The sequence below is a fragment of the Capsicum annuum genome, chromosome 4 (assembly GCF_002878395.1).
Source record: "Capsicum annuum cultivar UCD-10X-F1 chromosome 4, UCD10Xv1.1, whole genome shotgun sequence".
Lineage (NCBI taxonomy): Eukaryota > Viridiplantae > Streptophyta > Magnoliopsida > Solanales > Solanaceae > Capsicum > Capsicum annuum.
Genome location: NC_061114.1, coordinates 44937945 through 45010033, shown reverse-complemented (window position 1 = coordinate 45010033; position 72089 = coordinate 44937945). Strand labels below are relative to the sequence as shown.

General features: G+C 33.9%; 1 protein-coding gene and 1 long non-coding RNA gene across 3 annotated transcripts; one reads left to right on the top strand and one right to left on the bottom strand.

Annotated features, from left to right (window-relative positions):
- Positions 1 to 25803: 25803 nt before the first annotated feature.
- Positions 25804 to 34832, top strand: LOC107867861 (nuclear pore complex protein NUP54). 2 transcript variants are annotated; one of them, XM_016714318.2, is made up of 9 exons: positions 25804 to 26306; positions 27239 to 27292; positions 27576 to 27635; positions 27746 to 27856; positions 32887 to 32952; positions 33060 to 33146; positions 33379 to 33480; positions 33558 to 33701; positions 34535 to 34832. In XM_016714318.2, exons 1-9 carry the CDS (start codon positions 25932 to 25934, stop codon positions 34649 to 34651), a joined length of 1116 nt encoding a protein of 371 aa, XP_016569804.1. In that variant the 5' UTR covers positions 25804 to 25931; the 3' UTR covers positions 34652 to 34832. The 2 variants fall into 2 exon arrangements, with proteins under 2 accessions (XP_016569804.1, XP_047267748.1); XM_047411792.1 differs by lacking the exon at positions 33060 to 33146 and having other exon boundaries at positions 25828 to 26306.
- On the bottom strand, positions 31335 to 59642 carry LOC107867860. Its single transcript, XR_001673390.2, has 5 exons — positions 59501 to 59642; positions 59378 to 59426; positions 59157 to 59275; positions 39968 to 40031; positions 31335 to 34053 (listed from the first exon to the last, which is right to left on the bottom strand). It is a non-coding gene; the product is annotated as an uncharacterized LOC107867860 (long non-coding RNA).
- Between the last annotated feature and the right edge of the window lie 12447 nt (positions 59643 to 72089).

The following is a 72089-nucleotide window of genomic DNA, read 5'->3' as shown; positions in this document are numbered from 1 at the left end:
GGATGAAACCATGGATGCAAATCATGCTAGTGTTGTTGATCCACAAAAATGCTCCATGCCGCAGACTATGCGAAGCACCATTTTATTGAAATTTAGGAGCTTCAGGGCGGTTGAAGTTGATGACTCAAAAAGAACTTTTGAAGCCACAATAGAGGTAGACGACAATTCTGAAAATAATGAGTATAGCGGTTGGACTCTGGTTTCTAAAATAAAAAACATCGAGCGATTCCAAGGATACGACTTCCTAAGCTGAAAGTGATGGGGCATAATGCGGATCAGCTACGACCATCAAAAAGTGTCAAGGTTAATGCTAGCAAAAAGGGCAGAGGTTTCTTATCACAGAATGCCCGAAGACCTATCAAGTTGCATGAATTTTTTCCAAAAAAAATCCTTCAAGATAGCCAAGTCAGGGCGACACATGTAATTTTCAGTATAGAAGAACCCAAGGAAAGCAAACAAGAGCATCATCTAACAATAGCACAAGAATGTCATGTTAAGCCAACAGTTGCACAGTGTTTTGCTGTAATTTCCTTCACCGATGATGACTTGTTGTTAGGGTCCAAACTGCATAATAGGTCTTTGTCTGTCATAGGAGCTATTCAAGAACAACATCTCAATCGTATACTGATCAATGATGGTTCAGCGGTTAATATCATGCTAAGGACAGTGCTCAAAAGGCTTGGAATCTCTATTGATGAGCTGTCCAAAAACAATATAACAATCCAAGGCTTCAATAAAGGAGGACAACGAGCCATGGGAAAAATCTCCATAGAATTATCCATTGGCAATATGAAATAAAACACTTTGATTCATATCATAGATGCCAAGACATCATACAACTTGCTGCTTAGACGCCCCAGGTTACATGAAAATAGAGTGGTGACATCTACTTTTCATCAGTGCATGAAGTATATGAAGGATGATGAGGTAGTCAAAATTGATGCGGATATTAATCCTTTTACTGAGACAGAGTCATACTTTGCGGATTCGAAATTCTACTTGGATTCTTGTGAGTTAGATGTGAAGAAACCAACACTCTCCCACCCAACTCGGTTCAATTTAAAAAAAAAGATAGGAGTGCAAGTGGGTGTTGCTGAAGAAATTACCATTAAGTTCTCATCATCTGAAGGAGACATGAAAGCAAAGATAGATAATGAGTATTTAGTCTTTCGCTATATTTTATGTGAGCATCAAAGAGAGGGACAAACCTTGCTCAAGGCATGTACTCAACAAGTTCTCCATCCAAGAAAAAAAATGAGCCACGAAATGTTACAAGATTTAAAGAAGAGTATGACTGCACTAGTTGTACAAATCCAACCTATTACTCCTGAGTCCTCAAGAAATGACAACTTCATTGAAAAGATAAGAGGTCACTTTGATCAAAAAGCTTTCATATTACTTGAAAAAATAGGCTATGGCTTCTCCGATCCGACAAGACTGGGAGAGCTCAAATATGAAGTCACTGGCAAAAAAATACACAGCCTTACAGCATCCCAAATGAAGTTAAGAAAATAAGGACATTACGTCGCCGCTCCTAAGATTGGGCTAGGATTCAAATTGCTAGAGCCTCTTTGAATTTCAGCTAGGAAGGTGAAGGAAATGACTTCATCTCACCACATCTCAGTAGAAGGGGAAAAGAAGGGTGAGGACGAGAAAACACCACAACGAACCTCAGTGTTTAATCGCATAGGAAAATCAATACCTCGTGTCTCTATATTTAATAGATTAGGAGGCAAAGATGGAAGTGGAGTATCTAACTTTATAAAAGGACGTTTCACCATCGTGAATGCCTCTGTTTTTCTTTGATTGGGAACCACATAAAAGCTATCATCTAGAAAGACGTTGTTGGGGCACGAACAATAATATTTCTCTGAGGATATTGATGACAAGGAAATTCATAGTGCTTTCCCATCGCGCATAAAAAAAAGTCTATTTTGTCAATTGCCACTGATGGCCCTCTAAAGGTAAGAAAAAGAACTATTGTTTTTACCAACCAACATCTTAGAGAAACAAAAGAGGATCCAGAGGAAACCAGCGCATCATATTATATAACGGTGGAGGATAATCTGTGCCATAATGAAGTGGATGATGATGTTCAAGAAGCACCCCCTTAACTAGAGGATGGAGTATAATCGACTGTAGATAAACTCAAGGAGATAAACCTAGGTACATTGGAGAATCCGCACCCAAACTTTGTTAGTACACTTCTTACACTGCAAGAAGAAAGGGACTACTTTAAGCTATTAGTCTAGTATAAAGATGTCTTTGCTTGGTCATACAAAGAAATGTTTGGCCTTAGTCCTAAGGTATCTATTCATCATTTGGGGATCAAAAATGAGGCACATCCTGTAAAGTAGTCACAACGAGTGTTTTGCCCTGAGTTAGTAACACAAATTAAAGTGGACGTCAATAAACTCATCGAAGATGGATTAATTCGAGAGGAAAAATACCCATCATGGATCTAAAATATTATACCTGTCAAAAAAGAAGAATGGCCAAATACGTGCGTGTGTTGATTTTTGAGACTTGAATAAGGAATGTCTGAAAGATGGCTTTCCAATACCAATCATAGAGCTCATGGTTGATGCGATGACTAGAAATGAAGCTATGTTATTTATGGATGGGTCTTTAAGATATAACCAAATCAGAATGTCTCCAAGAGACGAAGAATGTACAGCTTTTGGAACTCCAAAAGGGATATATTGCTACAAGGTGATGCCTTTTGGTCTAAAGAATATGGGTGCCACCTACTAACATTCAATGCAAAACATTTTTTATGACATGTTGCATAAAAGGGTGGAATACTATGTCGATGACTTGGTGGTGAAGACAAAGTGTAAGGACGGTCATCTGGATGATCTTCGTATTGTTTTTGAGAGGTTAAGAAAATTTGACTTGAAAATGAATCCACTCAAATGCGCATTTGGAGTTACTTTGGGAAAGTTTCTTGGCTTTATCGTGCATCACTACAGAATTGAAGTTGATCCCACAAAGATTGATGCCATTCAAAAAATGCCAGAGCCAAGGCACTTGAGAGACCTTCGCAGTCTGCAAAGAAATTTGGCATTCATTTAGAGGTTCATCTCTAACTTGGCTGGACGGTGTCAACCCTTCAGCCATCTAATGAAGAAAGATGCCCCTTTCCACTAGGATTAATTATGTCAAAATGCTTTGAAAGAATCAAAAGATACTTGTTGAATCTACCTGTATTGAGGCCACCAACTCTTGGGAGGCCATTGATACTCTACATTGCATCACAAGAGCGATCACTTGGAGCACTTCTGGCTCAAGATAATAAAGCTGAGAGAACAAGCATTATACTATCTAAGTCAAACTTTGATAGGAGCTGAGTTAAATTATATAGCCATTGAAAAGATGTGTTTGGATTTGCTTTACGCGATAAAGAAATCAAGGCATTATTTTAAAGCATACACCATCAAGTTAATTTCCGGAGTTGATCCCGTGAAGTTTGTGATGACTCAGCCAGTTCTCTCGGGACATCTATCCAGATGGTCTATATTATTTAACCAATATGAGATCGTATACATGCCTTAAAAGACTGTGAAAGGGCAAATACTTGCTAATTTCCTTGCCGATCACCCCTTGCTAGCAGAATGGGAGATTTTGGATGAGTTTCCTGATGAAGATGCATTATTTACTGAAGAAATACTGACATGGACAATGCTCTTCGATGGATCAGCACGTTAAGATGGTGCAGGGGCAGACATCATGTTGATATCTCTAGAAAGATTAATCTTGCCATTTTTATTTGTTCTGGGTGAAACATGTTCGAATAACGCTGCAGAGTACCAAGCTTTAATTATAGGACTTGAAATGGCATCAGATATGAAAATTCCATAATTGGATATCTATGGTGAGGCTAAGTTGATCATAAATCAACTCTTAGGCAGTTATGAGGTGAAGAAGGAAGATCTTATACCATATCATCGATACACTACTTATTTGCTTAAAAGGTTTGATCAAGTGTTCATAAACCATGTCCCAAGAGAATAAAATCGCATGGCGGATGCTCTGGCGACCTTATCTGCGATGATGGCACTCAGAGAAAATGAATCAACAAAGGTGCAAATGAGTCATCAGTGGATTATTCCCGGTTGCCTTGTTCTTCAATTAGAAGAAAGCCTCCATACATCTGTTCGAATCGTTAAAGAAGAATATTGGAGAAAACCACTAATTGAGTATCTCGAACATGGAAGGCTACCCGAGAAGCCGCAAAAAAGAGCAGACATTAGGAGAAGGGCACTACGATTGATCTTCCAAGAGGGGATTTTATTTTGTCGTTCTTACGAGGGGTTACTCTTGCAGTGTCTTAACAGAAAAGAAGCACAAAAAACAATAAAGGAAGTAATTTCTGGCACATGTGGAGCACACCAATCAAGGCCTAAACTTTATTTTCACATTAAAAGGAAGGGTTACTACTGGCCAACAATGGTGATGGACTGTCTAGAGCATGCCAAAAGGTGTCAAGCATGTCAATTTCATGCTAATTATATACATCAGGCTCCAGAGCATCTTTATCCAACTATAGCATCATGGCCTTTTGATGCATGGGGACTTGATGTTGTTGGACCCCTCCCAAAGTCGTCAAAAGGGAAAATATACATCTTCGATGCTACCGATTATTTCTTGAGATGGGCTAAAGTCGTGCCACTAAAAGAGGTGAAAAGGGAAAATGTCACTAATTTTATCGTCAAACATCATCTTTAGGTATGGCATGCCAAGATACATAGTTACTGATAATGGGACACCCTTCAATAATAAGCTCATGAGGACTTTATGCGAGAAGCTTAAATTTAAGCAGCATAAGTCTTCAATGTACAATGCACCTACCAATGGTCTTGTCGAAGCTTTTAATAAAACACTTAGTAACCTATTGAAGAAAGTGGTTATGAAAAATAAAAGAGACTAGAATGAGAGGATCAGTGAAACTTTGTGAGCATATCGTATGACCTGTAGAACTGCTACCCAAGTGACCCTATATTCGTTGGTGTATGGCATAGAAGCAGTCCTTCTACTAGAACAACAAATTTTATCGCTACGAATGGCAATACAAGAAGGTCTTACAACTAAAAGTAATGCTCAACTTCGTCTAGCAGAGTTAGAGGCATTGGACGAAAAGAGATTAGAAGCAAAACAAAAGTTGGAATGTTATCAAGCTCGACTTGGTCTTAGCAATTCGAAGACCCATAATCCTCAACAAACGCATCGGTGACAAGTTTACATCTAAGTGGGATGAGCCATATGTTATGAAATAAGCATACTCAAGTGGCGCTTATAAAATCATCGATCAAGATGGTGTAAGATTTGGTCCCATCAATGGCAAGTTCTTGAAGCAGTACTTTCTATGAAGGTCGTCTACACTTCTTAAGGCATGAGTATAAACAGTATGTCCACTCCTGACCTGCATGAGTCTAAACTGTGAATGGCTTTAAAAAAATAATAATAATAATAAATAACAAAAAAAAAATTAACTCACCATCCTGAACTACGTTATGACTTGATCCTCCTAAGGTACATAGGCAGCTTAAAGTATGCTTTTACTCTAAGTTCAGTCATATGAGTTAAAAAGAAAAAAGAAAAGGATGTGTCATTACTTGAGCACGGAAATAATACTTTGAAGTGACATAGATATCGCATGAATTAGATGTTTCTTCGCTTAGTTTACCGCGGACGTGCAAAGGTGAAGAAACAAGTAAAGTGGACTTTGATGGTACATCTAGATAAATCCGTAAATGATATGATCTTGAATTTTACATATGTTGTAGCTATTGGTGTTATATTTGCAACAAAAAAGATGGCTCATAATTCAAAGACTTCTGCATCAAGTTATGAAGTTTCTACCATAGCCGCTTAAAGCTAAGAAAGAGACCCTCATGTTTCGAACTGAGCTAACTTCAATGATGAATCTGTACAAATCCGTAAAAGATATGGTATTTATTTTTATATATTTTGTATATCTTAGTGTTATCTTTGCAACAAAAAATACGGCTTGTGATTCAGAGACTTCTGCGTCAAGTTATGAATTTTCTACCATAGCCACTCAAAGCTGCGAAAGAGACCCTCACGTTTCAAACTGAGCTAACTTCAATGACGAATCTGTAAAAATACGTAAGGGATATGGTCTTGATTTTTACATATGTTGTAGACCTTGGTGTTATATTTTTAACAAAAAAGATGGATCATAATTGAAAGACTTCTGTGTTAAGTTATGAAGTTTTTACCATAGCTGCTCAAAGCTGAGAAAGAGACCCTCACTTTTCAAACTGAGCGGACTTCAATGATGAATCTGTACAAATCCGTAAAGTATATGGTCGTAATTTTTACATATGATGTAGCTCTTTATGTTATCTTTGCAATAAAAAGGACGGTTCATAATTCAAAGACTTGTACGTTGAGTTATGAATTTTCTACCCTAGCCGCGCAAAACTATGAAATTGGACAGATTCATGGTTAACTTCAAAAAAAATAATTCCAGTTAATTGGAAAGAATTTTGATTTTGATACATGTGATCAACAGAGCTCAAATTTTATTCATGATTGGGGGCAAATTCATCTAGCTTGATCATTTAAAAAAGAAAACAGACGCAACAATATTTAAATAAAAGCTAAAGGTCACTTTTATTGCACCAAAGGCAAAAATGTCACTACATCATAATAAGCAAAAAACAAATCTTAAGCAAATATCTAAACTATGAAAAAGGTTGAAATTCCAGAATTTACTGACGACTCGCCTCAACGGCCTCTTTCAGTTTGGATAGTGTCTCCACTTCATCTTCAGATAATGAATGTTTCTCTCTAATTGCATGAAGCTTTCCCTCGAAAGTGATAATCTTCTCTTGGCTTTTAGACAACCGTTCTTTCTGCTCTTTTATGCATGAAATGGTCTTCTCCCTCTTCGTAGATAAAAGCTTCAGTTCTTCATCAAACTTAGCAAGATTTGATTGGAGATCCTCCATGCATACTCGCTCCTTGGTGTTTTTCTCTTTTACATTAACAAGGCTTTGTTGCACATCAAAGAACATTTTTTTATGGTTATCTTTAGTTATTTTTCGGGATAAAGATGATTTCATAGTGTCATACTCCTCATATGTTTTTATAAAAGCATTAACAGAGTCCTCTAGAATAGAGATATTGATGGCGTTAATCCCGTTGTGGTCCTCCATAAGCATGTTCACACCATTTTTCAACTTTAAGAATTCATCCGAAGATTCAACGGAGAACGTGGTTAGCCAGTCATGCAATGCACCACACATCTGAAGAATGTAAGACTTCTTAAAAGTAGAGATTGTCTTTTATGGTTCAAAATTTGGAGCAACAAATGACGATAAACACAATGAAGGCTCATGAACTTTGGGTGACTTAGCTTGGGTAGCCACAACCTCTATGTTATTTATCAAAGCTTCTGTGACAGGAAGAGAAGATGTATCAAGGCAACTTGGACTTGTAACGCCATCAAAAATTCCATTAAGCGTATTAGTAGAAATGCCTTGGAGATCCAGCTTCAAAAAAAAGAAAAAAAAAGATTAGCAGGGTATTATTATTTTTATTTTTTTACAAAAAAAAATAAAGAAAGTAATCTTACTTATTCTACGAGTTCAGGCAATGGCATAATGTAGCTAGGGTCGTTAACAGAAAATACCTCTCTATCTATAGTAGCAATGTCCAAATCAACAAACTCGCTAGATTGGTCTTTTGCCTTCTTTCTTTTGCACTTCCAATATTGGTCTTGATCTCCTTCCGTTGAGCTAGTGTCACCATTAGCATCTACAACTTCACTAACTATGCGGATAGGCAAAGTCTTATCTTCGAGTGGCATTTTAGTTGGCATCTTTCCACTATTAATCTCAAGCAAAGAAGAATCATTATTTCGCTTGCGAGTCTTATTCGAAGCAACAAAAGGAGTGTCATTCAATTTCAATGAAAGACAACTTGATCCTTTTCCAGTTTTCAGTAACTTACCCCTTGAAGGTGAAGACTTAGAAGACAATGGGCTCATCTTTGACTTAACAAGGGAGGAAGTGGAAGACTTACCTTGTTCCGATAAACAAAGGGGAACTTTTAAGATAATTTTATTCTACCCAACAAGGTTTGTTCGACCAATATACCACCAATTTGCATACATATTGGTCACTAGAGGCTTTTCAGGACGTGGTGGTATACTAATGGTTGAAGAACTACTAAGACTAGTACAAAAGTCCCAAAGTTGTACCAATTCTTTTAGTGTGCCGTCATATGGTCATTTGATGAAGTTCCCAGGCAGGTCTTGAACAAATCCAAATTATCAGTTGAATCTATGGGGACTGTAAGGCTCTATGACAAAGTGATCATCACACCGGAGGGTTACGTAGCTCGAAAGAAAACTAATGAAATAATCATTCCAAGAACTAGACAATTCTCCGTTGTCTGCTATAAACAACTCCTTGGGTTGTAGCATGGCCAAGGTGGGGAGACTGCAGATATCGACATTCTAAAATAACCTTCTTGCACCAGAAAGATCAAAGTTTCTAGCCATCCTTTCCCCACCAATCCTACACATACGAGCACCATTATAATAACGTACTTGATAGTAGGAGTTAAAATATGCACCAATCCATCCATAGACATATTGTATGGGAAAAATTATGTCGCCTAAACTTAAGTTTATTGAAGTTATGATCTCTGTCAAGCCTCTGTAGATACTAGCCAAAATGGGAATCGCTAGTGCAAACCTCTCCCCATGAGCCATTAGACTTGCAATCTTAAAGATGCTAGGATGGATGTGGTCAAGTTTCTTAATCGGAAGAATGAACTTGCAAATCCAGTAAGAAAGAAAAGCATCCAAGTTTGTCTCTTCTCTAAGTACCCTTCCACACCTAACTCGACGAAAGAGGCGTTCTCTTCTTCCGTTCGCGGTAAAAATGACATATCAATATAGCCGTTGGGACTGTGATTTGACTTTGGTTTAGGTTATTGTTTAGGGCCTCGTGGTGAAGGCTCCTTGTATCGCTCCGATCCTTTGAACCAAAAATTCACCCAATCACGCACTGAAACCTTGTTAGACGCACCATTTGAAAGCCGATAGAAGGCTGAAAATAAGTAAGCACAAGTTTTAGGCAAAAATGCTTCCCTTGCAGATCTGTTTGTGACAATTCTTTGGCCAAAGAGATGACTTCATCAAAGAAAGTTCCGTGTACTGGAAGGCCCCCAATCATATGCATGTCCCACAATGAAATAAAAAGCTCACCAATGCCAACATATATTGTACTAGTCGAGGAATGCCAAAGTTCACAAAGGGCCTGCAAAATATTCTCATTGACGTCGTACGTGAATAAAGAGGCAAAAATAGCATCATAAATCTTAGTTCATTCCAGCGCCTCCTTGATACAGCTAAGGACATCCTCTACCCATTCCTAATATCAAGTAACATAACGAAACTCACCAAAGCTTGATTGGGGATAATTCCATATAGTAAGGCCTTTATTCGAGCCTTTGGGGTATGTAGCAGCAGATTCTTCGTCATGTGTAGATGAATGCAGCACAAAAGCAGTAGCATTAATGACCTTATTGAAGTCAAGGACATCAATTTCTTCTTTTGTTGACCATTTGTCTAGATGAAGGGACATGTCGAGCGATCCTCTATCAAGCGGAAAGGCATCTATTACTGAAGGATAAACTTTCAAGGTAAGGACGGAAGCAGGAGAATATCGTTCATCGTTTGCTATTTCAAGTAGAGGATATGGTGATGTTTGATCATGGAAGTTCATCATATTTTCAAAGCACTAAAAATATCCTTTTTGTGTTTGAAGACCTGCCAAAGAAATTAAATTAAACGGTAAGTCTGTTAAAGGAAAAAGGAGTATCACAAGATTTAGGATGTAACTTCAAAAATTAACCTGAGAAAATATAGAAGTTTTATGCTGCTGGATTTCTTGTGTAACGTAGATCTGTGAGTCTACTTTCCAATGCAAAAACTGGCACCTGATTCCAATATTTCCACGTCGAGATATGGAATTTATCGTGACACTGCGCAAAGCTGAAATAACTAGCGAACTAAGATTAGAAGGACGTTTTTGGAGCGATATCTGGAACGAATCGGATGCAATATGATTGTGGTTTCTATATAATACATAGATCTACAGATCTAATTTCCAATGTAAAAAATGGCGCCTGATTCCGATACTTCCACGTCGAGATATGGAATTTATCGTGACGCTGCGCAAAGCTAAAATAACTAGCGAACCAAGATTAAAAGGCCATTTTTGAGCGATATCTAGGATAATTCAGATGCAATTTGATTATGGTTTCTGAGCGAGTTGTAGATCTATGGGTTTAGTTTCCAACGCAAAAAACGGCTCCTGATGTTGATGTTCCTATGTCAAGATATGAGAGTTTTCGTGAGACTATGCAAAACAAGTAAAAAGTGACAAAACAGAACTGAAAGTCTGATTTTGAAACCATACCTAGACAGATCTGGAGATAAATTGAGCATGATTTTTGCATAGAACGTAGCCTCACGAGTCTACTTTCCAAAACTATAAGCTGTTCATGATTTAGACACCTCCACAATACGTTATGAAGCTTCTTCATTAGATGCCTCGAAGTGCCCAAAAGCTCAATTATGATAAAGGAGCAAAAAGAGGAAAAGAACGGGAGTTGAATTTCTACTTAGGTTGAATTACAATGACTTAATGGGGTGATGGTGTCCTTATATAGGCTCTGAAAGGCCCCAGTTTGATTTCAAAAAGGAATTTGCTGAATAAGTTGTCTTCAAGAAGAACTGGGACATCCAAGTGTCCAAAATAAGTCAAATTCCTAATCCTTTTCGAAGTGGGATAACATCATTATTTAATCCTATTAAAATTTGATATAATACTAATACCCAAATCCTACAAAGTTTGGATATATTTAGTTTTAAACAGAATTTTACATTCCTAAGGAAGGAATTCACGTTATTCTACCTAGATTATGATGACTTCGAGGAGTTAAATTTTGACAAAGTGTTCAAGTCATGCAAAAAAAAATGAGGGCTCCACAAATACTTCAAATCTCGTCTCTAACAGGTCCGACAAATAAAATACCTTGACGGGCTTTAAAGTAGGAGGCATCTGTAGACACATAAAATTTATTGGATCAAACTCATATAAAAATTGGATTTGACCCATAATTTATTGGGTCTAAAATCATTTTGGGTTATAAAAATTATAAGCTCATTTTATTCCTCATCAAGGACTTCAAGGTCCATCTCACCTTAAGGCCCAAACTTATGCCATGTGTCAAGTGACATGGCATTCCAGTCAAATTAAAAACCAATGAAGCAAGACCATACACATCAAATGATGTGGCAATCCAAGTCAAGTTCAGAGCCAATAAAACATCGCCAAGTGTCCCAAATGATATGTTTTTGGCCAATCACAAGCAATCTTGTCACATAACATTTGTGATAAGCTTGAAAATTGAATGGACCAATCAGAATGGGGCAAAAGAGGTTATTTACACTTGGATTGCCTACCCCCTACAACTATAAATAGGAGGGTTACACAATTTTCTGGGGGCATTCTGCAAGCACTGGAGGAAGCTTTTGCATTGACTACATGGCTCTTTAACGAATTGACTAACAGAGTTCTACCCGGAGATCAACTCAACAAGACGAAGTGCTGTCAAACAATTCCTGAAGATCCAAATATACTTCTAGGAGGCTCAAATCATCCAGAAGTTCGAGAATTACACTACAAAGGCCCTCGAATTATGAAAAATCTTAGGAAATAAGAATCAAGAGAATAACAAAATTGATCAAGAGAATAACAAAATTGTACCAGCAAAATTACTTTAAATAAAATTATTCTTGTTGTTTATTTTTATTTTTGCTTACAGATAGTTTTCCGCACTATGAAAATTTGTTGCAAACACCCCTACCCTTTGAAAGGTAGAGAGGTTGTTCCCGACAATTGATAAATAATTACCAAGTATAAGAACAATTAACTGGAACATGTAGCATAAGTAACAATCCACGTGATAAAAGCAGTATATTTGTTCTGAACAAGGATGGTTAATTTCCTACATTTTCAAAGACAAAAGCTAAACCTCCCTATTTCCACTACATACTCTCCTCAATCATGATAGAGAAGCACAATATAAACATCTAAGAAAACACATAACTTTCTCTTCTTAGCAGGTGGTTGATCCACCTCTTCATCCTCATCTTCTCCCTCTTCCTCTTCCTCATAGTCATCTTTTTCATTATCACCATCATCATCATTATAGTTAATGTCATTATCATTGTCATTGTCAACGTCATCGTCATCATCATTGTCACTCCCTTCATTGCCATTAGCAGCAGGATCCTCCTCAGGACCTTCATCACCATCTCTTCCTTCTTCATCGAAGAAATCTTTACCGTAATCCTGATCCTCAATATCTCCATTGTTGTCTTCATTATTCTTTGTATCACTGCCATCTTTGTTCTCGAGACCAGGTTTGTTCTTTCCCTTAAGCGTGTCAAAGGGAAACCTGAAATTGACATCATTAAACTTGTTGGAGCTTGTTACATAGAACTTTCAGCTAGTTAACACCAAGAATAGAAAAGATGAATATTTACCTTCTATCAGAGCTGACCAAGTTCGACAATAGAGTAATGTTTAAGAAATCTGACAATGGAGCAATGCTTATCTTGTCTGGCAAAGGAGCACTATCCTTCAGCAAATATCCTATCTGAAATTCAAAAAATTCTTTAAAAGAATCTAGGCAAAAGTTTGAGGAACAAGTCCCCAATAAATGCACATTAAAGGTAAATGAATATCACTAAAAGAACAAGGAAAGAAGCTCCGTAATCTTAACGACATGCAGCAGAGAACAAGAAATTTCATAGTATTAAATGGCAAACAAATGCAATTATGCTTAATGACGCAGAATAGCTGGAATTCAAGGTAAAACCAAACGTAAATTAAATATTCAAGGCTTGTGAGTGAAAATACACAGGCATACAATTATGCTGCAAGGGCACTAAAAATACAAAATGACTTACATACATAAGATGTTGGAACACAACATGAATCAACAAACTTAAAAGTTTGTCTAAGAAAATCAATGACAATTAAGATTTTTAAAAAGTAAACTTGTGCAACAATAGCTAAAAAATTTGACTGCATAGTTCATGATCAGTCAGGATACAAACACAATTCAGGAATTTATATAGCAACTAAAGTAGAATAAAATTTAAATAGTTTCAGCCACATACTTGTATGAACTTAGGACAAATGAAGGCTAAATCTCCAACCATTCCACCTTGAACGTGAGCATAAAAACAACGTTTATCGGTAACACAATGCTCGTTTTGGTTTAACTTTTCAATTAAAAAATTCAACTAAAAGACACAAATAGTTGTCATAAAAGGAGAACCCATCGCGATTATTAAGTTTTACTTGAGCAAAAACCCACAAAAAAGATTATGTAATAACCAAGAATTTCACATTGAAACGATCAAAACAAATACTAAGTAAAATAATAACAATCCAACCAAAAAAAAATTACTTGAAAAACCTGGAATGATTAAGAAAACGCTTGAAATAAAGCAACCAAACAGTGAACAGGTACAAAGGCACCAAGAACTATGGAGTCCGACGTCGTTAGAATTTGAAAATTGAAGACCTAATTCTGAAAATACAATATTTTTCTATATGTTTTCGGTTATTTTTAGCACACTCATAATTTAATCAAAAGTCTTACCATATATTTAAATTTGATTCCATATAGTTTAGGAGTAAGATATTATCAAATTAATTAAATAATAAATTCACAAAAATAGTGAAAAGATAATTTTATCTAAAGCAAAGTATTTTAATGAAGGGTAAAAAGTTTGAATCACTTTTCTAAGGGTCTTCACACTTTTAATATATTATAGATTTGAGATATTGAGGGGAAAATATGTAATTGTGTTGTCTAAAAAAAAGAAGGAAGGCTAGTTTTATAAGACCATTCTTATGAGGAACAAAAAAATAAAGTCACCCATTATACGGATCATTTATATAGTTTATCCTATAATATAAAATCACAAGTACATTTGACCCAATAGTATAATAATGGACAAATTTAATCAATTTATCAAAGTAGAAAGGTATTTTTAACCATTTTCCTTATAAATATATAGAGATTGCAATATAAGGAGCTTAGAGTCAGAAAATAAATTAGTCAATTTGCCCTTAGCTTACAAAAATTACTAGTTGTTTACTAATAATTATTTTACCTACTTTTTACTAATAACTATATATAAAGTATTATAGATCACAATATTAAAAATTTAAAATATTTAAACAATTTATAACAATTTTGGTTAACTCTCAAATTTTCATCAGCACAACATAAATTGGGGCAGGAAGTAACATATATTATCCAAAGATTGAGTAAAAAGTACTGTAAATAATAATAATAATAATAATAATAATAATAATTAATTTAAAATATTTAAAAATCATATAAAATATTTGATCGACTCTCTAAATTCAATTTATGTCACATAAGTTGAAATAAATCAAAAAATTATGTCAAAAATACTATAAATCGCAACGATTAACAATTTAAAATCATACAAAAAAATTAATTGACTTTCTAAATTTAATTTATGTCACATAAATTAAAACAAAAAAAGTAACATATATTGAGCTCGTGTTGACACAAACTCTCTTATATCTAGTTGATTTAAATATGGCTTAAAGGAAGTATCATATAATAAGGTTAAGTTTAGGATATAATATAGTTTGTTGGTATCAGTATCATAAAAAAATTTTTTTTTTTTTTTTGGCATAACCAATCTATAGATTTCATCATAACTTACAAATGTAAATCAAGAATATATAGACATTAAAAAGCAAAGAATTAAAGATATAAATTGGCAAACACATCAAAATTATCTACCTATTCGAGTTTATAAAATATGGTTATTAAGAATACTTATTTGAGCCAAGAAAAGTTTTTAAAAAATAATTTCATGCAATTGAAGTGGAATATAATATAAAATAAAACAAGCAATTTTGACAAATGCAATGAGAGATTTTTTGGACCGACTTGAAGATTTATGGATTCCCTAAATAACACAAGAGGTGAGAAATTTTGTTGGACATCTAAATGGGTCAAATTTGGGATACCACTCAGTCACGGGTCAAGATGGATTAAATCCATATCCTGATTATGATTGCTAATCAGGAATAAGATTAAATCATAATCAGGATATGGATTTAAAAAATACGGAAGTCGTATATATATGAATTTATTTGATTAATTTATTAATTATGGTTTATTTAATAAAATTAGACTTAGATATTCCCCAAAATATTATTTAAATGAATAACGTACAAAAATATAAAGAATTAAAGCAAATAATATCTGAAAAACGTAAAGAATTAAAAATAAGGATAGAAAGACTACAATATAACATAATTGCCGGAGTTAGTAAAAACTCAATAAATGCACAAAAAGAAGAAGTATCAAATTTAGAATCAATAATAGATAGTCTAGAATATACATACCAACATGATCTATTAACAATTAAATAAAAAATGAACAAAGAAGAATTTATAATAGACGAAAAAACATATGAAAATCACGAAGGATTAAAAATAAAAATAGTATTTTTTAATTTAGGTAGAAGGTATAAGAAAATAGGTGAACATTTATATTTAATGCTAGAAAAAAGAAGAATTAAAATTAGAAGATAAATTGACAGCTATGGTGAGAATAGAAAAAAAGAAAACTAAGAAATAGATAGAAAAAAGAAAATAGAAAAAATAAAACAACAAACTACAGAAGAAATACGAAAAATAGAAGAAACTAAAAATAGTAGGATTGCTGAATTAGAAAAAGAACTACAAATGCTAAAAGATTTGTATGAAAAAAGACAGAAAGAAAAAGAAGAAAAAGATGAAGAACAAAAATTATTAAATGAGATAAATTAATTTAAAGAAAAATTAGAAATAGACAATAAAGAAATAGAAACCAAGGAATTAGAAATTAATACAATAGATGTTGAAGAAACACATAATTATGATTCGGAAGATAGTGAAACATATACAGAAATCTTAACAAATACAAAAAATTTAGGAATCAATGGAAAACAAGAAATAATTAATGAAGAAAACTTAGAAAATATAAACACAGAAACACTCTTGATAAAAAAGAAGATGAAAATATAATACCTAGAACATCAGAAATAAGAAAACCTACATATTATAAGAATAAGTTTAAAAGATATAATCTAAAGAATGAATATGACAAATGGACACCAAAACAAATAGTTAATAAAAATTATAACTTTTTAGACTTAGATTGTGTAATAGATACAGAAAAAATAATACAATTATGGATAGGATATATGACAAAACAATTATTAGATAATAATATAAATGTAATAGATGCACCAGAATATATAGAAAGAACATTAGTAGGAACAGTGAAATTATGGTTTTTAAATCTAACTGAAAATAGTAAAAAAGTATTAAGAACTGACAAACCCACAAAAGGAACATCATCAACAACCACAACTAAACTAATACCTATAGAATTATTAAAAAAATATGAAACAGCTGTAAAAGACGAATTTAGTAGCATGACAACAACAGATGAAGAACAAAATGAAAAGAAAGATACAAATAGGAATTTAATGTTAAAATTAGCAATATGTAATATTTACTACATAGATGAATATACTTGCGCATTTAAAGAATATTATTATAAAGGAACATATAATACAGAAGAAAGTAAATAAATAAGAAAATTATATTTTAATAAATTACCCGAACCATTTAGTTCAAAAATAATAAAAAGTTGGGATGAAGCAAAAATAGTAGATACTTTAGGAGCAAGAATAAAATTTTTACAACAATGGTATAGAAACCTATGTGAAAAATATAAAGAAGAAATAAAAATGGAAAAAACATTAATAAGAAATTTAGCATGTTGCAAAGATAAAATAGCACCTCGATTTGGATGCGAAGAAAGATATTATAAGAAAAAAAAAAAGGTATAAGAAATATAAGAAATGCAAAAAATCAAAATATAAGTGTAAGAAACCAAGAAAAAGATATTATGTAAAAAATTATAAACATAAAAGACCATATAGGAAAAAGAAATCTATAAAGGAATGTACTTGTTATAGTTGCGGAAAATTAGAACATTTAGCTAGAGATTGTAAATTACCTAAAAACCCAAAAAATAAATAAATATCAAAAATAAAAATAGAAAATACAGAATATATGCAGATAGATTATATAGATTACGAATTAGAAAGTGAAGACAGTATATATGAAATTTCAGAGAATAAAACAGATAATGAAATAGAAGATAATGAAATATATAGTGAATTACACGAATTAAATGGCTGAAGAAGATATACAAATAAACCAAATGACTAAAGAAGATATAAAAATAATAACAAAAGAAGAATATTTAAATGACGAATGAACAGATCAAAAAATAATATTTGATAACAATGTATTTGATGAAATAAAAGGAAAAGACTTAGACTTAAGTGTAGAAAAAAATATTTAAAACACCAACAATAAAAAATATATTTACTAGGAAAAAGAAAGAATATTACGTAATAAGTCAAAAGGAACATGTAATAACTACAGATATGCAAAAGGTAAGCTAGTATACCAGTAGTAACAAATAGGTTAATTAATAAAGAAATAAACGATATAAAAAGTAGAGGAGACCTAATAAAATATGTACACATTGGAGGTACAGAGATATTAATAAAAGCATGTTTTAGAGAAGAAATAGATACATCAATAGAATTATATTTAGCAGATGATAGGATTATAAGACCTATAGAAAAAAACATAATAACTGCAATTAAAGGAAATTTAATATACCAAAAATTTAAATTTATAATAAGTGCAAATTATTCAGTAGCAATAACAGATAAAAATATAGATAAATCATTAGTATTATATTGGAAAATATCAGGAATAGAACTAACCCAGGAAGTAAAATATTTACAGCAAGATGTAAAAATCTATATGTATTAACAACAAAACATAAAATAACGGAAGAAAATAAAATTAATAAATATAAATAGAAAGTCCTTTTGAACAATTCGTAAAAATAATTGATAATAATGATTATAGTTACAGAAATATAGACATAGAAGATTAGAAATAATAAATGATAGAATAAGTACAACAAAAAGAATAGCTTATGAAAAATCAGAATCATCAAATTCATCAAAAAGAACAAGTTATGAAACAAGTTCAATAGTTAATTTAAATCAATATTACATAACAGGAACAATAAATGAAAAAAGAATATTTAATACTCTTAAATACAGGATAAGAAGAAAATTATATAGCAAAATATTTAGTAAAAAATGAGAAAATAAAATCTGATAATAATATATGCCCAGATTTACCAAGAAGCTTAATAAACACTAAAAATATAGCAGAAAAGAAATAATAGTAGGAGTTAAAAAAATGAAAATAGAATTTGAAATAAAAGAAGAAATGCAAAAAAGCAGACATAATATTAGGAATTAAATGACTAGAACAAGTAAAACCATACAATATAGAACATACACAATTATCTATAACATATAATAGGGAAAAATTATTCCGAAGAAGAGCTCTAACATGATATGAAAATATATGTATTAATGAAGATAGTAGTAGAAGGATATTATAGTAGATATTATACGTCTATGATAGATACAAGAGCAGAAGCTAATTTATGTAGATATAATTGTTTACCAGAAAGTAAATGGGATAAATTAAAAATACCAATAATAGTTAAAGGATTTAATAACGAAGAAAGCTTAATTACTTATAAAGCTAAGAATGTAAAAACACAAGTATGGGATAAAATATTAACAATAGAAGAAATCTATAATCATGAGCTAACATCAAAAAATATACTTTTAGGAACGCCGATTTTAGATAAATTATACCCACATATAATAACTAGAATAGATTGGTGGTTTACAACACCATGTAAACAGAAAATAAGAGCAAAAAGAGTTATTAATAAAATAAGAAAGAAAACTGATTGGATAAAAGGAAGTGAAAAAATTACACAAAAATTAGAAAATATAAAAAATACTGAAGATACAATAGAACTGGTTGTATTTTCAATAAATCAAAAGGAAATAACTATATTTTCAATAAATAAGATAGAAATAATTAAGAAAAAATAGAACAATTATATAGTGAAGATCCATTAAAAGGATGGGAAAAACATAAAACCACTATAAAAATTGAATTAATAGATAAAAATAGCATAATAACTCAGAAACCATTAACATATATTTTTGATGATTTAAAAGAATTTTAAATGCATATAGAAGAATTATTAGAAAAATAATATATACAAAAAAGTAATAGTAAACATAATAGTCAACATTTATAGTAAATAAACATAGTGAACAAAAAAGAGGAAAAAGTAGGATGGTTATTGATTATAGAAATTTAAATGCAAAAACAATGACTTATAATTACCCAATACCATATAAGATATTAAAAATAAGGCAAATACAAGGATATAATTATTTTAGTAAATTTGATTGTAAATCAAAATTTTACCATTTAAAGTTAGAAGAAGAATCTAAGGAATTAACCGCATTTATGGTACCACAAGAATTTTATGAATGGAATGTACTACCATTTGGATATAAAAATGCACCAAGTAGATATCAACATTTTATGGATAGTTATTTTAAACAGCTACCTAATTGTATAGTATACATAGATGATATACTATTATATACAAAAACTAAAGAAGAACATTTAAAATTATTAGAACAGTTTACAAATATAATAGAAAAATCAGCAATAAGTTTAAGTGAGAAGAAAGCAGAAATTAGGAAAAATCAGATAGAATTTTTAGGAATACAAATAGATAAAAGTGGAGTCAAAATGCAACAACATATAGTCCAAAAAATAATAAATTCAGAAGAAGAATTAGATACAAAAAAAAAATTATAATCATTTTTAGGATTAGTAAACCAAGTAAGAGAATATATTCCAATACTAGCAGAAAACTTAAAACCATTACAGAAAAAATTTAAAAAGGATGTAGAGTATAGATATAATGAAGAAGACAAAAAACAGGTAAAGAAAATTAAAATACTTTGTAAAGAGTTACCAATATTATAATTTCCAAATGAAAATAAAAAATTTACATATATAGTAGAAGCTGATGCAAGTGAATATAGTTATGGAGGAGTACTCAAATATAGGTATAAAGAAGAAAAATTAGAACATCATTGTAGATATTATTCAGGAACGTTTAACGAAACAGAAATAAAATGGGAAATAAATAGAAAAGAATTATGTTCTTTATATACATGTTTAATAGCATTTGAACCATATATCGTGTATAACAAGTTTATTGTTAGAACAAATAATACACAGGTACGATGGTGGCTAACAAGAAAAATACAAAATTCGGTTACGACAAAGGAAATTCGGAGACTAGTATTAAATATACTGAATTTTACATTTACAATTGAAGTAATCAATACTAATAAAAATATCATTGTAGATTACTTATCAAGACAAAGCTACTCAAACTGAATTACCAATGGAAGAGGCTGATTCCAAAGATACACAGACTGATTTATTGCTCCAAATGTTTAAACAAATGGAGTTATTACAAGAATGAGTTATTACACTAGCTACTGAAGTTACAAATGTAAAAGTGCAAGTCGAGCACTATAAAAAATAAGATATTGTGCAGGAAGAGCACATTAAAAAACTAGACTTAGAAGGTGACGATGAGAAACACCTTAAAACTCAAATTACTAACGAAACTTCAATTACAGCTGCAGGCACATCTAAAGGGAAAAATATAGTCACTCAAAATAGACCTGGAATACCAAAGAAAAAGAATTATAACCTCAGCCAAATATTTTCAAAACCATATACACCAAATATACAAAATGTAGAAGCATTTGCACCTCCCCAAATACATACCTATTCTGAATCACTTAACCAAGAAAAACAGACATACAATTATTCTTCTCGTAAATACATTGACAACATACACACCTTACAAACCTTATTAAATACCAAACCTATTCAAAGTGAAGAGCTAGCCGCACAACAAAAAGAATATATTACCCAAAAATGCCAAAATTACAATAAACTTATTGCCTTACCAGGTACAAGCAATTTTATTAAATCATGTTACTATTATGGATTATTATCTACGGTTTACAGAACCGATGGAGAAGAGTTAGCAGGAATCCCAGAAATTCACAAAGAATTTATGACTTACAAGAGAATTACCAACGGACAATTATTCTATGTTCGATTTTATTCCACACCAGCAGAAATATTATTTGACGAAATTAAACAGACTATTAATGTGGTCAAAATGGGTATGACCAGAGATTATATTATTCCAGAAGAAAGATGTGAACAGACCGAGATACCAAAAACGCAGATACCAGCATTTTACCGCAACAAAAGAGTTATTGGAATAAACAATATATTATCAGAGTTACTTAATAATTATTTAAATAAAAAGCCAGTTTGGATTATAATTCAAGGAACCAAGCATTGATTTTTCAACTTGTAGAGAAGTTAGAGACCATGACATGGAAGAACTTAGAAAATGGGGATTAACACTCCTCAGACCAGAAGAACAACCATTAACAAGATCTATCAGTAAGGAAATTATTTCAGAAGAAGCTATGGATAATTTTTGTGAAAAAGTTGGCCAAAAATATAAAGACCACATATGCAGCAGATGTAGTGGCAAGCGCAACTTTATTCCAGATGTGATGCTATAATGATAAGAAGATAGAAAAGCAGCAGATACAACAAAAAAGAGATAACTACGGAGCAAAATAATGGAGAAGACAAGCTATTAAATTGTGAAAGTGACATGTAGATAACTTTCACAAATTTCTTTACGTAAATTGTAAAAATTTGTATAGAAAAAGTCGTAGGCATTTAAATTTTTTTTGTCATTTAGTGCTTTATGTCAAAGTCTTCTTTTAAAAGATGATGACTTTTTTGTAAACATTAATTAGTCTAGCCTAGACTAGTATAGGCTTTGATTTTTCAAAGTCATTTTAGAAAACGTGTAAAGAAATCATCTGTAAATTTCAATTATAAATAGAATGACCGAAGGTAGTGCAAAGGCAAGCCTTCATGCGTTGAAACAAAAACTCTCTCTCTTGTCTACAACAAATATTTTGCTTATTTATTTAAAAAATAAGTATATTTCAATGGAAAAATCTATGGAGAAACAAAACTTAAGATTATCAAACTTATCAGAACAGGTATATTTATTCAGTATTATGAATAGCTAAATTCATAATTCCTAACAATCATGATATAATAAGATAAGTTCATGTTAGTTACTTTATAGTAGAATTATTCGAAGAATAGCATGTTAAGAAGTTTATTAGCAAAGTGGAAACAGAGAAAAATCCCTAAGAACTATGTCATCCAAAAGGTGAAACCAATAAGGCAAGAAGCCGGGGTGGGGAGTAGCCAGAGTTGAGGCGCTGTTTAAGGGAAAAGTATCTGGATTACCATGCTAATAGTGACCGACGAACATATTATTTAAGAATGATCTAGTATATAGTAATCTAATATGATTATATTTTGTTATGTGTATGATTGAAGGGAATATTTTGAAAATGGCAATTTTATGAAAAATGAATAATTATTTATCTGACGAAATGATAGATAAATTTAAAATACTTATTTTGTATGCAATTAAGGATATAAAAGTAGTAGATATAAGAAAAATCATATTAGAAAAAACATTTGGTAAATATTATATGACTAGAATAAATTACATACCATGCCTACCTAACTACTCTTACAAATACTTACCATGATAAATTACATATATCTAGAATTTTTGAAAAAAGATATGAGAAACATACAGTTAATAGAAAAATAGATGAAAGTAAAATTAGACAAATACATGGAAATTAAAGATATAAAATATATAGAATTTCTTGATGAAAATATGCAAGAACTACTTAGACTAAAACAAACAACTGAAAAATATTATGAAAAAATATTTAATCAAGCTTAAATGACAGATGATATTAAAATACTTATTTTATATATATACTTAGAGATATAGAAATTATAGACATAAAGAAAATAATATGGGAAAAATTATAAGATTATGAAGAAGAAGAATTATTAAACAGTATAGAAAACTTACTGATATATTATGAACACCAATACTATTTAGATTCAGAAGAATATTATACAGACTAAAAATGTCAGAATATATTAAGAAAATTAGAGAAAACCAAGAAGACCTAAATAAAGAAATTGATTATAGAAAACAAATTAGAGAAATAATGGAAAATCTAATAGAAAAATTAAAATGGATAGACGAAACCTTGAAAAATTTAGAAAAAAGCAAAGATAAAAGTTTAGATAGTTTAAAAAATTTATTAAGAAGAGAACAAGAAAAAATAGTTAGTAGTATTAATAACCTCAAACAAGATATTAAATATAGTACAAGTAGAATAGATTATTATACATTTACTTTAGAAGAATAAAATGATAAACTACGAATATCTAAAATACTGGGAACAAGAAATGGAAGAAATAAGATTAACAGAAAGCCTTATAAAAATGAATTTAATTGAATATTTTAAAACAAAAGATATAGAATATTTAGAATATCTTAAAAATAATATAGAAGACTTACAAAAACTAAGAGAAAAAGCTAAAGAATATTATAGCAAATCATTTAATCAACTACCATTTAATCACCCCTCAAAATATGAATATCAGTAAAATTGAATATATTAATAAAATATATGAAAATAAAAAATACAAGAACGGAGAAAAACAGTTAATGAATATCACTACAAAGCATTTAACAATTATATAAATTAATGGATACATCTTACAAAAAGAATAAATCATTAAAAGAAATCAAAACCCAACTATATAGTTTATACCAAGAATACAAAAGATTAAATAGTACTAACGAGGATCTTAGAACACTAGATAATCTAATTACGATAATATCTAATTTAGAATATGAATTAATAAAACATCTTAAGTCAAGAAGATAAAAATGAAAAATATTTCAATCGATAATATTCACAAAATACATTATATAAAAATAAATACTTATTACCCAATAACTATTTATTTCCTAGTAAAGTTACCGCGCCTAATCCGCAACCCCCTACAATTGGTCAAAATTTATTTTTAATTTTTTACGTTTTTCAGATATTATTTGCTTTAATTCTTTATATTTTTGTAAGTTATTCATTTAAATAATATTTTGGGGAATATCTAAATCTAGTTTTATCAAATAAATCATAATTAATAAATTAATCAAATAAGCATATTTTAGAGAAGGAATAGATACACCAATAGAATTATATTTAGCAGATGATAGGATTATAAGACCTATAGAAAAAAGCATAATAACTGCAATTAAAGGAAATTTAATATACTAAAAATTTAAATTTATAATAAGTGCAAATTATTTAGTAGCAATAACAGATAAAAATATAGATAGATCATTAGTATTATATTGAAAAATATCAGGAATAGAACTAACCCAGGAAGTAAAATATTTACAGCAAGATGTAAAAATCTATATGTATTAACAACAAAACATAAAAGAACGAAAAAAATAAAATTAATAAAATACAAATAGAAAGTCCTTTTGAACAATTCATAAAAACAATTGATAATAATGATTATAGTTACAGAAATATAGACATAGAAGAAGATTTCGAAACAATAAATGATAGAATAAGTACAACAAAAAGAATAGCTTATGAAAATTCAGAATCATCAAATTCATAAAAAAGAACAAGTTATGAAATAAGTTCAATAGTTAATTTAAATCAATATTACATAACAGGAACAATAAATGAAAAGGAATATTTAGTGCTCTTAAATACAGAACAAGAAGAAACTTGTGTCATAACTTGTTCTTTTTGATGAATTTGATGATTCTGGTTTTTCATAAGCTATTCTTTTTGTTGTACTTATTCTATTATTTATTATTTTTAAATCTTCTTCTATGTCTATATTTCTGTATTTAAAATATATTTTTCAATCAAATTGAAAAAAAGAAAATTGCAATTATGTAGTACTTTTTATATAGTTTTTGTATCTGAATTTTATTTTAAAAAATTAAATTGATCTACCTAATTTAGTTTTGAAACTTAAGATAAATTAACTTACGAAAAACGAAGGAAACATATAAAAAGAAATGGAGGGAGTAACAATTTTTCATGTGAGACAACATATAAAGCTTAACACATTTTTCGATCATTTCTAAATTGGCACCAAACTTTAATGACATAATATATAAATGTTCCATTGTATTTGACTTCAACTTTCATATATGTACTTCAATTTTAGACGTATACAAATATACTTAAATTAGTATAAAATTAAACAAATAAATATATACTATTATATGTGAAATCTTACCCGACCAATTTACATCTTACATAGTAATATTTTATATATATTTTGAATTGTTCAACTTTACCAAGTTTAAGTATCTAACCTAAAATTGAAGGTGATGTGAATTGATTATGCAACTTTAAGGGTTCATCTGGTCATAAAAATCATAATTTTTTGAATTTAGAGTTGGAATTGTGTTTGACCATGAATATAAATTAAAATTATTTTTAAAATTCTATGAGGAAAATATGAGTGAAAAAAGTGAAAATAAATTTTAATTATTTTTACTTTTTTAAATATAATTTTAAAATTGTATTTAAATTTTTTCATAATTAAATAAATTTTATTTTCATTTTTTTAATAAAATAAATTAATTTTTTAAAAAAATAAAATAATTTTTATGACCAACAGAGTGAAAACAGAGTAACGACGGAGTCCCCAATTCCAAAAAAAAATGGCGGCAGTACGTTGAAATTTACTTAGTTAACCTAGGGTTTGGTCTTTCTCACTGTCTCCAACGCGGCAATAATGTTCGGAGCTCAGCCTTCCTCCTCCTTCGGCACTCCCTTTTCTACCCCAGCATTCGGCACGCCTTCGTCAACCCCAGCATTCGGCACGCCGTCAACTCCATCTTTTGGCACTGGTTTTGGATCGTCGCTATTTTCAACACCATTATCGCAACAGTCACAGCCACATCAACAACAAACTTCCTTATTTCAAACACCTCAGAGTTCGGGCCCGTTCAGCTTTTTCACACCCTTGAATACTGCTACGCAGGCTCAATCAAGTTCATTTGGTCAACCTAATTTAGGTCTTCCCCTTCCATTTGCAAATGCTCAGTTGACTACTCAGATGGCTCCCATGGCTCCACTCCCTTTTTCTCTTGCTGACAGGGATATACAAGTAATTTCTTAGGGTTTTATGTTTTGTGCACAACTAACAATATATTTCATCAAGCCATGGGTGGCTCCAGCGACTGGATTGTTGGTTGGGATTTTTAGGGGAAAATTTTTGGTGTCTATTATATCCGATTCATATGAAGAAAAATAAAATAAAAGGAGATAATAGGCCCCAGAGGGGAGTATTCAAACTTTGTACCCTCTTGATCATTCTCACAGAGATTTTTCTGTTTTCAAGCGTTTCAATAATATAAAATATACATGTGTATTTTAATTTAACTTACCAATATGAATAACACAGATATCTGATGAAGGGGGTTTAGTAGAGTCCCCTTGACATAAAAGGTGGATTGGCAATTGCTAACAGTGTAAAACACTTCTAGTAGTTAATCAAGCCATATAAGGCTTCCCCTGCTGAATGACGAAAGGCTTATATGGTTTCAAATAGGCAAGAAACACCCATTCTATCTTATTCATAACATTACTGAGAAAAACGAGTTGATGCTAAAATGCACATCCTTGTAGAATCATCAATGTTCACGGAATCGATTTTCTCTAGTCTCCATGAGGAACAAGAAATCTAAATATTATCTGGAGCTCTTAAACTCGTGATTTAGATATAAAAATAGGCAATTCCGGACCTTTTCTTCAAGTCGTTGTAAAAAATATTTCAATCGTGGTAATAAAGAAGACCTAGGAATAAAAATACTTGAAAGAATTGAGGAGCCACCACCAAGGAGCTGTCCTTAAGGGTGGCTATCCAAGGGTCGGTAGTCCGGATCTTCTTCTTAAAACTATTGCTCGTTTATTTAGAATGTCTTTTCTTTTTATAGCTGGTTGCTTACCATTTTGTCCAGGTGACCAAACAATGCTTATTTATGGAGTGAATACAACTTAAACTATTTCCTTATGGTTGTCTCTGTATATCTTTTTCAGGCAATTGTTGATGCGTACAAGGAGGAGCCTAGTAACCCTAAGTATGCTTTCAAGGTTTGATCTCTTTTCCTATTAGCCTAACTTATCTTGGAGAGGTGAGTGAATCAAATGAAAAATATTAGATAGCACAATAGTATATTGCCACTTATGAAGCAGTTCCTGAATTGTTTAGTTGTTTCATTCAAGCCGTTCACTAGCATTGTGAAGATTTTATGAACTTGGTTTCGGTTATGATATGTCGGTTGTGTGTAAATTATGATTGGAAGGATTCCATATTTTGGGTGTGTATAGAGGATTACGTTCTTTTCATTTATTTGCATTTATGGTTGTTTTGCAGCATCTTTTGTCCAGTGTGACAGAACCTCAATATAGGACGAAACCTGCAGGTGTATCTGATGTGAGTTCAATTTGGCTAAAATTTTCATTTCAATGTAGGCATCCTTGTTTCATTGCTTGTTTCTTGCTGAGAGTATTTGGTAAGTGCAATGAATTAGTTTGGATTGCCAGATTATGTGGGCAGAAGCAATGGCCAAACTTGAAGGCATGGAGAGTATTGACCGTGAGCGCCTGTGGCCTCAACTTGTTCAGGGCTTCAAGGATCTCTCCGAACGACTCAAGGTACCTTGAAACTAATCACTTAGGAATGTCTTTGGTATGATGGAAAATGATTCTAGGGAAACGTATTCCTTAAGGAGAATGTTTCCAGTTTTTCAGTACCGTGAAATATGGAAAATGTTTTCCCTAAGGAAAATAATTTTAATCAAAATTGGAAAAATAAATTCCTCCCCCCCATGCACAGAAGTCGTTTTCTTTTATAAATCCCAACTCTTATTTGATATCACTTATTTCAATCAACATAGAAGTATTGTTGTCAACCTTTAGGTACACAAAAATATCATTAAAATATTAATTCTCAAAAAGATATCACCAAAATATTATCCTCATACCTATGTTGCAGCTTGTGCAATTACCATGTTTCTCATACTTTTCTACCCTAACAAACTGGAAACATACAGAAAAAATTTCCTTGACACCAAATGCATCCCAGGTAGAGTATGTTCTGCCATTGCTTGAATCTTCTCTAGGTTTATAGATATTCCATAATGTTCTCTTATTATTGAACTATGTTGCTCGGACTCTTCAGTAATGTCGATGGTTGCGTGTTAGATTTGCCAAAATTAGTGTATTTTTGGAGAATCCGACACGGATGCAGCATCGAAGTGAAGAGTCCATGCAACTTAGTTATTGAATGGATCTCTTCATACCACTTGGAACAATCATCTTTGCCAGCATATGTTTGTATTGTTAAACAATTGGTTTTGTTTTTGGCGTTGGTGTCTGGAAAACAACATGCTTGTAGAATTGATTGTGGAAAGCGGTCTGTGTGTAGGAAGATAAAGCTTACCTAAGACAATTCTAAATGGTTTCACATGAGTGAAAATTTATAGGTTAAAACTGACTGAAGATGTTTATTTACTTGTAAAAATGGATGTACGAGTATGGACAAAATTAAAGAACAAGCCATAATTGTTAGAGGGAGGACCAACATGCAATTTCTGAAAGCCCACAATGACTTCTCTGGATAAAACATCTTTTGGCCGGTTTTGCTGATTACTGAAAGCAGAAGAAACCTGACAATATATACATATATATTCTATTTTTGAAATTAATAATCCATAGGTTTCAAATTTCTTATTTGGTTTAAAATATTCATAGAAAATATGGAACTGATCTGGGAGGCAAAGTTAGTAAGTTACGGAAATGATCTGTGAGGCAAAGTTTGTTAGTTACGGAACTGATCTGTGAGGTGATTTTTGTAAGTAAGTTGCAGCGATTATCAATTAAGCATCCTTCTACAAGAGTGTAATTTGACATTCTTAAGGTAAACCTTTTTCCCTTCTCTACCGTTTTCTTCTTTTTTCTATAAGGGTAAGCTTTACAAATTGAACGGACAGCCCTAAGTTTGTGTCAAAATGACATAATGTGCAACCCCTTGTTTATATCTGACATGTAATGTACATCTTTTATATAAACCAAGTGGCTCCAAAAAGCTAGCAAAAAATATATCTGAGTTTAAGGCTATCTATGTTCCTCCTTTCGCCTAAAAAGTTAAGCTGTTTCTTTCTGTCCAAATTGTCCACCAAAGGACCAAAGTATGGTGCCCCAAATCTGTGTTTCTTCACGTTTAGCCAACTCTGTTCCAACAATGCAAAAATTCTATAACAGAGTGGGGGCATTATTCATTTCATGTCAAAAATTGCATATGAGCATGTGCCATATCTGGTTGGTGACCTTGCAGTAAAAAATATAGTTGACATGCCTTTCCAGGGTTCTTACATAGGAGTCATCTGCCAAAAAGTTGAATTCCTCTTTTTATGAATATTAGATTGGCTGGGACATGCTTCCTTGGACACCAAACAAGGGAAGCAAGATATCCTCAAAGGTTCTTTTTTGTGCCAAATCTATCTCCAAGGCCAAGAATTTGTGTTGCAATTTGTTAAAAAGTTGTATCATAACCATAGGGAGAAAATCCTATTTGAAAGAGCTTCCTATTTAATACGATCCTCCTTTTGCTTAGATACACCTCTTAGCAAGTGATTTGGGGGCTAGCCCATCTGTTTTCTTCTTGGTTATCACATGTAGGAAGGACCTTTCAGATTGGTTATAAGTCTCTTCCTCTAAATGTTTGTACGATACCAAATTGCTCTATATCATGTAGTGTAGTTTTGAAGGACCTGTAACTGAGTTTAGAATCGATGTGGTCTCACTTTTCCCGTGGTTGTGTTATTGTTATTACCACGACCCTAAAATTGAGGTCATGATGGCACCTACTTCGGGCCAGCCTTAGTAGTAAGCCAAATCCCATAAAAGTATAGAAAAATCAATGAGAGGGAAATAAACTCATAAAAATGGTACTTTTAGAACGAAGTCGGGCCATAACGTGTATATAGTATAAGATCCAAAGAAAATAAAGCCGAATCCCAAAACGAGGTGTCATTTGTGATAAAAGCATCTACGTACAAGATTGAATATTTGAAATACTACATAAGCCTGTCTCTGATAGAAAATAAAGACATAAACTAAAATATGAAGAGGTCTGGAGTAGGCCTCGAACTCTGGGGCGCACCAGTACCTCGAATGACAGCTCTCAATGCACAAATAAGCCACCGTGGGTAGCGCTTGTATTGAGATCCACACCGAAGGGGCACAATAGGGGTGAGTATAGTCCACTTGTACTTAGTAGGTCTCTTAGGCCGACTGAGCTAAGCAGAATACAGTACAAATAAATTATACTATGAGAATGCCACTTGCAAATAGGAAAGTTTCCAAATGGTAGCTCATACCGTCTCCACTAGCAGTTTTAAGATATAAAGACAATAAAGGAAACTAACTACACAAAAACAACACATTAGGGAAATAAACAAGTGTAAACAATGCAATGCAAATGCAGTGAAGATGTGATGATGATGAAAATAAGCCAATGCATGACTTTTCGTGTACACCTTTCGAGCCTCTGCGCTTCAATACAGGATCCATGGGGGTTCGCAACTCGTATACTTTCATATCCTCAATCCTTTATCTCAACTCACCTCTCTGGATAGTGTTCACTGCTCAAGGTTTTTGTAAAATGTCTCATTCACCTCTCCAGCAATTTTTCATGGATCAAGGGTTTTATAAATGTTTCTCGTTGGTATTTTCATCAAAAAAATGTTTCTAAGTGGTATCAGTGTCTCATGAAGTGTATATATATATCAAATGGGGATGGAATGCTTACAACCAATCCATTATGAAGATAATGATCAAATCAATACGAATAAGTGAGCTAAAAATCAATTCAACGTGTCAATGATTCATGAGCATAAGCCTTTTTTAGGCTCCACCAAGATAAATAGTCATGTAAGACATCAAGATATCATTTCAAAAACTCCTCTCCCGGGTATTAATATCATGATAAACACAATTAATGCTCAAAGAAACCCCCGCATGGGCATCACAACAATGAACATGACATTTAATGCTCAAGTAAGGCTTATGATGTCATATAAAGCCCCCACTCGAGCAACACACAATAAATATCCTCTCAAGTAAGTAACAATATGCAAATAAACCCCCACACGTGCACGCAATAATAATAATGATCTCGCAATATAAATCCCATGGATATCTCCCCAACCTATATCTTACTTTACATGTTTGTTAATTGCCCAGTCTAGTCTGAATTAAGTTAAGCCATAACCTACCTCGATAAGCTGAAAATCCAAGCCTAGAACCTTCAATGCGGAGCCTTTCCCTCTCGAATGGTCTCGACACAAGCTAAAACTATTAAAAACATAATCTACGCGTCAAAAGAAAGCTAATGATACATAGGAGAATGTAGACCAGGATCAAATAACACGGAAGCAGAACGATGGAAAACCGGGAAGATACCTCTGTTAACTGCATCAGAGGCCTCTGCCTGAGTCCCCCAAGTATAGCATAGCGCTGACCATATCTACTCCTAGACTGAGCAACCCTGCGTCCTCTACCACGATCTCCCCGAGCTCCACCTCGAGCATCCTAGTACTACCCTTGCCACTCTGTGAACCACCTCTAACCGCAACAATAAGAGTAGGACAAAGTTGAAGCTGAGAACCTTGCTGGACAGAACCATACACTCGCCGAGGATAGTCCCTAGCCATGTGGCTAATATCCTCACATACGTAACAGGCTCGGTTACCAGACTCAAGCCGAGAGGGCCCAAAGGAACCAAAGCGACTTTCCTGTCCTGAAGAACCAACACTACCAACACTGGAGCCTCTACTCGCGTAACCTTATTCCAGACTACCTGACACCACAGGAACCACAAACCTACTATCTGAACCCTATAAAGCTGCATGCACTGGTCTACCATGATAACCACGAGAACCCTTGCCTGAGAAATCCCTACTTCGGGATACATGTCAACTGAACTTACCCTGTTGATGGATCTTCTTAGCACCGTCACCATTCTGAGTACCCTGACGAATTGACTCGAGCATCTTGGTATGCTATAATGTTAAATCGTCCGATTAGGCTTTTTTGCTAATGCTCGAGCTCGATGGCTTTCCACTTACGACCATTGTAGCATCCGTGACATTCTGAAATTGACATGTACATCTTGATGTGTATCATTATGTTGCCGCTTAAAAAAGCAGTGCACTCGGTCCCCAGTGTTATACCTACAGAAGTTAGTTAATTGATGGTATAGGGAATGAGGGCTGTGACATTGAATCCGGTTTCTAGAAGCTTTGAGCCTCTTCTAATGCTTCAGAATGAGTACTTGAAATACTGCCTAAAAGTTCCGCAATCTCTTATGTGAGCTGTTCAAAAGTAATATACAGAGTTAGTTCAATTTTGTTCATTTCTCCACTTAATAAAACCTTCTTTTTGTTATAACTAGTTAAATTATTTAATTTTTGTCGGTGCGGTTAATGTATTCTAGTTCTCACCTTTTCATGACTAAGCCCGTATCTGAGAAGACATTTCAATCATCTGAGATGCCTTTGCATTACAATTTCTCATTTAATCATGTGACCTTTCATTTGGTTCTATTTTCCCCTAAAGTTTTGGGCCTCGGGGTGGGAGGCCTGGTTCCTGGTAATTAATATTTCGCAATTGAATTCATGTAGCTTCAAGATGAAGTAATAGTTTCAGATGCTGAGAGGCTGCAAATGACGCAGAGCAATGTGAAAATGGTTCGTCTCCTTTCTCCTCTCTAATAATGTGCCTGCATATTGTCATAATGTGTCTTTTAATGTCTGCATTGCACTGTCCTTGTTGGCTTGACCTTCAATAAATGTAGCTGCAAAGGCATTTCCAAGCTGATACCCTTCCTTGGATTGAAAGAATGAGACACAAAGAGCAAGGTCTTCAAAGACGCCTTTTGAGGGTGCGATTCTTATTTGGCCTTTCTTATAATATTAATTTTCTATTAGTAGAAACTTGCAAACATGCTCTTTCGGCATAATTTGTAAATGTCACATGCTTGAACCAAATTAGCTAAGCATCTATTTTGCAAGATGTCTCCTTTTCATTGGTGTTCGGAGATCACCACCATCCTGTTTTTCGCTTACAGTTAGATAATTGCATTAGATTCTTGTTTGCACTATCCTGCACTACAGGTGATGAGAATACTAGAGGCACTTCAAGGTAAAGGTTGTCGATTGCCTTTGATGAAAAGAGAAGCTGAATTGGTGGAGAGGTTGACAGGCATCACGAGACAGGTTAGTAGTCTAGTCTGTTAACTTATTGAGTGCTTTCTGGAGGTCTAGACTTCCTGACAATTAGACACAACTTACAGTTAAAAGGTTCTGGAGCTGAACTTTCTAGGAGGGTTCAGAATCTGCTCACCATATGCCGTGTTCAAAATGGCCTTGGAGGTGGTTCTGTTTATCTCCCTGGTTCAACTAAAATTCATGAACAGAGTCTGGCTGACATGCAGGAGGTATGAGCAATATTTTATGTTGACAACAATAATTAAATGATGTTCGTTATGGCTTTCTGTAAGTTGTGGTTGTCTAATAGCACTTTGTAACCATATTGACCAGCATAAGATGTGCTTCAACTTGTCCAAAATAAAAGGTGTGAAATGTGTTCTTTGCCTCTACATGCTGACATTCAGCAGCTATGAGGAAAACATTCTTTCTGCTACAACAATTAAATGATGTTCCTCGTGGCTTTCTGTAAATTGTGTTTGTCTAGTAGAAATTTGTAACCATATACAGAAAGGTAGCATCTGCTCCAAGTTTTCCAAAATAAATAATGTGCAGTCTGTGCTCTTTGCCTCTACCATTTTCCTGCCATGATACATGTTAAACTCCGTAGAGAGTGCTTTTTAAGGGACTATAAGTGAATAAGTTGTAAAACTGTTCTGGTGTAATATCATTTTCCATTTGGAATTTAACTGACCGATAGGCCGAGTAAGGTAAGAGGTAAAGTAAGTACGAAAAAATGAAGAGTTTAATTACAATAATTTAGTTAAGAGGGAAAAGGAAGGGGCAAAAATGGAAGTTCAATTATTATCATGAGTTTGCCCCAAGTTGGTTGAATTTAATCAGGAAGTTAATTACCGAGGCTCAGACATATTGTAATAGAACATTCTTGAAATTTGTGTTGTTTTAGCAGATTCAACTCTCAAATCCATCTTATTTCTAGGAGCGTTCCTTCTTTTCTTTTCTGAGGCACGTCTTTGTTTTTAATTTCCCCCAAGTGCATGTCTGATTACTTACATCTATTGCATATGGTTCTGCAGACTAATTTAAATCTCCTTGTGAGCAGGTTTTGCAACAGCAAACAGAGGCTATTGCTAGGCTTGGCAATGTATTGAAGCGAGATATTCGGGATGTGGAGATCATAATGTCTGAGGAAATAGAAATGATGGAAGGCCGAGTATAGAACAACCTTTGCCGGCTGGGGCCTTTCTGTTTTGTTTGTATATTAATGGTTTGTGTTTGGTGGCAAGAAGTGATAACGGTTGCCAAAAATGAATTGTATGAAATCAAATCTTGTTCTGCTAGCTGGACCATTGTTGGTAGTTACAATTTGTAAGGGAACAATAAACTTGCTCCTGTTAATATTTCCGGACTCCAGTCTAGATGAAGTTACAACAACAATGTAGCCAAAAAAAAAAAAGGGAAAATCCTAAAGCCGCCAAATACTAAATTTGCTTAACTTTCTGGTGGCATGGCCACCATGGCCACTGGTCAACCCCTACCGGAGGTTGGTCAAGCAATACCAAACCCACTTACATTGAGTTATGCAACGTATCTAAAACCACCACCCACAAGTATCAAACCTATACCATTCAAACCAGTTCCGTACTTGCATGGAGAACCTCGAGTCATATGAGAGCAGGAATAGAGAGATCAGATGATTGTGAATGAGAAGTTGCAATATGTTGTGATTGGGAAATTCTCCACGGTTGGTCCAACATACAAGATCTGAGAAGGTTAATTCCCAAATAATTTGAATTAAAAGGAGAGTGCGACAACGGTTTACTTAGTGACAAACATGTTTTAATCAGGGCTACTCAACTGGAAGATTCTGAATCTCTTATTAAAACCTGCCTTTTACATTACTTATAGCAATTGGTCATATAGGGGATTTTGAAGTGGGAGCCCTTGTTTGATCCAGAGAAAGATACAACCATAGCTATTGCTTGGATATCCTTTCCTTCATTTCCTCCCAATATTTTTGGAAGGGAAACTGTGTTTTCATTAGCATCCGCAGCTGGCAAACCTTTACAGGTTGATATGGCCATCAGGAATCGGACAAGACCCAATTGTGCGAGAGTGAAGGTGGAGGTTGACTTGTTGGGAGAATTTTCAAAGCACGTTACTATTGAAATGAAGGAGGATAATTTTCAAAGCGAATTAATATTGAAATGAAGAAGAAGGATGGGAAAGTAGCGAAAAAATGGATTAGGATAAGTATGTTAATGTTCCTAAGTTCTGCAAAACATGTATGATTTAGGGACATGATGAACAATAATGTTATGTGGAGCATCTTGAATTATACCCAAAGAAGGAGAAGGTTGAAGAGGAGGAAATTCCACAAAAAGTGGAAGCTGATAATAATCAAAAGAAAGATGAAGGCATACGAAAAAATGAAGGCAAGGCACAACAAGGAAGGGAAGATCAACAGCATGGAAAGAACAATGAGGAATTCAAGGAGCAGAAAAATAAGAAAGGAGGATGGTGAAAAAGATTTCATCAACAAGAGAAAGTTTGGAATATGGTGGGCATTGCAACAGGCAACAAATTTGATATACTGGAAAATGTGGAGAAAAATGATGCAACAGTTGATGATAATCACAAACAACTGGATCAGGCTACCAATGATGGAGGAGATAAATCACTGAAGAGGAATGAAGGCAATTCGACTTTAACATTAAGCAGCAATCAGATAGACACCATCAAGGAGAAGAGTTTAGATCACATAGAAATCTCAAGTAAGGATAAGGAGGGGATGAATCGAACAATGGAAAGCAACCACAAGTTCGTAGGTAGCAATAACTCAAAAGAGGATAGCCAAGAATTCAGGAATAATAACAAGGAAATTATTACTACATAAAAAATCATTGACCTTGCTCTCAAAGCTGCACCAGCTTTAGCAGAAGAAAATGAAGATCAGATTTAACAAAAAAAGGAATTGGAAAAGTATAAAAGCACTAATTACAACATTCAATAGATAAGTAAAGCTGTGGACTTATCCCGAAGACATACAAATAGTTTGAAAAATGGAGCTAAAAGAGGTAAATCTACACTTCCTCTTCAAGTCAAAACAAGGAGCGGTAAGGATAAATCATCAAGTAGTGATCAATGATACAAAAGTTTACTTTCTGGAATATTAGATCTGTTGACACTCAAAATTCTTTTGAGAGGTTAACAGATTTAAATAGGAGAAATCACTATTCATTCATACCTTTAATGGAAACATTTCAAGACCCACAAGAGCTGGAACATTATAGAAAAAAGTTGGCTCTAAGTCATACTTTGGTAAATAATTCAGCCAAAATTTGAATTTTCTGGGGAGAAGAATAGGAAGGCAGTATCATTTTTGACTCAACCCAACAAATATAAATGAAATTTAGAAAGGAAAATAAATCCTTCATTATTTCATTTGTATATGCTAGATGTAATGCTTTGGAGAGATTAGAGTAATAGGAGGAATTTGAACATGTGAAAGAAGAGGTAGATGATCCATGAATAGTGAGAGGGGATTTCAATGTGATACTGATTGAAGAGGAGAAATTGGGAGGACTGGATTTTACCCAACATGAAACAACATATTTTTCCCTTTGTATTGATAACTGTGTAGTGCAGAAGTAAGATTTTCAGGAAGTAAATACATTTGGTTGAATGGAAGGATTGAAGAGGACTTATATTCAAAAGGTTGGACAGAATCTTGGTGCATCAAGCACTTTTGGACATCTTCCCTTTCACCGAAGTTCATCATCTTATAACATAAGGTTCTATTCATGCCCCTTTTCATCTAATTTATAATATTACAGAAGAACCTACAATCAAATCTTTCAGATTCCTAAACATCTGGACTAAACACCATGAGTTTAAAGTAGTGCGCAAAATTGGAATATTGATTTTATAGGGAGCCTTTTTATGTAGTTCCAGTCCATATTGAGCAAGGTGAAGAAGACATTGGTAACATTGAGTAAAAATGTATTTGGAAACATTTTCCAACAGATTGCAACGATTAAAGATATAATTAAAGTCAAGAAAACTCAGTTATAGCTACCATCAGCAGAAAATAGGACAAAATAAAGTAGGATGGAGGCAAAATTAAAAAAATTTCTAAGAAATGAGGAGGAGTTCTAGAAACAGAAGGTCGGGATGAAGTAGTTTGCAGTAGGAGATAGAAATACTAGAAATTATCACTCTTATGTAAAGGGGAGAAGGAAAAAACTTCATCTTGTAGAAATCACAAACAGTTAAAGGGTTCTTATTCAATCGAATCAATAAATTGAGGAGGAGGCAGTATACTTCTCTGAAAATTAGTTCAGGGAGGAGGTGTTCAATCAAGATTTCTCCATGCTATAAAATATTCTTCATTTGATCACAGAGGATCAAAATGAAAAGATGAACATACTTCCTAATTAAGAGGAGGTTAAAAGAGTTGTTTTTGGATTAAATAAGGATATTCCCGTGGTCCGATGGTTTCTCTGGCCTCTTCTTGTAAAATTGTTGGGACATCATAGGAGATGATATTACCAAATTAGTTAGAGCATTCTTTTTTAGGAATGAGTTGCCCAAATTTATCACTTACACTAATCTGGTATTACTCCCTAAGAAAAAAGATGTAAAGACTTTATTGGATATGAGGCCTACTAGTCTTAGCGCTATTACCAAAAAGATTATTCCAAGAATGTGCATGAAAGATTGGTAGGAGCTTTACCTAGGATCATTCACAGATCAAACAGGTATTGTTAAAGGAAGACACATAACAAAACATATCCTTTTATCTCAGGAGATTATTAGAGACATTAGCTTGGTAAACAAACATATAAATGTGGTGGTAAAGTTAGATATGGCAAAGGCTTATGATAGGATTTCTTGTATTTTCTCAACTAAAGTCTTAAGAAGGTTTGGATTTTTAGAGGTCATAATAGATATGGTCTGAAGACTCATCTCTAATAATTGGTCTCAACTAAAGTCTTAAGAAGGTTTGGATTTTTAGAGGTCATAATAGATATGGTCTGAAGGCTTATCTCTAATAATTGGTATTCAGTACTAATTAATGGCCAATCACGTGATGTTTTCCAATCTTCTAAGGGTTTGAAGCAGGAGACCCTCTTTTACCAACTTTATTCACAATTGTCACAGAGGGTTTAGCTAGAGGTTAGACAATCTTCATAAAGATGAGTAGTTCAAGAGATATGGCTTACCTAGTGGATCCTAGAAATTAGTCATCTTTCTTATGTTGATGACATGATACTTTTTCATTTAGGTGATGGAATATCAATGATAAAGATGATAAAGGTGCTAAGAGAATTTGAAGAGGTTTCAGGGAAGATGATTAATAAATCAAAGAGTTGTTTCTAGATTCATGATAAGACACCGTTGAGAGTCGCCATTAGATTGAGGAGACTGACAGGAATCAGGCAAGGAAATTTCCCTTTCATTGTCTTAAGCTGACCAGTATTCTATAGAAAGAAGAGCAAGACTCATTTTGAGGAATTATCCAGAAAGGTGGCAAAGAGAATTTTATCTTGCCAAAACAGGTTCCTCTTTTTTGGGGGTTGAGTTTTTTCTTATTAATCATGTTTTCAATCAATGCCAGTTTACCTTTATCTGCTATGAATCCACCCAAAAAAGTTATTGATAAACTTCATCAGATCTTTGGTAAAATTTTTAGGGAAGTTCTAGAAGTCTTAAAGGTAAACATTGGGTAGCTTGGGAGGAAATGTATTATCCCAGGGAAGAGGGAGGACTAGGACTGAGAGCTTTACATGATGTAGCAAAAAATTTGTTTGCCAAGTTATGGTGGAACTTTAGAGTTTTCACATCGTCATTATGGGGTAGATTCATGGGTAATAAATACTGGAAGAAACTTTATCCTACAATTATTAGGAATATATGAGTATCTCATGTGTGGAGGAAAACTATTGCAGTAAGGGAAGAAGTGGAACATGATATTTAGTGGAAAGTTGACCCGACCCGATCGGAAGCCTTGTCGTAACGGGCATTCCAAGTCCGATCGTAACCGAAGACCACCCCCGTTACCCAACCCAACCTCCAGCCGCCTGCCCTGAGATAGATGAATTTCAAGCATATAATAAGATAGTGTAACAACTCATATAAAGACTTTGGGATAGGATCACAAGCATGACCGGCCCAACCGAGTCCAACCATCCCATACCAACCGCCCAACCGTACCAAACCATAACAAAGGCCATAACCAAATAAGTTCCAAATCATAATATAATTAATTCCAAAATAAAATACGATGGAACAGTGAGAAATTATGTCCAATGATGTCAGTCCACTAGCTTATTCTAATGCTAAGGCCGACACCAATACCGATCTCGTCGATTCCAACCCATAGCAGTACCACAAAGCCTCTAATCAAAAGTGTAATAAAATTTGGTTGGGACATGCCCTCAATCATGGCCAAAACCAATATCCAAAATCAAATCAAAATGTCTAAAAATATCCATAACGTGAAATAGAGCATTCCGAAAGGATGAAAGCTTACCACTTCAGTCCAAATATTGATTCCAAAGTCAATCACTATGTAGGAGGAGTAGAACGGCCGGTTCCTGCATAGTGTGGGCATATATTTGCCGGTAGATGTGTTAGTGGGTGAATGCTAGAATAATCTCAGGATAAGGATAAAATAATGCCATTTATAAAGCCAAGTAAAACCATTTATATGCATACAACCATATATATATAACCATATCAGGAAAGGGGATTAGGTTTATTATGCATTTAAAACCTTTACCTAGGCTGTGTAGCTTTGCCGTCCTAATCTACCCACGGGCTATATGGGTTCAACTCCCCTTGCTGAAAGGGCCCTAGTACATGTAGCCGCACGAACAGGGAAGAAAACTTGGGATGACTAGTACATCCCCAAAATATCGTGTGACATTATGCACATGGTCATCAAGACCAACCTTACATCGACAAATATGAGTTTCCAGTTTTGGTTCCCCTGGGACCTCCACCTTCCATGGCTTTGCTATACATCCCGCTATTATTGTCCAATTAAAACCATTACCAAGAAACCAATCAATCAATTTACCATTTATTAACCATGACCATTTAGTGGTGATTTCATCATATCGACCATACTTGCAAGTACTATCCATAGCTAACCATATATAGGTTTAAGGGGGCTTCCAAGTGCCCTTCCACTTACAATATTAAACCACTTGGGGGATTCCATGTACTCCACAAGTATAACTATTTCACCATTTACTTTTTCAAGCTATTTAAACCATGCATAATTTCTTTACCAAGTTTTAAAACAAGCAAGAGTTCCATTAAAAGTACTCAATACAATGAAAACATTATTATAGGCATTTTGTCAAAAACATTGGAGGCATAATATAACCAAAACCAATTCCAAACACCATTAAACCATTCCCCTGCAATCCAATTATCCAAAATCAATATTAATGCACATAAAGCATAATTAAAACCATAGAAAACCATAACCAACCATTTAATATCAAAACCCCTAATTCATATTTGAAAACCAAAATCATAAATCAATGAAGTCATAAAAACATTCATAAAACTTATGCTTCTACTTAGAATTAACTATGAGGGAAGAGAACATGCCTTAAACCAAGATGATGATGGAAAGAGATCACCAAGACAAGCCCCAAATTAATTCTCTAGTTGAAACCTTAGCTTTCCTTGCCCAAAAGCTTTTGAGAGAATTATCGAGTGTTTTAGAAAAGTTTCTAAGTGTTAATGAATGGAATAATAGGGTAAATAACCCCCCAAGTAGGTTAGAAGTCATGGGACCTTATTAGGATAAGTGTGGAAATATCCAGAATACTCCCACTTAAGCTGCACAAAATTCCGTCCTAGGGGTACGATTGACCCTCACGAGTCGTACCCTCCAATACGATTGGTACCCCCCACTCATATCCTAGCCTCAACCTTAGGACCCAACATGTCCAGCATACGACTTATCCAACCAAGTTGTATCCGAAACATACGATCCATACCCTTCATCCGTACCCTTGGCAAATTAAACCCAAGAAAGATTTAGACTCTGTCTGTCATACGAGTCCTGGGTACGACTCATACCCTGGATTACAGCTCATGGTGAGCCACTCATACTCAAATCCAACCTAAGTATCCAAGTCTAAGATTAAGGAACCAAATGATCCGTAACCACTAATACGACTCGTACCCCTAAGTCGTTTGCATTTCAGTAACCATAATCTATCCAACCTACCAACGCTGATCAGTATATGACAGGACCATACCTTTTATACCCCATCATACAGCTCGTTCCCATGAGTAGTGTTGGGTCTAGAGACTAAAATTCCAGGAAATTTTCTAAGGGTCAAAACCCAGGGTATTATATTCTCCCCCACTAGGATTATTCGTCCCCAATGACGAACAAGGTAGGGGTAACCACACACACGAGCCATTTACATTATCTTATCAAATATATTCCCAATCTTTAACAAAGTTTGAAAACAAAGAGGCAAAAGTATTAATCTTTCTATTAACAAACTCAGAAAATAAGATGTGTTGAAGACACATACCTTCTGCACGAATCCCAGAAGCAGAAAACAAAAATAAATACTTGGACTTCATGTCCTCATCCGCTTCCCAAATGGCCTCTTCCACCTTATGATTTCGCCATATAACCTTAACCAAGGCCACATCCTTGGTTCGCAACCGATGAACCTGCCTATCCAAGATCTCAACCAGGGTTTCTTCATAAGACAGAATCCGTGATAACCAATCCTTCCAAAGAAACAACCGTAGAAAGATCCCCAGTACACTTCCTCAACATGGAAACATGAAAGACCGGATAAACCAAGCTCAAGCTAGAAGGAAACTCCAGCTCATAAGCAATATTACCAACTCTCCACAAAATAGCATAAGGACCAACATACCGGGGACTGAACTTCTTCTTTTTGCCAAACCGTATTACCCCTTTCATAAGAGAGGAAAACCTTATCTCCAACCTCAAACTCCAAGTCTCTATGCCTAATATCTACATAGGACTTTGGCAACTTTGGGCAGCCTTAAGACTATCCCTAATCACCTTCACCTTCTCCATAGCTTAGTAAACCAAGTCGGGACCAAATATATTTGCCTCACCAAGCTCAAACTGCCTAATAGGAGATCTACACCTCCTACCATACAATGCCTCAAAAAGGGCCATACCAATACTAGAATGATAACTATTGTTATTAGCAAACTCCACCAAGGGTAGATACTCAACCTAACTGCCACCATAATCAATCACACAAGCTCTAAGAATATCCCCAATGTCTAAATAGTTCTCTCCACTTGCTCATTCGTCTATGGGTGGAAAGTAGTACTCAGACTAACCTTAGTCCCCAACTCTTTCTGAAAACATCGCCAGAAGTGAGATGTAAACTGCGTGCCACGATAAAAAATAATCAAAACAGGTATCCCATGCAGCTTCACAATACCCTGAAGATATAGCTTTGCATAATCCTCCGCCGAGAAGGTAGTCCCAACTTGTAAAAAGTGGGCCAACTTAGTCATTCTATCCATGATGACCCAATTAGAATCATATTGATTTAGAGATCGAGAAAGACCGGTAACTAAGTCCATATTAACCACTTTTCATTTCCATTCGGGCAAATCAATTTCATGATAAAACCCTCCTGGCCTCATGCGTTCAACCTTAACCTGATGACACACCATGTATTTGACCATAAAATCAACCACATCCCTTTTCATGCCATTCCACTAATAGATCTCCTTGAGATCATGATACATCTTAGTTGAGACGAGATGAACAACATAACACTATTCATGCGCATCAACCAAAGTCCTTTATCGCAACTCATCGACATCAGGAACACAGAACCTTCCTTGGTATCGTAAAGTACCGTCACCACTGATCTCAAAGACAAGTACCTTTTGCCCACCAACATCGCTTTTGATTTTCACCAAGATAGGATCCAACACTTATTTTTCCTTAATCTCTGCACCAAGAGACAATCGAATCACTTCTTGCACAATCACATCAAAATCCTTAGAGTCTAAGAGACGAACTCCAAGATTAGCCAAATGGTGAATATCCTTCACCAATTCCTGCTTTCCTTCATCCAAATGAGCCAAAATCCCTATGGATAACCTGCTAAGAGCATCAACAACTACATTAGCTTTACCTGGGTGGTAGTAAAGACTTATATTATAGTCCTTGAGAAACTTAAGCCATCTCCTCTACCTGAGATTAAGCTCCTTCTGAGTGAACACATACTATAAACTCTTATGATCAGAAAAGATACCCATGTGAACACCATTCAAATAATGCCACCATAATTTCAAAGCAAACACAACCGTCAACAGCTCCAAATCATGAGTACGATAGTTCCTCTTATGTACTTTCAACTGCCTGGAAGCATAGACAATCACCTTCCCATGCTGTATCAACACACAATCAAGCCCTATCCGAGATGTATCACAATAAACCATGAACCCATTATTTCCTTCTGGCAAAGCTAGAATTGGAACCGAAGTTAACTTATCCTTCAACTTCTTGAAACTCCCTTCACAAGCATCCGACCAAGAAAACTTGACCTCCTTCTGAGTTAACTTAGTCAAAGGAGCAGCTATCGATAAAAAACTTTCCACAAACAACCTATAATACCTGACTAAACCGAAGAAGGTCTGAATGTTGGATGGAGTCGTGGGTCTATGCCACCTCTTCACATCAACAACTTTTTATAGATCTACTATGATCCCCTCACTAGAAATAATATGACCCAAGAAAGTTAGAAGTTAAACCAAAACTCACATTTAGAGAACTTGGCATACAACTGCTGTTCCTTAAAGGTCTATAACACCCATCGGAGGTGATAAGCATGATCTACCTCACTCTTCGAATAAAGTAGAATGCCATTAATAAACACAATAATGAAGAGATCCAAATACTGACGAAAAACCTATTCACTAGATCCATAAATGCCGCCGGAGTATTAGTTATCCGAAATGACATTACCAAAAACTAAAAGTGCCCATGTAGTGTACGAAAAACCATCTTACACTACTACTAGAAAACTGTAAATTACATGGGGATTTTACCTGGGGAATAATATCGCAGGAAATACATGCAGGTTTACCTACGAAAATATTAAATTCCTCAATATTAAAATATATTACCTGCGAACCATATATTTGCAACAAATTCCGCAGGTAAATTTGGTGCCATATTGCACAAATTTCTTACTTCCGATATTACCTGGGGAAATATATCGATGGATATTTTATCTCTAGGTAAATCCACAGGTATATGGAGATATATATATTTTTTAAGTAATGAATTTTATTACCTACGAAATTATTTGGGGATTTTGTGCTGCGAATTTTGTTGGGGATTTATTCTTGGAGATTTACCTGCGAAATTATTACTTGGGACATTACCTGAAAAAATATATCGGCGGGTATTTTATCTCTAGGTAAATTCGCAGGTATATTAACAAATATATATATTTTTTAAATCCATAGAAAAATTCCAAGGTAATTTATCCTACGGATTTACTTAGAGATATTTTGGTGAAAATTTATGTAATGGATTTTATTACCTAGAAAATTGTTTGGGGATTTTGTGCTGCGAATTTTGCTGGGGATTTATTCTTGGGGACTTACCTGCGAAATTATTACTTGCAACATTAGCTGAAAAAATATATCGGCAGGTATTTTATCTCTAGGTAAATCCGCAAGTATATGGACAAATATACATATTTTTTAAATCCATAGAAAAATTCTCAGGTAATTTATCCTACGGATTTACTTAGAGATTTTGTTGGAAATTTATGTAATGGATTTTATTACCTAGAAAATTATTTGGGGATTTTGTGCTGCAAATTTTGCTGGGGATTTATTCTTGGGGATTTACCTGCAAAATAATTACTTGAGACACTAGCTGAGAAAATATATCGGCGGATATTTTATCTCTAGATAAATCCACAGGTATATTAACAAATATGTATATTTTTTAAATCCATAGAAAAATCTCTAGGTAATTTATCCTACGGGTGTACTTAGAGATATTTTGGTGGAAATTTATGTAATGGATTTTATTACCTGGGAAATTATTTGGGGATTTTGTGCTGCGAATTTTGCTGGGGATTTATTCTTGGGGATTTACCTGCGACATTACTTGGGGAAATGTATTGGCGAGTATTTTATCTCTAGTTAAATCTGCAGGTAGATGGACATATATATATATATATATATATATTTTAAATCCATAGAAAAATCTCCAGGCAATTTATCCTACGGATTTACTTAGAGATATTTTGGTTGAAATTTATTTAATGAATTTTATTACCTGGCAAATTATTTGGGAATTTTGTGCTGCGAATTTTGCTGGGAATTTATTCTTTGGAATTTACCTGCGAAATTATTACTTGCGACATTACCTGGGAAAATGTATCGGCGGGTATTTATATATATATATATATATATATATATATATTAGATAATTTATCCTTCGAATTTTACATAGATATATTTTGGTAGAAATTTATGTAATGGATTTTATTATCTGGAAAATTATTTGGGAATTTTGTTCTGTGAATTTTGCTGGGGATTTATTCTTGGGGATTTACCTGCGAAATTATTACTTGAAAAATTATTGAGGGATTGTGTTGCTACAAATTTAGCTAAAATTATTTCTTGGGGATTTAACTACGAAATTATTACTTGAACAATTATTGGGGGTTGTGTTGCTACAAATTTAGCTGAAATTATTTCTTTGGGATTTACGTAGGATTTTTGTGACTTGAAAATTTTAAATGAGAAAAGGATGAACTTGAAGAATAAAAAGCATAAAATAAAAAAAAATTAGTCATTAAATCGGTGGACACGTATTATCAAGCAAAAGATGCTCAAGAAATTAAAATTAGTTTATTGACATAGATGGTAGCACAGATGTATTATCAACAATTTTAAATTTTATATTCATAATTTATAGGTGTCCATTTCGAATTATTGGTATCGTTAATTTTAAAGTAATATATTATGTGCGTATTTTTATTTACACAATTTATTTATAACTAATCTGTGAATAATTATATTATTTATTTTACTATTATTTTTATTGTATTTATCCGCAACCTTAGTCAATTTAGTTTTTCCAATTTATTTACTTTCTAGCCTGATTTCGCCAATTTATAACAATTTTAGCCTAATTTTATCCAATTATTACAATCCTAGCCCAAATTGTGTCCAATTGAACTCAATTTCAAATTTCATTCAATTTTTTTAACCAAATTCTTAATCTTTTGATCTTAGCCGTTGATCAATATTTATTTATTATTATTATATATAAATAGCAGTCTAAGTCGATTCAATTATCTTCTCAATTTTATTTAAATTCTAGCCAATCTTATATCTAATTGATGTCAATTTTAATCGATTTTTGAATTCAATTTGTTTCATTTTAAATCAAATTTATATCGAGTCTTATTATTTTCCTAGTTATTATTATTATTATTATTGTTGTTGTTGTTGTTGTTGTTGTTGTTATTGTTATTACAGCTTTCCTACATTTATTAAATAGCAGTCTACTCAATTATTAAAAATAAATATTTTATTTATTTATTAATATTAATTTTTTATAGTTAATATATTTAATAAATATCAACCTAATTCTATTCAATTTTTCTAATTTATTTAAATTCTAGCCATTTATACTCAATTTGTGTCAATTAAGTTTAATTTGACTCAATCAAAATTCCCAATTCAATTTTTTTTAACACAATATCTAATATTAATTTGACTCATCTCCTCAATTCTAATCTCAACCGCTCATCATAATTGATCAACGGTCAATATTAAATCAATTTTCATTAATATTTTTTTTAAAAATTGGACAGCTTCAGATTATTTTTCTTGAACCAAGGGTCTATTGGAAACAATCTATTTATCTCAGTGGTAAGGTCTGTGTATATTATACCCTCCACAGATCCCAATTTGTTGGACTTAATCGGATTAGTTGTTGTATTCATTTTCTCAAAATCTCATAGAGAAAACAAACAAAAGATGTCACCTTGATTTTTTAATTATTATTATTATGCTAAATTTATTTCAAATTTATTATCGATAATTTTTATAAATATTTTCTATGTGACATACGTAATTTATTGTAAGAACCAGCCACTGCTACTGATCAGTAAACCAGGTTTAGGCGTCGATTGCTTGCCGCCCTAGTACAAGAGCGTCGATTGCTTGCTGCCCTAGTAAACAAGGTTTGCTATTTTCTGATATTCTTTTTCTTCCCTGCTTTATATGAGTACAGATAGTAAGGTTGTTTGTGTTGATATTCCATTTCATAGATAAATTATGTGCTGATGTTGGACACATTGACAGTCCCTTATTTAATGTTCCCTTTGGTGATAGGAGAAAGTGTTACGTTTCTCCATTTTGGGATTTTCCAGGATTCCTATTCCTATAATTTCTCTTAGCAATTAAGCTTTCTATAGTATATGATATATGATATATATTTATACGTATTCTTCTTTTCTTAGCTTAAATTAGTTTATGCAAATTCTTGTAATCCCTCTTATCTTTGGCTAATATTGTTGATTCTTGTTTATTTGAGATCAATCAATCATTGCCACCTTGTTTTTGCTAGCGTCCAAACACAACCTTAAAGCAATGAGTGAAGTGTCAAAAAATTAATGTAGTGTAGTGACTTGTAATGTGTACTTACGACTAAAAAATATGGTTAAGTGTAGTCACTTGGAATGTGAACTTACTTTAAATTGTGAACTTAATACTTGAAAATAATTAAATATAGTGTTTTGAAATGTATACTAGTGACTTGAAATGTGTACCGGTGACTTGAAAATAGTTAAGTGTAGTCTTGAAATGTGAACTAAGTTACTTTAAATTGTGAACTCGTGACTTGAAAATAATTAAATGTAGTGTCTTGATACGTATACTAGTGACTTGAAAATGATTAAGTGTAGTGACTTGAAACGTGTACTAGTGACTTGAAAATAGTTAAGTGTAGTTATTTGAAAATATGATTAAGTATAATGACTTGAAATGTGTACTAGTGACTTGAAAATGGTTAAGTCTAGTTACTTGAAATGCGAATTAGTTACTTGGAAGTGCTTGTGTACCTCATCGATTAGTCTATAAGAGAATGGTACTTATAAATCTTTTTCAATATATTTCTTTAAAGAAAATAATATCATATTCAATGTTGATAATATACATATCTTTTTTTGAATATAGAAAGAAGCTACTGGAAAATATCCTTCTGTTTTAGAATTTTATTTTTGAACCCATCGCAAGAAAAGTGATGAAAGTTGGGTAAATGAGAAAGATGAAGCTACTTATGTAAGTGTTCATTTACTCTGTTTACTAGTTGAGTTCATTTCAATCTTGAAGTAGTGAAGCCGTGTGGGGCCAATTTCGATTCACTACAACTTGTTGCAATTTTGTACTCTTAAAATCTGTTTTTTTTGTAATCTTGAAGTCTAGTGAAGCCGTGTGTGGTCTATTTCGATTCACTAGCATTGTTGTTGACATCTTATTGTTCTTGTTGTGGTTTGCTGTCTAGTGAAGCCATGTGTGGCCTATTTCAATTCACTAGAACTGATCCATATACTATTTCAAGAACTCCTGAGAAATACTAACCATTCCAAAAACCAACGGCCGAGGGAGCACTATAGAAGTTAAAGTCGGGGTTGAAATACCTGCAACACCCTTAATACCTACCATAGAAGTATTCATATGATAAATTCTAGCCTTGGCAGAACCTTCTCTCAAATTGAGTTGTCGAGCTATTCTGTGGGATAGGGAGTGTTTTTCATGGATTGTGTAATTATTCACATGATAAATTCTAGCCACCACACTCGGGTTTTAGCGTTTCTTGGCCAAATTTTAGTGAAGATAGAAAAAGAAATCTTGGATTTCAATTGGATACCCTTTTTCTTTATTCCAGGTAGAACTTATGTTGAATTTATAAATTATAATTCAATGGTAAAAGTATTAAAATCCATAAATAAAACTTATGAACAATATTATGTCTTGTCTAGTTGGCTGCTTTCTTGACATCTAGAGTCATCAGTACTGTAAATATCCTAACATTAGATTCGGGAAATCTAAGACAACAACTCGCTTAAGTTCATCTGGTGATTAATAATTCTTAGTTTTGCTGTGTGAATCAAAAATATGTAAAGTACTATGTTTGTAAAAAGCAGTTCACTACTCTCATATTATCAAATATGGCTTTACTAGACTTGAGTTTGGCATATGACCATTCATTATCTCCTCAACTAGACATGAATTTGGCATCAAACACATGACTAGCAGTATTGTTGGTGAAATGTCCATCCTCTGAATTGTTCTAGATTGCATTGTCATCTTCTTCATTCTGCCCTAACTCAATGGTACCGATGTGAAGAGCTATTATAAACCTTCTAAATGTTTCACAAATTTTTGATAAAAATCGTTGACTTCGTATATGGAGTTTCTAGAGTTCATTTGATTAGTACATATTTATGCTAGTGGCCATTCTCCATCCGGTATACCACTAATTTCTTCCTGATAAATTTTTTAAGTGACATTTTTTCTCCTTTGTCTCTTTCAGTAAGAAGATAAATTCTTGGTATTTCTAAATTATGATAAGCTTTGTATCTAAAATAGACCCACTCATGATTTAGAAAAAAAATAGTTGTGAAAATTTCAAGCATTTAACCCATAAACCTAAAATAACGTGTAGTAGTTCACGATAGTTTATTGATAACAAGACAACTTATAGGACTTCCCATATATCTACATTTCAACTTATACACGGTAGAAATTCAGTTGTGCTAATGTCATTGGAAGCTTAACATGCTTACGTGCAACAAAAAACACATCTTATACTACCTTTCTCACCGCTATATTCACTCTACCAACTTTCTTCTGAAAGTGTCTATTGTTCCTTTTTGGCCAGATTTGGTATATGCACTATGCTAATAATATATTTCTTACCATTTTTTATGGTCTGACTTAACATATCCTTATGCAGAATGAGTTTGAAAGAAAGAAACAAGAAATATTAGCTGCTCAAAGTGCATTAGCTATGGATGGAGAAACTAATTCAGCTGGTCAGCCGACTCAGTTAAGTTAAATGGATATCAGGGTGCAATCTGTTGGCGAAAAGAAAAAAGGAAAAGTCAAAGGTCTTGGCTCCCTGGGTCGAAGTGTAAAGGCACTAACAGTTTAACATCAACTTTGCCAATAGAAATTGATGAGATGATTAAGTCTTAAGTTAATACTTCAAATGCTGATTTGTATGCTCAGTTGCAGGATGAGCGAAAGAAAAATAAGAGGATGAGAAAGGAATTACACTTATTGAATTATGTTTTTTCTTAGTTATAATGGTTTACATTAAACTTGTTTTGAATGATGTTTTTGAGAATTATTGAAGGTTTTAAATAGAGTTTTGATTAATTGTGAAATGTTTCTAGTAATTTATGTGTAAATTATTTTCGTGAAAATTCGTAGGTGAAATTCTTTTTTAATGAAATTTTATCAAATAATTAACTCAAAATTTTTCTAATTAATCGCAAATAAATCCGCAAATAACTTACTTGCGGATTTATTTTCGTAGCTAAATTATCTAGGAATTTACTTGGCAATCTTTGTGGGAAATAATTTATGATTTTTTTCGTGAAAATCCACAGGTAAAATCCTTTTTTTATGAAATTTTACCAAATAATTCATACAAAATTTTGATAGTTAATCGCAAATGAATTCGCAAATAACGTACGTGCGGATTTATTTTCATAGCTAAATTACCTAGGGATTTACTTGGCAATCTTCGTGAGGAATAATTTGTAATTTTTTTCATGAAAATCCGCAGGTAAAATCCCTTTTAAATAAAATTTTACCAAATAATTCATGCAAAATTTTGATAGTTAATTGCAAATAAATCCACAAATAACGTACCTGCAGATTTATTTCCGTAGCTAAATTTCCTCGGGATTTACTTGAGAATTTTCGTGGAGAATAATTTGTGATTTTTTCGTCGAAATCCGTAGTTAAAAACCTTTTTTATGAAATTTTACCAAATAATTTATGCAAAATTTTGATAGTTAATCGCAAATAAATCTGCAAATAACTTACCTGCAGATTTATTTTTGCAGCTAAATTACCTAGGAATTTTATAAATTCACAGGTAATAATTACCTACGAAGGTATTTCCTTTGGATTCTAATTGGCAAAAAAATCCGCAGATAATTAAATTACTTGGGGATTTTACCACATTATCCCTATAAAAATCCCCAGGTAAAAAACAGTTTTCTTATAGTTTTAAGGATATCCACCGCCCTAATATTTAACTGATGATACCTGGACTGAAGATATATTTTATAAAAGAACTTGGCATCTTGCAATTGATTAAATAGATCATCTATCCTTGGAAGAGGATACTTGTTCTTGACAGTCACCTTGTTCAACTGCCTATAGTCAATGCACCTCCGAAGAAAACCATCATTCTTGCGCACAAACAACACTGGTACACCCCACGGAGATACACTAGGATGAATAAATCCCTCATCCAGAAGATCCTTAAGTTGTTCCTTGAGTTCCCTCAACTCAGCCGGAGCCATTTTATATTGAGGAATAGAAATTGAATGAGTGTCTGGAACTAGATCAATACCAAAATCAATTTCCCTATCCGAAGAAACACCAGGAAGATCATCCGAAAAGACCTCTGGAAACTCATTAACCACCCAAACTGACTATAAATAAGGACCATTCGAGTTAGAATCTTTAACTTGGACCATGTGATACAGACAACCTTTGGAGATTAACCTTCGAGCTCTAAGATAAGAAATAAATCTCCCCCTAGTAGCTAAAGAACCACCCTCCCATTCTATAATCGACTCATCAGGGAAACTAAAGATAACCCTATGGGTTCAACAATCAAAAGAACGCGTAACTAGAGTGCAACCAATCCATACCCAGAATGACATCAAAATCCACCATACCCAACTCAAATAAATCCACCAAGTTCTGCTTGCCACCAACAGATACCACACCTCCCTATAGACTCTCTTAGTAATAATCAAGTCACCTATTGGGGTAGAAATAGAAAAAGGATTCAAAAACCAAAAGATACAACCACATAAGGAGTGACATAGGAGTGAGTGGACCTCGAATCAAGCAAACAATATACATTACGAGAGAAAAGCTGTAACGTACCAGGAATGATATTAGGTAGTGCCTCAGAATCTTGTTGGGATGCTAAAGAATACAACCTATTCTGACCAACACTAGAACCAGGAGAAGTAATAGAAGTGGATGCAACACCACCAGGTGTAGGAGCAGAAGATGAAGCCACATGAATCTTATTCGCCCCCATAGCAATCTTATTAACCGGACAATCCCTGAGTCAATGGACTGCTTGGACACACTTGAAGAATTTTTCCATTTCTTTATCGCAATAACCCTGATGAGGACGACCACAGAACTGAAAAGGAGGGCATAAAAAAATTAACTGACCTCTGCTTGCCTAAGATTGGGCACCCTGTGCCCGAAAATTGTCACCACATTGATGACACTTGTCGCCCGACTAGTTAGGAGTACTAGCAGAAGAGAAGGAAATAAACTTCTCCCACTTCTTTTTTTGCTATTTGCCACCATCCTGACCACTATGAGACTGAACACCTCCCTGGCTAGAAAACCTGCTCCTCTTACCCTATCAATCTCTAAACTCTACCTCTTTCCTCTTCTCATTCTCTACCTGCTGCATATGAACAGTCAACCTAGAGATGTATATATCTTTAATCAGCAAGGCAGCCATGCTCTCCAGAATAAAATCCCGATTCAACTTAGAAGCGAACTTCTTCATTATTACCCACATGTTCGCCACTAAATCAGGAGGATACCTTGACAATTGGTGAAACTTCAAGGCATATTCCTTGACAGACATCCTCCCCTACTTGAGGTTCACAAACTCCTCCATTTTTTCTTTCCTCAACTCTTGAGAAAAAGACCGATCTAAAAAGGCCTTAGAAAAAGTATCCCACAAGACTGATTCTTCTACATCACCCCTATCCCTGTCCCACCCTTCATACCACTGATATGCAACATCTTTGAGATGATAAGCTACAAAGTTTACCCCCTCCAAATTGATAGCCCGCATCACCCAAAATATCTTTTCCATTTTATCCAAGAAGCCCTGTGGATCCTTCTTCACCTTTACTCCAAAAAAAGTGGGAGGACCCATCTTCATAAATTGGCTACTTCTTATAGCCTCAGCAGACAAAGCACTAGTTACACCCCGCTCAGCCTGAGCAATGACCATCTGAGCAATAATATGAATAGACTGATGGAATTCCGTATTAGTTACCTAGCCTTGAGAAAGACTAGTAGAAATCGATGGAACTCTAGAACTATCAGGGATAGAACCATGAGATCAAAGATGAACCCCAAAAGTAGGATGCACCCCTTCAGCATAACCCTCAAATGTGATAGAAGAATTTTATTATGTTCCAGATCTACGAGGCATGATCTAAAAGAAGAACAAACAAGGATTAGAGAAGATTCCATGATTGAGAATCCAAGCTTGGAAATTGAATACCAAGAAAGTAAAACATTCCTAAATGCCTTGTAGGCTCTCCCTTATTAGTGTGGCACGCTACACATACCTAAAAGAGACTCTACTCAACACAACTTTGTAGACTCCCAATTAACCATGAACCTATGCTTTGATACCAACTTGACATGACCCAATCGGGGGCCTTGTCATAATGGGCATCCCAGGTTTGACCGAGATCGAAGACCACCCCCATTACCCAACCCAACCTCCAGCCGCCTGCCCTGAGTTGGCTGAATTTTGAGCATATAACAAGATAGTGTAATAGTTTATATAAAGACTCTAGGATAGGATCACAACCATGACCGGCCCAACTGAGTCTAACCATCCCACACCAACTACCTAATCGTACCAAACCATGCCAAATTCCATAAACTAGGCCATAACAAAATAAGTTCCAAAACATAATGTAATTAATCCCAAAATAAAATACGATGGAACAGTGAGAAATTATGTCCAATGATGTCAGCCCACTAACTTATTCCAATGCCAAGGCTGACACTAATACCGATCCCGCCCATTCCAACCCATTGCAGTACTACAAAGCCTCTAACCAAAAGAGTAATAAAATCTTGTTTGGATATTCTCCCAACTATGGACAAAACCAATATCCAAAATAAAGTCAAAGTGTCTAGAAATATCCATAACGTGAAATGAAGCCTTCTAAAAGGATAAAAGCTCACCACTTCAGTTAAATACTGATCCCCGAGTCAATCACTATGTAGGAGGAGTAGAATGGTCAGTTCATGCATAGCATGGGTATACAACCGCCAGAAGACGGGTTAGCGGGTAAACGCTAGCATGATCTCAAGCTAAGGATAAAATAATGCTATTTATAAAGCCAAGTAAAACCATCCATATGCACACAACCATATATATATATATAACCATTCTAGTAAAGGGGACCAGGTTTAGCATGCATTTAAATCCTTTACCTGGGTTGCATAGTTTTGCCATCTTAATTCACCCACGGGCTATATGGGTTCAGCTTCCCTGCTGAAAGGGCCCCAGTGTGCGTAGCCGTATGACTAGGGAAGAAAACTTAGGATGACTAGTATATTCCCCAAAATATAGTGTGACATCATGAACAGGGTCACCAAGACTAACCTCAGATCGACAAATATGTGTTTCCAGTTTTGGTTCCCCTGGGACCTCTACCTTCCATGGCTTTGCTACACATCCCGCCATTATTGTCCAATTAAAACCATTACCAAGCAACTAATCAATCTATTTACCATTTATTAACCAATACCATTTAATGGTGGTGTCATCATACCGACCATACTTGCAAGTACTATCTATAGCCAACCATGTATAGGTTTAAGGGGACTTCTAAGTGCCCTTCCATTTACAATGTTAAACCACTTGGGGGATTCCATGTACCCCACAAGTATAACCATTTTGCCATTTACTTTTCCAAGCCATTTAAATCATGCATAATTTCTTTACCCAGTTTTAAAACAAGCAAGATTTTCATTAAAAGTACTCAATGCAATGGAAATATTATTATAGGCATTTTGTCAAACACATTGGGGGCATAATATAACCAAAACCAATTCCAATTACCATTAAACCATTCCCCTGTAATCCAATTATTCAAACCACCATTAATGCACATTAAACATAATTAAAACCATGGTAAACCATAACCAACCATTTAATATCAAAACCCCCAATTTATATTTGAAACAAAAATCATACAATAAATGAAGTCATGAAAACATTCATAAAAATCCTTCTTCTAGTTAGAATTAACAATGAGGGAAAAGAACATGCCTTAAACCAAGATGATGATGGAAAGAGATCACCAAGACAAGCCCCAAATTAATTCTCTAATTGAAACCCTAGCTTTCCTTGCCTAAAAGCTTTTGAGAGAATTATAGAGTGTTTTAGAAGAGTTTATAAGTGTTAATGAATTAAATAATAAGGTAAATAACCCCCCAAGTAGGTTAGAAGTCGTGGGACCTTATTAGGGTAAGTGGGGAAATGTCAAGAATACCCCCACTGAAGTTGCATAAAATCCCATCCAAGGGGTACGACTGACCCTCACGAGTCATACCACCCAATAGTTGGTACCCTCTACTCGTATCCTAACCTCAACCTTTGGATCCAACACTGTCCAACATATGAATCATCCAACCAAGTCGTATCCGAAGCATACGATCCGTACCCTTCATCCGTACCCCTGGAAAATTAAACCCAAAGAAGATTTAGACACTGTCCTCCATACGAGTCCTGGGTATAAATCATATCATGGCTTATGACTCATAGTGAGACCCTCGTACTTAAATCCAACCTAAGTAACCAAGTCTAATATTAAGTTAAGGAACCAAACAATCCATAACCACCAATACGACTCGTACCCCTAAGTCGTATCCATTCCAGTAACCAAAATCAATCTCACTAACCAATACTGATCAACATACAATAGGCCATACCTTTCATACCCCATCATACGGCTCGTTCCCATGAGTAGTATTGAGTTCAGAGAACAGAATTCCAAAAAATTTTCTAAGGGTCATAACCAGGGTTTTATAAAATTAAAATATAAAAACTCAATTTTATGATTTGATAACTGAACCAACAAGTTGAAATATACTTCATAAATAAAGAAAAAGTAGGAGAAAAAGAGAGAAAGGTCAAAGAATTTATAATCAATGAGGAGTAGAATATGGAAAAGTTATAGAGATATATTTAAGAGGAGATGCTAGACCATATTATGGAAAACATCAAGCGCCTAAGATGAGTCCTGAGGCTATTGACAAGGCATGGTGGATAGGGAACACAAAAAGAATTTTCACAGTGAAATCCGCATACTAGAACATAAGACACAAAAAAGAGACATTGGATTGGATGGATAATGTTAAGGTTAAGGGACTTCCTTTCAAGATTACTTTTTTTTTTCTATGGAGAGTGTGGACGAGAAGATAGATATTGATGATAATCATAAGAGGATGAGTATGAATATTGTTTCAATATATTATTATTGTAAAGGTGGACAGAGGAGACAATGAATCAGTTAATTCTAACTGCACCCATATCCCAAAGGCTTTGAAAACAGCTTATTTCCTATGCAAGTATTGATATTGAAGGTTTTTACCTTCAAAAACTAATCTTCAGGTGGTGGGATTACAAAGGAAACCCCATGTTGCAACATATTATGAAAGCTATAATCTATCTTCACGTGGGAAATATGGAAGAAGAAGAATAAGAAGACACGGGAAAGAAGTTTCATTTATCAAAATGCACAATCAGTGTCAACTGACTGTGTATCAGCTGGTTAAAACAAAACTTCTTTGGATTAAGGATATGCCTTTCAAGTTGAACGAAATAATTGACAGACTTCAAAGTATACAGCTGCACCTTACTATCACATAGTAAAATGCTGTAAACCCGAGGAGGGATGGACGCTATTCAACACAGATGGAGTAAGTAAAGAAAACTCGAGGCATAGTTCCTATGACTTCTATTTTAGAGATTGGGATAGGGACCTAATTTATGCTGAAGCACAAAGTCTAGGAATATCCAAAAATATGGAAGCAGAGATAATGTCCATTTGGAAGTCACTAAAATTCTGTGTTAACCAGAGTTTGTAACATATCAACCTGGAGACTGATTCGCTAAGTCTCAAAAAGATGATCAGAGGAGAATGGAGATACCTTGGGAGATGGCGATAAGATGAAGGAGATAAGGAAAATTGTTAATCAGTTAAATATTTAGATCAAGCACATATTCAGGTAGGCTAATAAACTAGATGAATTTATTACTAATATGACAATCAATCAAGACAACATACAATAATTGCATGACTTCATTCAAATGCCAACGTGGGGAGAAAAAAATAATGAATATGGATAAAAGCCAGATGCTAACATTAAGAGTGTGTTTGGTATGATAAAAAATATTTGTTTTCCAAATCAACTTATTTTTCTCAAATCTAAGGAAAATGGCTTCCCTTCAAAAAGTAAGGAAACATTTTCTAAATCTCTCTTTCAACCACACTTTCAAGTTGAAATGTTCATAGAGCTCCCAAAATCACCCACCCCTACCTCGACACCTAATCCCCTACCACCCCACCATCCCTAATCTAAAAACATATTTAATCTATTAAGTATTTCACTTTTTTCTCTTACCATGACTCTCACCCCATACCAACCCCTCTCCAAAAAAATATTTAATTTTTAAAAGTAAATTCAAACTTTTTTATTACCCTGTCCCCTACTCGACCCCCATCCTTACTAGCCCCCCCCCCTAAAAAATATTTTTTTTAAATTTATTTTTCTTAAAATTTTAATTTTTTCTTACCCCACCCTCACACCCTACCCCGAGCCCCACTCCCTTCCCCCCACCACCAATTAATGAAAAATTTATTATTTTAGTTTTTTTTTTAAAATTTAAAACTTTTTTTGTACCCCACGCCTACCACCTATTATGACCCTCCCCCCACTACGCCATCCAATAAACACACAACCCAACCCAACCCCCTCCCCTAAAAAGATTTAATTTTTTAATAAAGTTTCAATTTTTTTTCTTATCCACCCTTCTCATCCTATTCAATCTCATTGTATTTTATTAAATATATACTAATAATTTTAGAAAATAATTTTTCTACTTGCATAACAAACACAAGAATATAAGTAAGAAACAACTTATTTTCCTAGAAAATGTTTTCCTCCTCCATATTGAACACTTCAAAATTTATTTTTATGAAAAGTATTTTCTACTCTTTCGTTAAACACTAAAATGTATTTTCTGAAAAATATATTTTTATTCACAAACCAAACACTAGAAAATATTTTCCAGAAAATAGTTTCTATTCACCAACCAAACATAAGAAAATAAGTAAGAAACCAACTTCTTTTCCTTGAAAATATTTTCTAGGTAAATATTTTTCAAGAAAAATATTTTTTTTCATACCAAACATACCCTAAGATGATAACAAGGAGAATTAACAACAACCACAACAATATAGCATGATAGAAAAGAAAGAAAAAGTCATGGAGTTCCACCGTTATTACATTAATGAAGTAGTTTGTGGCCATAAGGAAAAATAACGATGAGAAAACTAACTAGCCTAAGCTATGCCAGCCATAAAAAATGATACCTTCATCAGGAAAAAGCAAGGGTAGGGGAATCAAATGTGCAATTTATAACTTGCATTTAGCTAAGAGTTCATCAACAAGGAGGTTTGGAGTGACTTGGATTTCTTCACTCCCACTTCAACTGAGGACAAAACAAAAGTTGTATACTGAGAGAAAAAGGAAAATAGAGAAAGGTGAAAATAGATACTTATAGAGAATAATGAATTTGAGGCAGGGTTCTAACCCTCTATTGAGCTTCCCAGAAACTCATTGACATCCACTAGACGACACACCTAAAAAGGAGAAAGGGACTAAACATCCTGTGGTTATTGGTAAAATGTAAAAGGAAAGAAGAATTGAGACTAACCTTTGAAGATGAGCTTCAAATATGAGATCCTATGGCGATGAAGAAGATTGATAACCTACAATAAGAGGAGACAGAGACCTAAATTAGAAAAGCACAAAGAATACATTCTCATCATCAGAGAGAGATTAAAGAAGAGGAGAAGGCTGAGGGGCAGATTAGGAAATTCTATATTCTAGGGAAATATTATAAATACCTGAACCTGGTCTCTTTTGGGCCAGGTTTGGTTGTATATATTTTTGATTTCTTTGTTTTTACATGGTCCTGTTAGGGGCCTATGAAGACTTTGTTGATTAATTAATAAAAAGGACCCTAGATCAATAAATTGACTAAAAAATGTTACAACAATTATGCGTGATATGTAGTTTTTTTGAGGGGGGGGGGGGGGGGGGTTAAGCTAATGGAGATAGCACTAGGATGTGACGCCATTAAAGTTTATTTCAATTTAATACTAATATAAAATGAGATTAAAAAAATAATTAAAATGTTAGAAGTCTTATATTTTCTAGGCGGAATAGCTTTGTTTTGACATTCTGCCTCATGTACCCCACAATTTACTTTCAAGTATTTGTACTTGTCCAACTAAATTGTTTTAAATGCCTTCGAGCGTCTGAAAATTAGATGAACTTATGTCTTATTATTTATTTTGAATTTTCCAAACTTGAGTTTGATGTAAAGAAATGCTCTGTAGACCAAAAATTCAAACCCTAAATCTTAGCCCTATTCTCACCAAAAAAGTTCACATGGGGACGATGGCTGACATCCACCATTAGTGGTTAGTTTGCTATCAGAATTCCTTCTTAGTACGCTAAATTTATACAAGATGACTCCAATTTTGAAAGACCACTGGATCCATTGACTCCAAATATAACGTACTTGCATGAAAGACCAACCATTACTTGGACCAAAAAAAAATTTCATAATCTATGCATTAGGTAGTACTTTCAATATGTAGTGGTAACAAAATTCTCATATGACATACTTGATTTATACTCGCTAAGGAAAAACACGCCAATACAATTAGAGATCAAAAGAGCATGTGATATTGATTATCCTAAATAAATATGTGTTAATTCGGTTATCATTACTGGAAGATTATTCTTTAGTAGTGACAAAATCATAAGAATTACATGCTCAAAGTAGGTACTTTCCAAATATGATTTTTGAAGTAGGATCCACGGTTCAACCTTAAGGAAGAAACAACATTTTCTACAGCGTGGATGTCTTTCCTAACCCTTCCGATGGATCTATTTAATAGAGAATCTTTATTCTCAGAGTTATAGGAGAGCCATTAGTGATTGATAAGGACAAAAACAATCAAAATAGACCAAGATACGCATGAGTAAAAGTCGAGATATATCTAATAAAGTAATTTCCAAGAAGATTTCAAATTAATTACTTAGTTACGGAGAACGAAATGGTTACATCAAAGTGGCAACAGATACAATATGACTACTTGCAAAACATTTTTGTCATTATAGACTATTGGGACATGACACTACAGGATGTTGGATTATTAATCCAGAAGTTAGATAAAAAAGAAGAGGCGACGAAAAAGAAAAAGACGAAGAATAATACTGAAGGAAAAGTAACAAATAAGCAACAAAAACCAATGCACAACAACAAGGAAAAGGAAAAGAAGATTAAAGATGTAAGAAATCACAAACAAATAAACCATGCAAGCAAGGTTGGCAAAGGAACAAACAGACAAGGTGGTAAAGAGTACAATATAAGAAGAATAAGAGAAATCAGAAAGAAGGGAGATCAATGAGAAGAAAGGCAATGACAAGCATACAAGGAAAAAACTAATGCAAATAAAAATACTTTTGAATCACTGATAAATTTAGATGATGATATCCAAGATAAAGAAGATAAAACAATGATAACAAAAAAAAGAGCAAACAATGAAGAATGGGGAAACATCTAAGCCATGGGTAGAATGGACAACCACAACATTTCTTTAAATCTACTAGAGTAGTAAAGAAAGGAGGTCCCATTTTCCATACTTTATTCACTCTAGTTTTTGAATGCATATTAATAGCTTTGAATGCACTATACAAAAATGAAAAGTTTATGGGATTTGGAATTCCAAAGTGGTGCCCTTACATTAACCACTTGACATATGCTGATGACACTATTTTTTCTTGTTCAACGTATTATTACTCATTGAAGCCGGTGATGGATACTTTGGATACATATGAGAGAGTGAATTTTAAATGATGAAAATTCAAGGGTGGATGTAGCAGCGGTGGTGAATAAAGTAATAAAAATTCCAAGGACATATTTCCTATTCACATATCTAGGGGTGCCAATCTATTATAGTAGAAGGGAAAATACTTACTATAAGGAGAACACCAAAAAAGTATGTAACCAACTATTTTCATGGAATGAAAAACTGATATTTGTTGGGGGAGGATCACACTCATTAAGCATGTCTTGGAAATCATGCCTATTCATTTCTTTCTGCATGTGACACTCCTTCAAGGGTAACAAGTAATATTTCATAGATTGTTTGCAAAGTTTTTCGTAGAGTAACTCTGTGGGGAACTCCAACAAATTTGGACCACATGATCTATACTATGTTAACCCTATGATGCAGTAGGTATAGGTTTTAGAAAATTAAAAGATGTTTCAAATTCTTATCCCTATGATGAAGCAGGTATAGGTTTTAGAAGACTAGAAGATGTCTCAAATTCTTTGTTTGCTATTATGGTGAAATTTTAGAACCAAATAATCTCTATGGAGGATGTACTTAAGCAACAAGTACTTAAAGGAGGAACATGTTGTTCTGGTGGAGTGTAAAAGAGGAATTTATATATGAAAATATTATAAATAAGGTTGAATAGGAAATCTAATGGAAATAAATACAAGGCCATTCCTATTTTTGGTCTGGCAATTGGACTGGGCTTGGAGCACTGTATCATGCTGCAGGGACTGATCATGAATGTGATAGAAGCTATAGAGTTAAAAAGGTGGAATGCAACAAAATTGAGAGAGATTCTATCAAATGATCTTATGGAATAAATTTTGAGGAGTATATCACCTCCTAGGGAGATGTATATAGTTGATAAACCCTGTTGGAAACTTGAAACAGAGGCAAAATCATAGTAGGGATTTCATATCAATTGATTAAATAAAGAATAGAGTCATGCAACATACATAATAAAATGTGGCTTAAGGAACTACATATTAAAGTCTCATTCTTGCTATGGAGATTCTTGAAAATAAACTACATTTGAATGATGTAGAAATGAATTTCACTTTATGTCGAGATGCTTTTGCTGTTAAGAACCTACAAACGAGACCTTCTCATATGTTCTTTTACAATCACCATCAACTCTGTTTCTTTAGAGACAAGTTAGTGGACCAATGTGATTGAACATAGAGGGCTATAAATTATTAAAATAATTATCTTTGCGGAAGGCTCTTGTTAATTATTATGTGAAAAAGGTTTTTAATGTTTTCCAATCTATCATTCTATCTTCTATGAAAGCTTTGGAAAAGCAAGAATGATATAAAGCACCAGGGACAGGTGTTACATAAAAGATAAAGCACCGGGGACAGCTGTTACATAAAAGCTTATGTACCAAATACATATCATTGTTATATGATGTTGAAATAGTTTTAGATATGCCATTTAAAATGGGAGGATCTAATACATACTATACAGGGACATACTTCTAAAATTAGAGACAAACAAGTGTTATGGACTATCCCTGCAAAAGGAGGGCTCTAATATAACATAGATGGAACATCAAGGGGTAATCTATAAATATGTGCATGAGGATTTAGTGTGAGAGATGATAAAGGGGATGTTATACAAACATAGGTAACATAAATAAATGACTAATCCATGTACTACAAACATATACACTGAAGCAATAACTACACTTTAATGTTTGAAGTTCATCGAAAATATAGAGAATCCATATGGGACTATTAAAACTGACTCCCTATTAATGGCGAAGGCAATTCAAAAGAACTGGGAAGTACCATAGAAGATAATGAACATTGTAGATGAGATTTGGGAGATTATGAGTAATAGAAGGGTGCTGGTAACTCATATGCCAATGAAAGGGAACAAACTTGCCGATTTTTTAACAACTTATGCTCTAGATCATGGAATATTATATATCACTTTATTTCAACAATTGGAATTATATGGAAGTAGGATAAAATATTATAAGCTTAAGTTACCATATTTGAGAAGAAAAATACGTAACCAAGGAAGTTAGGGGAAAAAATAGAGTGACTAAAATATTTATATTTGAATCCTTAGAGAAGAGGACAAGGCATCCTTTTAACTAGTCGGATGCTTAATTTTATAGGTATAAAAAACATCATACATCAAGGAAATAAAACATACAAAAATCAGTAAAAATCTAAAATCATGAAGTACTCATTCTTATATACAAAAAGACGGCAAATGTCGTGATCCAATTTATGAGTCATGATGACACCTACTTTATCCTCTCAGTAGGTAAGCCAAACTGTAGCCCAAATCTATAAACTATCACGACCTGAACCAGGGTCTAGTCGTGACGGGTATCTCAAGTCCATCAAGGATCAGAAACCATAACCATTAACCTAGCTAACCAGAACAAAATATAACTAGAAACAGATGAATTCCAAACATATAATAAGATAGAACTGAGTTTCGAACATATAAAAAGATAGATAAATCAATTGAATAGGATCTAAGATCCACAATACCAAATCCACCCACACTTTCTCTATAAAGCCCCTAAGAGACTAATGTGCTATAGAAATATAGCATTTACAATGCTTAAAAGTATGAGAATATGCATGTACTTAAGGCTATTTTGTTAGATTTGAGGTGTTTTTGGAGTGTTTTGCAGGAAATCACATTTCGAATGCTAATTTCATAAAAAAGATGAAAAAGGTGATTTTGGCTACTTATAGGAGCAATTATAGGCAATTACAGATGTTCGTGAGCTTTTCGACTTGTTTTTGACCAAATTATGTTTGAGAATTAAAGAAGAACTGAAAGATGACTCCCGACATTTGCCACGTCAACATTTGGACAACAAGTAGCACTTGTGGACAGTGGGCAAAGTAAGTGCCAAAAGTACAAAATCTCGAGAGCTGACTTGCAGAAAATTTTGTCCTGGCACTTACTCCCTGTACTTGCGCCCACCGTGCTGGCCACAGGTACTACCTGCACCCAAGGTCAAGGCTCAAGTAGTGAGAGTAAGTATCCACCGCCATCAACTTTCCCTCCTAGGGTTTCCAAGTTTCCCAATAATACTCCTATGATGTTTTTAAGTCCTATTATGTATGAGTAATTAAGTTTTTCTATTTTATTTTGGATTTGAACTCTAGGGTTTCTTATAATCTATAAATACCCTTTAGGCTTTGATTAGTTTATTCATTCATTCATTAATTCATATAATTATTCAGAAAAACACATTCACATATTAATTGATTAAGAAGGAGGCTCCTTTGGGGTCAAGTTCTCAAATATCTTGTTGTTCTTGGTTTGTTATTTAATTTAAGACTTTGGGATTTATTTTCTTATTATCATGAGATTGATTTTGTAATTTTGTATGTGCATTCCATGATTGATCTCATAACTATGAGCGGCTAATTCCCTTAGCTAGGTGGCAGATTAACGAAGTAGAGAAAGTGCTAATGCATTCTAGATAATGATTCTTGTATGTATTGGGTTTTCTTCATTCTTATTGATTTCTTAGTGGTGGCCAACATTAATATCACGCCTAAATTATTGATACTTACTCCAAAAGAGAAGTAGTGACTAGGAAAAGAAGATCACAACAGTAATTTGAAGATAAACGGTCGATCCACACTACTAGATATTATCTAAGTAAGATCATTAACTATCATCTAATAACTAGAGACCCAAAAGATAATAGTTAATAGGGATCCAGGATAAGGGTTAGTAAGGTGACATCTTGAGACTCAAAAGGTATAGGGTGAAATCTATCTGCTAGTCCAAAAGACTATTGACGTGTCACACCATGAGCTAAGGCCCTAGACGTGGCATGCACCTAATACTATTAGAGAGGAAATATTCTAAAATAAGATTTTTTTAAAGGAGAAAGTCTTTTATCAATTTTCATTGACATCACATAACATTTGAAGATACAATAGTCATGATACATAAGACTAAGAATTACAAGATCAATCTAACAACTAAACCGGTCTGTGAAGCCTCTAATGACTAACTATAACTACCGGGAAAAGGTCCTATCATAACTTGATACTAAAAGGAACATAGAAAAATTGTTATAGCTAAATTTTCCCTAGGTAGCAAGGAGGCTCACCAATAGCAGAAGATGATAATACTAATGATGCACTTGACCGCAAACTTGAGATCCAGAACCTATATCATGAAATGATATAGCGCCAAAGACGATCAATATATGGAATGTATTGGTATGCAAAACTATTTCAGGAGGGTAGTTCATCAAGAGGTTAGAAATGGCAATAAAATTCAAATGTAAATGATAAAAACTAGAAAATAACAAGAATATAAACTAAATTTATAATTGACCAAGTAAGGTAGATTTAATTCCTTTGATTATTTGTGGGAGAAAGTAATGAACCGCCATAAACCACCATGTGAGCGCATGGAGTTTGATCTTGGCCCGATCAGCTAAGCCATCCTATACCTTGTCGAGCATAGGACATGACATGACATAATTTTCTATCAAGTATCCATAGTTAGCCTTTTTTTGGGACATATGAAAAAGAATATCATTCGACTTATGGAATAATCTCTATCCTATGTCAGTAAACATAGTTTCAGGCATTTGTCATTTTAACCTATGCCTTTATGGTCGGCTAACTAACTCTCTTATGCTCATGACGTTATCTTATTTATCTGATTAGTTCTTGATCAAATTGTTAGTCTTGTTACGTTCATGTTCATAGTTTAGCCTTTTTAGGCTCATGCTCATGGTTTAGCCTTTTTAGGTTCATAATTATGTATAGCCACTTTAGGCTCATATTGAGAGTTAATCATAATAGGTTCATATTCATGGGTTAACACTATCAAAATTGGAGAGTCATGATAGTTAATTTTATGGTTTGCTATGTTACAATTCGTGAATATGAATTATACATGCTAGTTCACAAGACTATCTAGAGTGATGATATTAGTTTTAACCTATGGAATAGGTAGATTTGTGAGACTTTTATACACATCTTTGCTGACTGTGAGCACACAAATTAGGTTGCTTGAAGCTATGACAATTATGGTCGTTCGCATCCAAGAGGGTGGAATAGATGGTATTGGAATGCATTTAAAAGAATCCATAGGAAGCAACTCAATAAGGGAATTGTGACAGCATTTTATGGGAGCAATTATATGTACCAGTTTTGGACTATTAGGAACTGAAAAATTTCTTGAAAGGTAAACGTGTCCATAGAGACACTAATTAAGCAAATAAAAAGAGATATAGTAGATAAGGCAGATCATTGAAAGCTGTCCAAATGAACCCACAGATGCAATAGTTTAGCACGTTAAATATTCTATAACTGGTGACTATTCTTTCTACTTCGTTAAGAGTTAAGTTCCTTAATGCTTTTCCCAGCTGAAAAGTTGTTATGCTCTCACAACTTTCATATATTTTTGTAATTTTCTTTTTTTTCCATGATAAGTTCCATTAATTCTGTTATCGATTATAAAAGGAGAACAAATACAACCAAAACAATGCTAGCAGTTACACATACTTGTTAAACTTAGAGAGGTTTGGCATGTCAACACACAATCTAAAATAAATATGAGCTTATGACCCAAAAGGGAACAATGTTTCTATCAAAGCAAGCTTGAATGGTTTTCACAAAACAAATTGAATAGGTAGTCATCATGATTTGCAGTGAGTTTTTAGATTTCATGAAAACATATTTTAAGAACTAATGTAACGGATGAAGCTAAAGAAATCCTGATTTCCCAGAAAACTAGATATGTTAAGATTATCAGAAAAATAATAAAACTTATAGATGTAAAGAGATGGTTTTACATACCTTTTAAACGTTGAAAGAACTTGAGATTGGAAGGAGAAATTTGAACTTGATTCCCACTAATTCTCTTGTGCTTCTTAGGAGTTGTGATTGAGAGGAAAAATAGAGATATATGCTATTGGAAAACTTCCCAAAACTAATGGAGGAGTGAGGCTTTTTATTGTATGAATAGGTGAAAAATAGAGTGACTGGTTTAACGCATGTAACTAATAAGAAGTAGAAAGGCGTATCTGGATAAGAAGAATTAATTTTCCATTGCGGGAAATAACATTTGTAACTGATAACTTGTGAGGTTTTTAATTCCATGAAATAAATTATAAAACAAAAAGGACAAAATTACCCTTGAAACACCTAACAAAGCAATGGGCCTGAGATATTACATGATGGTACATAACTTGTCAGATTCTACATGCAAGGTATTGGAATAGTTACAGTACAAGATAAGTCTACTGAATTAAGAAGCCAAGGGGAAAACAAGCCTAGTGTTCATCTTAGATTGTTTACAACCAAGAGAAATCAATTCTTTCATTTTTCTATTTCAATAAATCCCCCCTTTTACTTTCTCACACTGCCTAGTGATTTTAACAAGTTTGAGACAGATTTTCAGCCTATTTCCTATGCGATCGACCCCAACCTAGTTGGGTTACTATATTCAACAGCGATCACTTCATCCTCCAATTGGAGGTGTATTTTGGGCGTTATCAAATTTTGGCGTCGTTGTTGGGGAATACATCTTGGAATTTTTGATTAAAGTTATTAAAGTTATCGGGTTTTATTTTTTTTGTTTTGTTTATTCTATTTCCTATTCTTCTTGAGATGGCAACCTGGCCAAAGAAATTATGGAGTACTAATGACTCCTTATTTATTGATCCTTTTTCTTTTGATATGGTGCATTATTGTAGGAGCGTGACAAATATAGTGTGTGAGCACAAGGATAGCTTTTTTGAAATAGTAACACACCTTGTCCACAACAATATTAAGCTTATTCAGGAGGTTGACAGGTTTTTCTTGGATATTTAGCACCTACAAGTAGAGTTGAATACAAATGCTGCTGCATGGAACGTCCCGCAACTTAGTTATGGATGGTGTGAGACTAAAAAAATTTTGAAACGCCAAATTGAGGAGCTAAATTTAGAGGAGTCAAAAATTTCTCATGCTTTTATGGATAGTGTCACGCTTAAGGAGAGAAAATAGAGTTATGTGGGGATGTAAAAAAGACTGCAAATGCTGAGTTGGGGCATATTGGACCTCATTCTAAGCATTTTTCCATATTGCATTTGGATAGTCAGATCTTGGTCAAGCCATCTAAGCCTAAAGAAGAGTACAAGGAGGAGGAAACATATGTCTATATTCTTGAATTTACTAAGCCAGAATCAAAGAACTACATTGCTCTCTTAAGGGGCAAGAAGAACAACATTCCATATCTACTGCTTGAGTCCTTTATCTTTATACCACCACCCCGCTAGCATAATGGGAAATCTAAAAAACAACTAGGGGTGAAATTCATAAGTTCAAAATAGAATGAAAAAATTGGAGGCAAACTCTTGGGCTACCTTGATGAAGTCTAAGTAATTAAGGTATCCATGGTCTTATTGGGGAAGAATGAGTACCTAACCAACTATCGTCATGCCACGACATTAAATCAGGTACTTCTTGGGAGGCAACCCAAGCTATTTTATTGTTTGTATTCATATTTGCGTAGTTGACATCAGATCTCTGCACCTATTATGCTACAAGTATGTTCCTAGCTCTCTTGTTTGGTAGCAATTTGGTGCATTAGGGACAATGCATGATTTTAAGTTGGGGTGGGGCTGCTTGTGGGTCTTGATGTCCTCTTTGGGTTATTGTTGCCGTGTCTCTTTTCCCCAGAGTCTTATTCCTAGTAGAGCCGACATGTTTAAGTGTATTGTGTTTTATTTCGTGATGTTTTGTGGTTAACTAGGAGAAAAATAAGTATTTAGGGCAGCTGACATAGTTTTGATGATTTTTGAGATGAACGATAATACCTTTCCAATTGCCTATTTTTGAACTGTGTAAATATATGTGACTATTGCGAATCTTGTTATGTCATTAGGATTAAGGACATGATAATCATTGCTAACAACTACGTGAACCGGATAGGTAGTAGCTTGTGATGTGACTTTGTGCCATCTGTGTGAGAGATACTACTTAATTTTCTTTGTGTGTTAAATCCAGAACTTGCCCGGTTAGTCTTGCCTAGGTTGTAGGATTATTGGTTAGGAAAGGATCATTGGCCGTTTTTGAGTTTAGTTCACTCTTAGCCTAAATGACCTTCCCATTGTGTAATAGTATCCCTTGATCCCTATTTTGAGCCTTATAGCTTATTTCTTTGTTTTCACTTTTCACCTTCCTATTTAAATTACAATGAACCTATTTTGTCCCTGGTCCTCCCTGGACATTGTGTACCTCAACCGAGGCAAATCGACTAAGTTGAGGGTGGCTGTCATAGGGGTGATTAATTTAAAGTAGGGATAAAGAAGGAAAAAATAAGAGAAAAAGATAGTAGGGCTGGGTGTGGTAGAAAAATAAAAGAAAAAGAAAAAAAGAAATAAGTTATAAAATAAAGAACAAGAAAACCACAACCAACCTGAATGTGCAAAAAAGAATAAAAAGAGAGATATAAGGGTGGAATAAAAAAATGGCTAATAAGCGAGACCCTAAAGTTAATGTAGTGCCAAGGAGGTTTAGTCACTTGATATGTCTATATGTAACATACCAGCACCCAAGCCTACATTACAAGTTGAGAAAAGTCCTATAGTGATCCTAACTTGACTATCTGAAAGCTAAGGTAAAGAAAATAAGGGCAAGCCTATAGTATTTGACATGCATTGACTGGAACTTCTTATGTAAGTGTGAGTGTCTCTTGACAGTCCCTACATTAACATGCACTATTTCATATGAATAAATAGGACTTCTTTGTTGTGAGGGCACATGGGTTGTATTGCTAGCTGCTTACTTGTTTGGGTAGTGTAACTTATATATATGCATGGTTGTTTGTTGCTAGTGTAATGCAATAGCTTGATTCCTTTGTGTCACATTGTTGTGATTCATTAAGACATGCAGTTAGTTTTAAAAGTGAGTGAACTTGAAGAGGGTAATATGTTTTGAGCTAAAATTGATAATTGACTACCATAGGTATCTGAGGTTTCTCTTGGTTAAGCATCGTTGTATTGTTTTGTTATGTTTTGTTCTCTAAGACATTTAACATTCTAAGTTGAGGGTCTTGATGTGCTATAGAAATATAGCACTTACGATGCTTAAAACTATGAGAATATACATGTACTTAAGGCTGTTTTGTTATATTTAAGGTGTTTTTAGAGTATTTTGTAGAAAATCATGTTTTGGATGCTAATTTTGTAAAAAAGATGAAAAATCTAATTTTAGCTACTTGTGGGAGTAATTATGGGCAGTTACAAATGTCCGTGACACTTTCTGGCTTGTTCGTGAACAAATCATGTTTGGGAAGGACACCATGTAGATCATGTAGATCACTACCAAAATCTATCTCTCTATCGGGAAGGACACCATTTAGATCATCAAGGAAGACTTCAGGTAACTCATTTCCACTGGAATAGAATGTAAGAACGGTTTCTCTGAGTTAGAATCTTTAACCCCTACCAAATAATAGAGGTAATCGAATCTTTAACCCCTACCAAATAATAGAGGTAATCTTTCAAAATTAGCTTTTGGGATCAAAGATATGATATGAACCTTCCCTTAGGCACTAGGTAACTTCCCTCCCATTCAAAAATTGGCTTATTAAGAAATTTAAACATGATCTTGTGGGTACGATAGTCTAAAGAAGCATAGCACGAGTGCAACCAGTCCATTTCTAAAATAATATCAAATTCAACCATGCCTAATTCAAACAAATCTACTAAGGCCTCTCAACCACCCACAAATCCCGCACAACCCCTATAGACTCTTCTTGTTACCAGAAAATCACCCACCGAGGTAGAAACGAAAAAAGGACCCGATAGATACTTAAGACCAAAACCAAATTATACAGCCACAAATAAGGTCATATAAGAGAGAGTAAACCTCGAATCAAGTAAACAATACACATCATGGGAAAAGTGTTTCAACATGCTAGTGACAACATATGAAGATGCCTCAAACTTCTGACGAGTAATGATAGCATAAAGGCAGTTTTGACTAGTGTTAGAGCCAGAAGTGGCACCCTTTGGTGTGAGAGATGATGAATAGGCAACATGAACCTTATTTGCCCCAGAAGTAACTCTAGAGGGACAATCCCATTACATAACTCCAATCTAACCACACATAAAACATCTATTGCTCTCTTTCTTACTTTGACCACGGTGGTGCTGACCACAGAATATGTAGAGATGGTAGGATGGTGATGAATGAGCCCCACTGGCCTGAGATTGGGCACCCTATTCCCTTGAAGTATCACCACTCTAAAAATATCAGTCACTAGATCGATTTGGGTAAGGAGCACTAGCCGTTGAATAGGAGTTAGGACTCCCCTAACTCTTCTTCTTAGACCTTTTCCACTCTGCTGTTGGCCTCCACCCTATTCTGGATACCAAAATTTCTTAATCTA

Coding starts and splice junctions, on each gene's coding strand:
- LOC107867861 (XM_016714318.2), top strand. CDS start 25,932: ATGTTCGGAGCTCAGCCTTCCTCCTCCTTCGGCACTCCCTTTTCTACC. Junction 27,293..27,575: donor ACCCTAAGTATGCTTTCAAG/GTTTGATCTCTT, acceptor GTTGTTTTGCAG/CATCTTTTGTCCAGTGTGAC. Junction 33,702..34,534: donor GTCTGGCTGACATGCAGGAG/GTATGAGCAATA, acceptor CCTTGTGAGCAG/GTTTTGCAACAGCAAACAGA.